Raw genomic sequence first — 72089 nt, forward strand, 5'->3', positions numbered from 1 at the left:
ATGCAACAAAAATGCGACTTGTGTACATACCCTTGGTTGTGCTGCAAGGCCTAAAAAACATTATATGCCATTGCAGTCACAAGGTCTTGTTTTTTAATGGAACAAAGCTCTCAATTGACCCCTTCACCCCTGAGCCCGTTTTCACCTTCCTGATCAGGCCAACTTTTACAATTCTGACCAGTGTCACTTTATGAGATAAGGGCTAATGTTTCTCCTAATGCTGCATTCTGTCAAGGTGGCTCTTTTAGTTGGGGTCCCTGCCAACGCTGAACTATTCATTTTTATAATTTGCCCCTCATTCCTGTAGTTTGTCCGGGGGGCATGTCTTTTCCCCCGGACAGAAACGCCTCCCAGCCATCACTCAGGCCCTCCGCGTGCCGCCTCCACTTCCTTCATTAAGGGCCCCGGACAAACTACAGGTATGAGGGGCAAATTATAAAAACGAATAGTTCAGCGTTGGAAGGACCCCAAATAAAAGAGCCACCTTGACAGAATGCAGCATTAGTGCTGCACAAAGTGGCTTTTTTAGGTAAAAACGCCTGGGGGGGTGACAGGTTCCCTTTAACGCAAAATTGGCTGGAATTGAGATCGGACACCATGTCGCGTTTGGAGAGCCCCTGATGTGCCTAAACAGTGGAAACCCCCCACAAGTGACACCATTTTGGACACTAGACCCCCAAGGAACTTATCTAGATGTGTGGTGAGCACTTTAAACCCCCAAGTGCTTCACAGAAGTTTATAACGTAGAGCTATAAAAATAAAAAATATTTTTTCCACAAAACAACAGAAACCCCCTATATGTGAACTCATTTTACATACTACACTCCCCTATGAATTCATCTAGGGGTGCAGAGATCATATTAACATCACATCACATTCCCATAGAATGTAAGTCCGCAAGGACAGGGTTCTCTCTCCTCTGTACCAGTCTGTCACTGTAAACCTGTTTACTGTAAACGATATCTATAACCCTGTATGTAACCCCTTTCTCATGTACAGCACCATGGAATTAATGGTGCTATATAAATAAATAATTATAATAATAATAATAACAACGTGTCTTACAGAATTCATGTGCCTCACCGAAGTCATTGCAGTTCATCCTGGCTGGGAACTGAGCCAAGTAACCGTAGGTAGCCTCTATGAAGTCACCCTTGGTCATTGATGCTGCTTTCCCAGCAGCTCATTCATCAGTGATTCTCAGCCTGGACAGTCGCATCTTGGCACCGTCCAGGTTGAAAACTGATTATTCCACAGACATGGATTACGGCGTGGGGCAGAATGACAGACAGGTATGCTATATAGTTTTTTTATTTTAGCTTTATTACAGGAGAACAAGGGCATCTGTGAAATAGGCGTTTGGCGAGTATAATTGTGTTTGTTATTATTAAATAAAAAAGTTAAACTGTGTTTTGTTTTATTTCTAAGAAAAGATTTTATTCTGGCTGTGTCTTTATTTACTATGTAACTATAGGATTAGTAATGGATATGTGTCTGCATAGATGCTTCTCCATTACTAAGCCGTGGGCTTGGTGTCACCTGACAATACAAAGGTGACATCAACCCCACAAATATGAACACCACTTGCCACCTCTACAGGGCACGTGGAAAGAGCCAGGCAAAGCGCCAGAACTGGCCCATCAAATAGATGTGTCTTTTCTGGTCAGCTGCGGGCTGCTATTTTTAGGCTGGGGAATGTATTACACACACGGACACTGACATCTCCGGTACAGGAAATATCAGGACGTGCGAAAGAGACCTTATAACAGGTTTTTATGTTTCACACGTTTTGATATTTCCGGTACTGGAAAAAACGGTACCGGAGATATCAGTGTACATGTGTGTACTATGTGGGGCACACGTGTGGCAATCGTGTGCCGCCCGTGTGTCGCATCAGTACCACACGGATGGCCGCTGGGGAAGTATCACTACTGTAAGCGCTGTTTCCCTGCATGTGTTGCTGAAGCCGGCTGTCATCCCTTCTGCCCTGCTCTGCCGGGAGCTGAGCGAGCAGAGGAGAATGAATGAATGATACGCAGCGGGCACAGTCTCAGTAGCGCTGACGTCACTGAGTCTGTGCTCGCTCACTGGCATGAACTCCTGTGACCTCAGGACCCTGGGAGAATGCAAGTGATGAGGTCACTGTGACAGAGCTTGAACTGCCATGACCTCATCACTTGCATTCTCCAACGGTCCTGAGGTCACAGGAGTTCATGCCGGCAAGCGAGCACAGACTCAGTGACGTCACCGCTAGTTACTGAGCCTGTGCCCACTGCATCAGTCATTCCCTAGTAATTTACAGCCAGGCCGGTCGCATTAGCATCGCTCCCGGTTGTAAACTGAATATACCCCAGATATGGATTACAGCGTGGGATTGTCTGAGCACCGGACAGGTATGGGTTGGTTTGTTATTTTTTTTTTACAGGATATCGAGTGCGTCGCTTGGATTACCAGTACAGTAAAGATGTCAAAACTGTGTGGTGTATGATTTCAATAAAATACTTTATTCTGCATGTGTGTGTGTGTTTATTTAACCCTTTACCAACTATAGGATTAGTAATGGAGGGGTCTCTTATTGACACCTCTCCATTACTAAGACGGGCTTAATGTCACCTTCCAATAAGAAGGTGACATTAACCCCCCCATTACCCCACTTGCCACCGCTACAGGGCAAGTGGGAAGAACTGGACAAAGCTCCAGAATTTGTGCATCTAATATATGCGCCTTTCTTTTTTACCAGCCTGAGAATTTGCAGCCCGCACCTGTGCGTTTTGCCGGGCTGGTTTAACAACAAAGGGGGGACCCCACGTTGTGTATTTCATTCATTCATTCATTCTCTCCTGCTCATGCTGCTCGCCGGCAGAGCAGGGGAGAATGGATGAAAGCTGCGTTCAGCACCACACGCAGGGGAACAGCGCTTACAGTAGCACTACTTCCCCGGCAGCCATCCATGCAAATGGAGGACAGAGTGCCCTATTCTCCATGTGCATGTGTGTGGCACGTTTTGCAACCCCTGTGTCTGTAAAAACGGATATGTCTGCGTGTTTTGCACACGGACACACGATCCATGAAAACACGCTGATATGTGCATAGACCCATTAATTTGAATGGGTCTACGTGTGTCAGTGTCTCCGGTACGTGAGAAAACTATCACCACATGTACCAGAGACACTGATGTGTGAAACCGGTCTAAAAGACGCTTTTTATTGCAAAAAATAGTTTTTGCATCACCACAATTTGAGAGCTATAATTTTTCCATATTTTGGCCCACAGAGTCATGTGAGGTCTTGTTTTTTTGTTGGACAAGCTGACGTTTTTACTGGTACCATTTTCGGGCACATGACTTTTTTTTATTGCTTTCTATTCCGATTTTTGGGAGGTATAATGTACAAAAACCAGCAATTCAGAATTTCTTTTTTGGGGTGGGGTTTATGCCATTCCGTGTGTGGCAGAATTGATAAGGCAGTTTTATTCTTTGGGTCAGAACGATTACAGTGATACCTAATTTATATCTTTTTCTATGTTTTGGCGCTTTTATACAATAAAAACTATTTTATAGAAAAAATAATAATTTTTGCATCACTTTATTCAGAGAGCTATAACTTTTTTATTATTCCGCTGATGGAGCTGTATTGGGGCTTGTTTTTTGTGGGAGAATATGACGTTTTCAGCGGTACCATGTCTATTTACATCTGTCTTTTTGATTGCGTGTTATTCCATTTTTTGTTCTGCAGTATAATGATAAAGCATTGTTTATTGCCTTGTTTTTTATGGTGTTCACTAAAGGGGTTAACTAGTGGGGCAGTTTTATAGGTAAGGTCGTTGCAGACGTGGCGGTACCAAATATGTGTACTTTCATTGTTTCTATTTTTTTTTCATTCAAATATTTATTGAGAGATAGAATACGCTGACATACAAACTTGCCCATCATGCACATAATCAGCAAGTTTTCTAGCTCTGGTGACCCGGATGTCGTCGACATCGAGACACCATGACAATGATCGGAGGCCCTCTGACGGCTTCCGGAATGCTGCAATCGTGTTCAATCACCTAGTCCCAGGTGTCTGCTGTTAGAATCAGCTGACACCCGGCGGCGATCGTCCGCACACCCCTGTGATCACGGGCGATCGCGATGACATAATATTCAGTCCATGGTCAAATAGGCCCAGGTCACATGGACGGAATATTACGCCCAATGTCAGAAAGGGGTTAATCAGATAGTTATATCACACAAAATAGTTAATAAATACCATTTACCACATGTCCACTTTACACCAGCATTATTTTTTAAACTTAATTATTATTGTTAGGAAGTTATAAGGGCTAAAAGTTTATCAGCGATTTCTAATTTTTCTAGCAAAATTTGCAACCCAATTTTTTAGGGACCGCATCACATTTGAAGTGTCTTTGAGGGGCCTATGTGATAGAAAATACACAAAAGTGACATTATTTGAAAAACCACCCCTCAAGGTACTCAAAACAACATTCAAAAAATTTAACCCTTCTGGTGCTTCACAGGAGTTAAAGGGAACCTGTCACCCCCAAAATCGAAGGTGAGCTAAGCCCACCGGCATCAGGGGCTTATCTACAGCATTCTGTAATGCTATAGATAAGCCCCCGATGTAACCTGAAAGATGAGAAAAGGGGTTAGATTATACTCACCCAGGGGCGGTCCCGGTTCTGTTCTGGTCCGATGGGCGTCGCGATCCAGTCCGGGGCCTCCAATCTTCTTATGATAACATCCTCTTCTTGTCTTCAGGCTGCGGCTCCAGCGCAGGCATACTTTGTCTGCCCTGCCGGGCCTCTCTGACCTTTCCCAGCGCCTGTGCACTGCAGTACTTTGCTCTGCTCTCAACAGGGCAGACAAAGTACGCCTGCGCCGGAGTCGCAGCGTGAAGACAAGAAGAGGACGTCATGGTAAGAAGATGGGAGGCCCCGGACCGTGACGACATCGGACCAGAACAGAACCAGGACCGCCCCTGGGTGAGTGTAATCTAACCTCTTTTTCTCATCTTTCAGGATACATCGGGGGCTTATCTACAGCATTACAGAATGCTGTAGATAAGCCCCTGAAGCTGGTGGGCTTAGCTCACCTTCGATTTTGGGGGTGACAGGTTCCCTTTAAAGCAATGTGGAAGAAAGAAAATTAAGTTTTTCCAACAAAAATATTGCTTTAACCCCAAATTTGGCATTTTGACAAGGTTAACAGGAGAAAATGGACCATTAAGTTTGCTGTGCAATTTCTGAGTATGTCAATGGCCCATATGTGGTGGAAAACTTCTGTTTGGGTGCACTGTAGGGCTCTGTAGGGAACAAGCAACATTTGACTTTTGGACTGTAAAATTGGCTGGAATCGATAGAGGATGATATGTCATATTTGCAGAGCCTCTGATGTGCCTAAACAATGGAAACCCCCCAAAAGTGACCCCATTTTGAAAACTACACCCCTCCCAAAATTTATTTAGGGCTGTGGTAAGCACCCCGAACCCACAGGTGCTGCATAGAATTTTATAATGTGGAGCTGTGAAAATGACAAAATAAATTTCTCACAAAAAATATTGGTTTTTGTTCCAAAGATTTGCTTTTCACAAGGGTAACAGGAGAAATGGACTTTATAATTCACTGTGTAATTTCTCCTGGGTACACAATATGTGGTGGAAAACTATTGTTTGAGCGCATGGCAGGGGTCGGAATTGAAGGAGTGCCAATAAACTTTTGGAGTGCAAAATTGATTAGAATAGATATAGGATGTCATGTTGTGTTTGCAGAGCCACTGATACACCTTAACAGTTGAAACCCCCAAAAGTGACCCTAATTTGGAAAATATACTACTCAAGGAAATTATCTAGAGGTGTGGTGAGCACCTTAAACCAAAGGGGCTTCACAGAATTTTATAACGTTGAGCTGTGAAAATGAAAAACAAACAATTAAAAAAACGTTCTCCTAAGTATGTCGATATCTCATGTGAGGTGAAAAATTACAGTTTGAGGGGAAACGGCATGGCTCAGAATGGATAGGAGCACCATTTGACTTTTGTAACGCAAAATTGGCTTCAATCTATAGGGAACACTATGTCGTGTTTGGAGATCCCCTGATGTGCCTCAACATTGGACACCCCCACCCATGACCCCGTTTTGGAAACTGGACACCTCAAGGAATTTATTTAGATGTGTGGTGAGCACCTTGAATTTTATAACATTGAGCTGTGAAAATATTTTTTCCACAAAAATGTTGTTTTAGCCCCACATTTTTTATTTTCACAAGGATAACAGGAGAAAATAGACCCCAAAATGTGTTGTGCAATTAATCTTGAGTATGCCAATACCCCATATATGGTGGGAAATTACTGTTTGGACACACTGCCGAGCTCCAAAAGGAGTGTGATGTTTTGGAGCTCAGACTTAAATGAAATTTCTACCGGAGGCATGTGGCATTTGGAGAGTCCCTAGTTTGCCTAAACAATGCAAATGGAAATCTCCCACAAGTGACCCTATTTTGGGAAACTACACCCCTCAAGGAATTTATCTAGATGTGTGGCGAGCGCCATGAACCCACAGGTGCTTTACAGAATTTTACAACATTGAACCATGAAAATGAAAAAAATTCATTATTCCCCACAAAGGTTGCTTTAGCCCAAAATGTTTTCATTTTCACAAGGATAGCAAGAGAAAATGGACCCTAAGATTTTTGTGCAATTTCTCCTGAGTACGTTGATGCCCCATAGTTGGCGAGAAACAACTGTATGGAAACACTGGCCAGCACCAAAAGGAAGGAGTTATGTTTGGGAACACAGACTTTTGATGGAATGGTCTGTGGGTACATGTTGCATTTGGAAAGCCCCTGACGTACCTAAACAGTGGAAATCCCCCAAAAGTGAACCCATTTTGGAAGCTACACATCTCAATGAATTTATTTAGACATGTGGTGAGCACCTTGAACCCACAAGTGCTTCACAGGATTTTACAACGTTTAACTAATAAAATGAAAAAAGTTATTTTTCCCCACAAAAATGTTGCGTTAGCCCCAGATTTTTTCATTTTCAAAAGGTTAGCAAGAGAAAATGGACCCCAAAATTTGTTCTACAATTTTCTTGAGTATGTTGATACCCTATATGTGGTGGGAAACTACTGTTTGGACACACTACCGAGTTACAAGAGGAAGGAGTGACATTTTGGAGCGCACACTTTGATGCAATGGTCTACAGGCGCCATGTTGTGTTTGGTGAGCCCCTAATTTGCCTAAACAGTGGAAAACCCCCACAAGTAACACCATTTTTGGAAACTACAGCCCACCAGGAATTATCAAGAGGCATAGTTATAGTAATAAAAATATGCAAATTGCCTCTTCAAAGAGAAAGAGGACTTGAACTCTATAGTGCCACCTGTTGGAAGTAGCGATCCTACAAGTCACAATCAATGAGTCTTGTGTGGCACCCCAGGAGACTGGTTGCCACAATGGCATTGGCTTCCTCACGGGGGGGGGGGGGGTGATGTCATGCCTGGAAGTAAGGAGGGATCCCCTTAGCAGGTAACACAAACATACAACACCTTCCTGTCTCCAGAACAGAAGAGGGAGCTCTAAACCCAGTTTCAGGGCAGCTTCCCTATAAGTTCTGGTCTGGAGGCAGGGTTAGGGAGTAAATTGTGAGACAGTGGGGGAGGAAGCTTGTGAGGAGATAGACTGGGAGTGGAGCAGTGACTGAGCTCTTCCCAGGATAAAGCGCAAAAGGAACTGGACACCAGAGTTTGTGGTTGCACGGGGCCTAAAGGCCCAGCAACTAGAACCGGAGGGCAGGAGATTGCAGGTATCCTGGCCCATCTGACACCTGGAGGCACCACAGCTGCCTGGGGCAGCCAGTGAGACTACAGTGCCCATGAAAGGCTCATGCTGTTAACCATACAGGTTAGGAGTAATGGACACTGAGAGGAACTGCAGGCAGCAAGGGACAGTGAATACAGCGCAAAAGGGAAGGCCTTCAAACCCACCTGGCTAGGTGGATCCCAAGTTACTCCCAGTCCACCCAGACCCTATCCACACATGTAACCTGTGCTCCAGACTGCACCTGCAATTCACCAGTAAAAAGGTAAAGGAAACTGCAATCTTTGTGTCCTCCAATTATTTCATGTACCCTCACTCCTGTACCCCAACATCTATCATCCCTTACCAACTGCACTGGTAGCCCTGGCGACCCTCACTCCACCTGTGGAGAGCAGAACCATCCTCGCTGCATTACCATCTTCCCCAGCGGTCCCTTCAAGCAGCGTCGGCCATCCTGGCACAGGTGGCGTCATGAATTGTCCCCCCTAGACTTTATTTTTCACTTCCCTTCATTTTTGCTGGATGCCCAGGGCCACGGACCGGGTCACCACCTCCTTGACCACCCCTTTAAGTACCGCCAGACCCGGCCCGAGTACCCCACGGTCCTAGCGGGCGCTCCATCTTTGGCATCATGAAGAAGATATTGATACTTTATTGAGCTGTGTGATGGCTGCCATTGCCTCGCTGTGTGTGAGGAGCAGAGGAGGTGTGCCTTCGTGGGTAGAGCTAAAGAAAGAGCGCAAAGGGAAGCTGCACTCCGTGCTCTGCTGTTCTTGAATGAAAAAGCAGGAGGCCCTGGACTTGAGAACCGGAAGGAGCACTGTCCAGATCGCCGGTGGAGCAGCCACTCACTCCGGTAACGTAACGCAGGGTCTGGCTGAGGTTAACTAGGAGGGGGAAGAAAATGTCCAAAATGGGTGGGGATTCAGCAGCGGCCACAACTACAGCCCCCATGATGCAGCCAGACCCAGCCGCAGCCACAGCTTTCACAATGCCGTTTTCAATGCTGTACATACCAGGAGAAGCCTGTGTAAGGCACGGGTAGCAGTGAAGAGGCAGTGACTCACAAAGTTCAAACATAAAAGTCTCTTTAATGTGTTATCTTCACACAGAAAAGGTTCCAAGCAATGCACATAACTTCAGTGTTCAATTCACACCAGTTCATAACAGCATCCTTTAGATTTAGATTTAGTCACTACACACGCTAATCCTCTCCTGACTAGTTTTGTGGGTGTCCTGCACCGCTGTATCACAGTCTCTATTCACAGCCGTACACAGACCTTGACATCCTCCTGTCTGCAGCTGTGACACACGCCAGTCCTTCCTTCGGACACAGGACAGTCTACCTCCGGTTCACCTTCGGGCACAAGACCTGTCCACATCCTTGACCAGTCATCATGGACAGCAGCACCACTGTGTATGCTGTCTGTCATCAGGCCTCAATCTGGCCTTGACACACCTGAGACTCCTCAGACTCAATTCTAAAACCTCTCTATACTACAGGGCTTTTAACAATTGTAATCACAGCTACGCCTGTGACTACAACGACCCCTAAAGGCCTCAATATGCCTCTGTGTGCATCCTGGGGAGAACAGACAGAGCCCCCTAGCTGTAACAGGGGTCACTGCGTCACATATCCCCATCCCGTGTTCAAACCTGTGGGGTAGAACATTTGTCACCCACATGGGCACGAGACAGGGCATCCTCATTCCCCTATGACATCCCCTCCTGACACTACACTAAGAAACCAAAGTAGGAACCAGAACCATTGATTGGCACATGCATCCCTCCCCTTTGCGTTTCTCCTCCATACTTCCTTACGGGACCACCCACCACCCCGGTGTCCACTGCTGACAACATGCTCACTTTCATGTTTTACCATTGGTTTGGGCCGGTTTAGAGTTGTCTGGACCTTGTTTATTTTGGGTTCACTTACCCCGCAGCTAATCCTGTCACGTAAATACCTGCGTTTGGGCCCCTGGTACCTCCGTACCCTTACCTGTGCCCCAGTGACTATGTCATGCTGAAAGGCCGCGGACCTCGCCGGCAACTCCGAGCATATGTCTGTATTACGTCGCACCCGAATCTGAGCCTCCTGACACTGCTCTCTAGTGAGCGCTACTTTACTCGGACTTCCGGCCACATCCTTGGCTGGTGCCAGAGAGTTCCTCGTGCGCACGTCCCCAGTCGCCTCCGTGACCATACAGTCCCGGCTCTTCTCATACCTGCGTTTTTTAATTCTACGTCTCTGCGTGGGACCCTGGACCTGAGCTGTCCCGAACTTACCAGGGAACACCTCCAGCTCGGGGTTCAATGGGGTCCCCACAACCTCTACTGCCACAACCTCCCCATGTGGCAGGCATCTTAGCATCTTTGGATACTACGCCCGAAACAACATTTTCAGTTTCTCCTGCTATTACTTCTAGGGGGAACCTATCAGGATTACAGTCTGTCCCTAGGTTGGCGACCCCTATGGCAGGTATCTCAACATCTTTGGGTTCTGCACCCGGTACATTTTCCATGAGAGGGTTGACCCTGGTCTCCCACAGGGACCAAAACAGGGGAATGTCTGTCCCCAACACAGTCCCATATGGAAGGGTCTTTGCGACTCCCACCACCTGTTTAAAGTCCCCACACTGTGTGGAAAAATTGACCTCCACGGTTGGGTACTCCCGGATTTCCCTGTGGATACCCATCACCTCCACTTTCTGTCCTTTGGTGTTGTCCCCGGTAGCAAGGGACCTATGGACCAGAGTCACTTTACTCTCCGTGTCCAGGAGAGCCTCTGTTCTGCACCCATTCACGAGTACCTGGCACAATCGTGGTTTGTTGCCAACAGTGCCCGTAGTAATAGTACATACTGGCTGGGCACACATAGACTCATGGCAAGTGTTCCCGCAGACCATGGGCTCAGATGTCACCGAACAGTTACTAGCCCCATGCCCGGGCTCTGGAACAACGTCCTGAGAGAGTTTATACTTCTCAATCAACTCTCTCAGCAGCAGGGTGCCTAGGTTCCTCAGCCTGTCCCAATGCTGCATGGCGTCTGGCAGAGCCCTCACCATCCGGGTCAGCCATGATTCTCTCCATCATCTCAAATGGGAACAAAAACTCTGGCTGGAGCCATTCATCCACCAACTGCAATAAGTCATTTGCTTGAGACCTGGCGGATCGAGACTCTACATAGGACCACTGGTACACCCAATGATCACCCCTCACCTTAGGAGTCTTTTCATGATCCTGCTGACCGTCCCTCCTCTTAGGGGTCTCCTCTTCACACCGCTGAAGCTCTGCTAGCTTCCACTGCAGCGGCTCTTGCTGCCACTGGTGCTGCCACAACTGCATCTCCTGCTGCTGCAGAACCTCTTGCTGCAATCGCTGAAACTGCAGCACCTCTTGCTGAAACCTTTGCTGATTGAGCACAACCTGCTCCAAAAGTTCCTCCATTTCTCCAGCAGACTTGCACAATGATCTGCAGCACTCTATTGATGAGACACAGTTGCTACTACCGTCACACAGTGCAATTTTGATCGCTACGACGGCACGATTCGTGACGTTCCAGCGATGCATTTACGATATCGCTGTGTCTGACACGCTACTGCGATCCGGATCCCCGCTGAGAATCGTACGTCGTAGCAGATCGTTTGAAACTTTCTTTCGTCGTCTAGTGTCCCGCTGTGGCGGCATGATTGCATTGTGTGACACAGGTTGTATACGATGTGCGCACAGTAACCAACGGCTTCTACATCGCAAATACGTCATGAAATTATCGCTCCAGCGCCGTGTATTGCAACGTGTGACCGCAGTATACGATGCTGGAGCGATACTTATACGACGCTGCAACGTCACGAATCGTGCCGTCGTAGCGATGAAAATGGCACTGTGTGACGGTACCCTAAGTCTTGTTGTTTGCACAAGAAAGTAAAAAAATGCGGCACTCACCCAGGTTGCCAAGTGAATATCTTTAATCTGTCTTTTGGACCCGTGGAAGTGTAATAGGATGCAGGTACTGAGTATGTCACCACGGAACAGACAGACCAACAGTTGAGGGGTTTAATAACAGGGATATGATTCTCCTCGCAGGGAGGAAGCAATGCAAAATAACTAACAATAAAACAATGCAAAAAATACGGGAGTTAAACAATATAACAGAATTAAGCAGGATTCCTTGAGAAAAGAACACTTATCAGTCTGAAGATGACTTGCTTGGAGGGTCGTCTTCTCCAACGTAGGCGCAGAGAAACAGTGGCACTTGTCGTCCCTCTGTTGTCCGTGGGCAGAGTAGTCTCTGAGAGCCTGCTGCCTGGGGTTTCGGGAGTTAATGTGGTATGCACAGGCTCTGAGTCTTTAACTTTTACAGCACAACCTGGAAATCGGGGCTCCGCACTGTTGTCTCTATACCAGGAAAACAGGGGCTCTGCAATGTTAAGTCTCTGTACTGATACCGCGGGGACCAGGGTGTCATAGTCTCTAAAACGGGTCTCAAAGTGCACCTCTCCAGTCACAGCAGAGTCCGCTTTATGTACTCACGAGATACAGTCTTTCTGGGCAGTCTCTCTCTATTTGTCCTCAGACCGGGAGCTCTCTCTCTCTCTCTTCTGAAGCGCAGCTGCACCCTGCTCTGCACGCTGCTCTGTCTCCTGCGCGCGTCCCTTTCCCGCCCTGTGGCTGCTTCCTTTCTGTCCCAGTCTATCAGTCTCTCCCTAGGGAACCCGCAGCACAGCTCAATGGTTCCGGGCACAGAGCCAAGAAGGTAACCGCCCCCAGACTCTTCTTGTGCTTTTAACTCCTTACAGAAGCACTAATTGTGCGAAACGGCCGTCATCCAGGTCACTCTCCCCTCACCCTCGTTGTCTTCTATGCAAAGTCTGTACATGGATTAAAGACAGATTAAAGATATTCACTTCGCAACCTGGGTGAGTGCTGCATTTTTCTACTTTCTTGTGCAAAGTTTTACTGTGCTGTCATGGCTATTGATGCTGAGCACCATGCTCCAGTACTGCATGGATACCGCACGCTGTGGGTCTAAAGAGGTGTATTTGATTCAGCGCTCCCAATACTGCATTGTTGAATCCTGGTGCCGTTCGTCTCTTTGAACTTTTTAAGTCTTGTTGTTGTTAAGTCACAAATTCAGGAGGACCACGCTGCTTTGGATAATCCACCACCGACTGTGAAGACAGCGTGTCGGCCAGTCATGTCTGCCTTCTCGCTGACATGCGGAAGTTTGCCATCCGGTGTCCATGTGACGTCACTCCAGGCGCAAGCTTTTTTTCACTGGCGGAAAGAAAAAGATGCTGTAAATCATCCAACTCATTTCAGAGGATACGGCCTTCTTCATCCTGGAGTGACGTCACACAGACACAGGACGGCAAACTTTCGCATGTCAGTGAGAAGGCAGACGTGACCGGCCGGCACCATCGGTGGAGGATTATCCAAAGCAGCTGATCTATTTGGGTGGATCCAGGTCAAGTCCAAACCGCCCCTTCTCCTTGTTCACACAGAGCACCAAGCATTTGAGGAAACCACTTTGGATTTTGGAGATTTAAAAGCTAAGGTGGGATCTTACTAGCTTCAGTTAATTGCAGAGCATTAGGAATTGCTCTGTTCGTGCAACGAGCACTCGAGCATTTTAGCGCTCGCTCATTAGTAATAACAAAATTTATTGGTTGTCGCATGTGCTGTGAATTTAAGATTACAGGGTTTTGTTTATTAGTACCTGTGGTTGTATTGTTCTTTCTATCTTGATGTGGTTTGAATATGTGGCTTGAACATACAGAAGAAGAGCTCACACCCTTTTCCTGCCTATTGAAAAAACAAACAGTGCGCACTTGGAAATAGCATTATTAAAAAGAAAGTATCTCTTTTTACATATATTCTTTGGGCCTAATAAAAGACTGAATTAAGACATTAACCCAAGGGCAGAAAATGTCAGCTTGGGGCCCCTTTGCAAGGAATGTGTCTGGGCCTCCCTCCTTTTATGTTGAAAAAACTACAGATATACAGTGGAAAGAAATCAGACCTTAAAATTTTTTACTCTTTGTTTCATTGCAGCCATTTGGTAAATTCAAAAAAGTTAATTTTTTTCACATTAACCCCTTCACCCCCAAGGGTGGTTTGCACTTTAATGACCGGGCCAAATTTTGTAATTCTGACTACTGTCTCTTTATGAGGTTATAACTCTGGAACGCTTCAACGGATCTTGGCGATTCTGACATTGTTTTCTCGTGACATATTGTACTTCATGATAGTGGTAAAATTTCTTCGATATAACTTGCTTTTATTTGTGAAAAAAACGAATATTTGGCGAAAATTTAGAAAATTTTGCAATTTTCCAACTTTGAATTTTTATGCCCTTAAATCACAGACATATGTCACGCAAAATACTTAATAAGTAACATTTCCCACATGTCTACTTTACATCAGCACAATTTTGGAACCAAAATTTTTTTTTGTGACGGAGTTATAAGGGTTAAAAGTTGACCAGCAATTTCTCATTTTTACAACACCATTTTTTTTTAGGGACCAGATCTCATTTGAAGTCATTTTGAGGGGTCTATATGATAGAAAATACCCAAGTGTGACACCATTCTAAAAACTGCACCCCTCAAGGTACTCAAAACCACTTTCAAGAAGTTTATTAACCCTTCAGGTGTTTCACAGGAATTTTTGGAATGTTTAAATAAAAATGAACATTTAACTTTTTTTCACACAAAATTTATTTCAGCTCAAATTTGTTTTATTTTACCAAGGGTAACAGGAGAAAATAGACCCAAAATTTGTTGTACAATTTGTCCTGAGTACGCTGATACCCCATATGTGGGGGTAAACCACTGTTTGGGCGCATGGCAGAGCTCGGAAGGAGAGGAGCGCCATTTGACTTTTCAATGCAAAATTGACTGGAATTGAGATGGGACGCCATGTTGCATTTGGAGAGCCCCTGATGTGCCTAAACATTGAAACCCCCCACAAGTGACACCATTTTGGAAAGTAGACCCCCTAAGGAACTTATCTAGATGTGTTGTGAGAGCTTTGAACCCCCAAGTGTTTCACTACAGTTTATAACGCAGAGCCGTGAAAATAAAAATTCTTTTTTTTTTCACAAAAATGATTTTTTAGCCCCCAGTTTTGTATTTTCACAAGGGTATCAGGATAAATTGGACCCCAAAACTTGTTGTCCAATTTGTCCTGAGTACGCTGATACTCCATATGTGGGGGGGAACCACTGTTTGGGCGCATGACAGAGCTTGGAAGGGAAGGAGCGCCATTTGGAATGCAGACTTAAATGGATTGGTCTGCAGGCGTCACGTTGCATTTGCAGAGCCTGATGTACCCAAACAGTACAAACCCCCCACAAGTGACCCCATATTGGAAACTAGACCCCCCAAGGAACTTATCTAGATGTGTTGGGAGAACTTTGAACCCCCAAGTGTCTCACTACAGTTTACAACGCAGAGCCGTGAAAATAAAAAAATCTTTTTTTTCCCACAAAACTTATTTTTTGGCCCCCAGTTTTGTATTTTCCCAAGGGTAGCAGGAGAAATTGGACACCAACAGATGATGTCCAATTTGTCCTGAGTACGCTGATACCCCATATGTTGGGGTAAACCCCTGTTTGGGCACACGGGAGAGCTCTGAAGGGAAGGAGCACTGTTTTCCTTTTTCAACGCAGAATTGGCTGGAATTCAGATCGGATGCCATGTCCCGTTTGGAGAGCCCCTGATGTGCCTAAACAATGGAAACCCCCCAATTATAACTGAAACCCTAATCCAAACACACCCCTTACCCTAATCCCAACAGTAACCCTAAGCACTCCTCTAACCCAGACACACCCAACCCTATTCCCAACCGTAAATGTAATCCAAACCCTAACCCTATCTTTAGCCCCAACCCTAACTGTAGCCCCAACCCTAGCCCTAACCCTAGCCCTAACCCTAGCAATAACCCTAGCCCTATCACTAGCCCTAACACTAGCCGTAACACTAGCCCTAACCCCAACCCTAACCCCAACCCTAGCCCCAACCCTAGCCCCAACCCTAGCCCCAACCCTAGCCCCAACCCTAGCCCCAACCCTAGCCCTAACCCTAGCCCTAACCGTAGCCCTAACCCTTGCCCTAACCCTAACCCTAGCCCTAACCCTAGCCCTAACTCTAGTCCTAACTCTAGCCCTAACCCTAACCCTAATGGGAAAATGGAAATAAATACATTTTTTAATTTTTTTATTTTTCCCTAACTAAGGGGGTGATGAAGGGGGGTTTGATTTACTTTTATAGCGGGTTATTTAGCGGATTTTTATGATTGGCAGCCGTCACACACTGAAAGACGCTTTTCATTGCAAAAAATATTTTTTGCGTTACCACATTTTGAGAGCTGTAATTTTTCCATATTTGAGTCCACAGAGTCATGTGAGATCTTGTTTTTTGCGGGACGAGTTGACGTTTTTATTGGTAACATTTTCGGGCACGTGACATTTTTTGATCGCTTTTTATTCCGATTTTTGTGAGGCAGAGTGATCAAAAACCAGCTATTCATGAATTTCTTTTGGGGGAGGCGTTTATACCGTTCCGCGTTTGGTAAAATTGATAAAGGAGTTTCATTCGTCGGGTCAGTACGATTACAGCGATATCTCATTTATATCATTTTTTTATGTTTTGGCGCTTTTATACGATAAAAACTATTTTATAGAAAAAATAATTATTTTGGTATCGCTTTATTCTCAGGACTATAACTTTTTTATTTTTTTGCTGATGATGCTGTATTGCAGCTTGTTTTTTGCGGGACAAGATGACGTTTTCAGTGGTACCATGGTTATTTATATCAGTCTTTTTGATCGCGTGTTATTTCACTTTTTGTTCGGCGGTATGATAATAAAGCATTGTTTTTTTACTCGTTTTTTTTTTTTTTCCTTACGGTGTTTACTGAAGGGGTTAACTAGTGGGACAGTTTTATAGGTTGGGTCGTTACGGACGCGGCGATACTAAATATGTGTACTTTTATTGTTTTTTTTATTTTATTTAGCTAAAGAAATGTATTTATGGGAATAATATATATATTTTTTTTCTTTATTTAGGATATTTTTTTTTTTTTACACACATGTGGGGAATTTTTTTTAAACTTTTTTACTTTGTCCCAGGGGGGGACATTACAGATCATTGATCTGACAGTGTGCACAGCACTTTGTCAGATCGACGATCTGCTGTGCAGGGCTGCAGGCTTACCAGCGCCTGCTCTGAGCAGGCACTCGGTAAGCCACCTCCCTCCCTGCAGGACCCGGATGCCGCGGCCATCTTGGATCCGGGACCTGCGGCGAGGAGGGAGGTAGGAGACCCTCGGAGCAACGCGATCACATCGCGTTGCTCCGGGGGTCTCAGGGAAGCCCGCAGGGAGCCCCCTCCCTGCGCGATGCTTCCCTATACCGCCGGTACACCGCGATCATGTTTGATCGCGGTGTGCCGGGGGTTAATGTGCCGGGGGCGGTCCGTGACCGCTCCTGGCACATAGTGCCGGATGTCAGCTGCGATATGCAGCTGACACCCGGCCGCGATCGGCCGCGCTCCCCCCGTGAGCGCCGCTGATCGGTGATGACGTACTATCCCGTCGGTGGTCATACGGGCCCACCCCACCTCGACGGGATAGTACGTCAGATGTCAGAAAGGGGTTAATGTACACTCTGCACCCCATCTTGACTGAAAAAAAACAGAAATGTAGAAATTTTTGCAAATTTAATAAAAAAGAAAAGCTGAAATATCACATGGTCATAAGTATTCAGACCCTTTGCTCAGACACTCATATTTAAGTTAACTTTATGACAGAGTGGCCTGACGGAAGCCTCTCCTCCGTGCAAGACATATGAAAGCCCGCATAGAGTTTGGTAAAAAACACATGAAGGACTCCCAGACTAGTGGCATGTGTAAAGAAATCCAGGCACTGCTCATCACCTGCCCAATACAATCCCAATAGTGAAACAGGATGACTGGTTGCCAATGAAGGAAACATGAATGCGGCCAAGTACAGAGATATCCTGGAGGAAAACCTCTTCCAGAGTGCTATGGACCTCAGACGTGGCCTACAATATCAAAGGAATGGCTTCAGAACAACTCTGTGACCATTCTTGAGTGGCCCAGCCAGAACCCTGGCCTAAAACAAATTATCCCTGGAGAGACCTGAAAATGGCTTTCCACCAACATTCATCATCCAACCTGACGGACCTGGAGAGGATCTGCAAGGAAAAATGGCAAAGGATCCCCAAATCCAGGTGTGAAAAACTTGTTGCATCAGGGTCATTCCATATCAAGTGATCAAAATATGAATATTTTTTTTACCTGACGTCTTTAGATTTTTTTTATTTTTTGTTTATATGAACTAAAACTTTAGTTAATTACAAATTAAAAGTTTAGAATTTTTTTCTTCATCAGTTAATTTTTTACAGATTTTTAAAGTTTTAAAAAAGCGCAGATTTTGGCCTGGTATGGCTTTACATTTTTTATCATATCTCGGGCTAGAATTACGATAAAGAGGTGGGAGGGGCATCATTTTTCTCAGAACGGTACCGGCTTTCATTTGATATGTCACAAGACTATGTTTCTTTATATTTTGTTTTGGTGAAATCAAATTAAACATTTTGATGCGCAATTCCGAAAAAAACGTATGTTTTAAAATTGTGAAAACATGCATGTGTGTTACTTGTGTCCTTGTTAATATTTGTACAGGGATTCAACTTGGGACCTATCAAATTTGTATTTTTTTTTAAGCCTTGAATCATCTGATTTTATGTTTGTGTGAGTTTCTTCCCTTTTTCTTTTCAAATTACAACTTATTGCATTCAACATTTATATGTAACAATAAAGAAACGCAAAAAAACAAATACCAAAGTGCCAGAATAAATACATCTTAATCATCATAACACAACTTGCTCAGCATTTTCAACCTGAATTCATTGAACAAGCCAAAAGAAAAAACGTGATCATATCCTCAAGTGTGATTTTCTAAATACAGTCTGATCCTAATTATATGTTAAAAACAAGATTAAAAGAACCAATATTTTTACCACCTATTTATACATGGAACAATTTTTTTTCTACTATATCACTATACATGTCATTTCTGAAGTGTTTAAGAAGAATAGTCCAGTAGTTAAATCCTCGTTCTATAAAATATGAACTAATCAAACAATTAATGGTAGGTTGTTACACTGGCCTTCTATCACCAATGTGTCCCTTCTAGAGGATGAAATGTCATCTTGCCCATAAGCGCTAACTAGCAATGGCCGTCTCCTTCTGTGTCAGAGTATGTGCGGCTGTCATGGTGCTCGGCTCCAACTGAGTTATATCTGATTTTTGTTCACTTTTACAATGTCTGATTTTCTTGGATACACAAAGGATGGCGCTGGACCAGAAGGTGCAGAAAAGTCCTTTCTACGTCTTCATTTTCACAATCTTCGGAGAGTCCAGTAGCCACCAGCGCCGATCATATTCACAGGTCACATAGCCAGTTGTGTCATCCATTGCCGATCTTGTGCCGCCTTCTACGTCATGGACGTCACTGTCTTTATTTCCACTACATGGGATGACAGTCCGGTATTGCTGAGTCCCTGTGATGGGTTCTGCTTCCTGTAACTGATGTTATAACAAACTCACCTCCTCCTCTTCGTAGTCCTGGTTTGTACAATACATGTGCAGCGCCCCAGAGTCCTGGTCGTTGCAGTACTGTTGCTTCGCCACTAAGGGGGGCTATGGTACGTCTGATGGCACTGAAGGAGTTCATCTGACCAGGTATCACAGACACCAATACATTTCACAGTCTGGCCTCCAGGGGGAGCTAAGGGTTCTATGTATTAGGCCACTCCTCACAGTCTGGTAAAACTGGGGGTTAGGCAGGAAGTTAAATGAGAAAGCTGACTGGGTTGGAACCAGGCAACACCTTGTGGCAGAGGGTGTTGTAGGGGAAGATTCGGAGGGGTCCCTGTCAGGGGTGGGATCCTGACAGAGGCCTAGCAACCAAAAAGAACGTTACGGGACCGCGCCTGCACTTGATCGCGGCGGTACCCCAAGAAAGGACAAGAAGCGATGTTTATTGTGCTGAGTGAGAAACGAGATCAACGCAACAAGGAGAATACCAGTAGGAGTCGTGCTGTAAGACGAGGCAACATCCTATTGAGGCGCATAACCGGTGGCCGGAACGCCGAGGAAGTATAGAGCTCCAGACCAAACTTCAAACCTACGGCAGGACAGTCAGTTATAGGCGGGCTGTCTCACCCAATTGACCTAGGAAGACACAAGGGGGGTAACAACAGGAGTGGGGCGACGCTAGAGTCCCGGAAGAGCTCCGAGCCTCCCCGTCATACGGGTGCATCCTAACTATAAGATCTGGGGGACGTGGAAGAACATCAGAATTGAGTTGTGAGGGAACACGAGAAACAGACACAACAGTTGTGAGGACTATCCCGTGGTGCTTAGCAGGGAAGGACTACAACACACAAGCGCTAGAAGGTAGGCACAGATTTCCACCTGCAAAGGGAGCTCTGGATGTGCCATCGGACCGGCCAGGCTTGCGCAGCCCGGTTAACCGTATTCCGGACTGAGGACCCTGAAGCCTTCAGTAAAGAGGTAAAGAGACTGCAACCTGGTGTCCTCGTTATTTACCGCGACCGGCACTTCACCACACCATAACGACATCCCATACCACCACCTTTATTGTACGCCCCTCAGCAGGGTCACGGACCGGGTCTAGCCACCGTGACAACCCCAGAACAGAGACTCAGAGGCCCGGTACCGGGTACCCCTCGGCCCTGTGGCAGTGGGGTGCTACACATGAACTGGATGTTAAGAATATTTTTCTCCCTCCATTTGAGGAGTTGCCTGGATGTTCAGATTTGGTGTGAATACGGCCTCTGGAGGCGCGAGCTGCCGGCCTGTCATCTGCTCTGCAGTCACCGTCTACCCCTGGTCATCCTCAGCCCTAACAAAGCTTCCCCTCTGTCCTCTCCTGCTTCTAAGCTCTAACATAATAAAATAATACAGGAATATCTAACAATCATGGATTATTTGGTAAATATGGACCCCACACTTCTACACCACAGGCTGAACAGACCTGAAATCAAGATTTTAGAACTGACACTGTAATAGTTTTATTTTTTAAAATATGATCCCATCACAATCCGAGATTGTATTTTGGTGCAGAAGTGGCTAGGAGCACAACAGGCACATGTGCAGTTTTTGAAATTTTTAAATTAAACGTTTTTTTCGGAAATGCGTTTTAAAGTTTTGCGCTTGCGTTCGCATAGGTAAAATATTTATTAAAGATACTCTTGTGACATATCTGGTGAAAGCCTGTACAGTTCTGAGTAGAATGGTGTTTATTTTGTTTCTCTATCTCTTTTCTAGCCTGAGTTATGGGGAGAAATGTAAATGCAGGCAACACCGAAATTTGCACTTTTTCTGAACTTTGAAAATAAATAAAAAATAAAAAAAATATCTAGAATTTTTTTTTCTTCACGTTTTGCATTCTCTGACACACTATTACCAAATAACAAAATCTCAAAAGAATTAAAAATATAGTGGTAAAAATCATTGGTTCACTTGACATGAAATGACCCATCATTCCCAAGAAGACTCATGGCTGTACTAGCTCAAAAGGGTGCTTCTACTCAATACTGAGCAAAGGGTCTGGATACTTATGACCATGTGATATTTCAGTTTTTCTTTTTTTAATAAATTTGCAAAAATTTGTACATTTCTGGGTTTTTTTCAGTCAAGATGGGGTGCAGAGTTTTTTGAATTTACAAAATGGCTGTAATGAAACAAAGAGTGAAAAATTTAAAGGGGTCTGAATACTTTCCGTACCCACTATACATATAGCCACACACATATATCCTACATAGTCTCTTTTATTGTGTATATTACAACCCTCTTATTACACAGTGCCTGCTCTTGTTATGTACAGTTCCGTCCCTTACATATCGGATTATTTATAGCGCCCCCTGTCTTTATTACATAGCCTCCTCTCTTGTGAAATATATAATGCAATGACGGCTGATGGATCATGGGAAAGCTTTTCTAATGGAGGAGCTGATGAACTGGTCTTCTGGTCACTGGTTGTTCCATCAGTAGTCATTTTATATGTAACAAGAGACGACTATGTAATAAAAGAGGGAACTGTGATTAAGAAAAATAACAAGAATACACTACTGTATAAGGGCAGCACTGTACCTAACAGCAGGGGAAGCTATATACACCATGTTCCAAATTATTATGCAAATTATATTTTTCTCGGATTTTCCTAAATGGTCGGTGCAAATGACAGTCAGTCTAATAAGTCATCACCCGTTAGAGTATACATCGAATTTTATTGAAGAAACATCCCAATGATAACAGTATAATCTCAAAATGATTAAAAACTCAAAATGAACTGTTCCAAATTATTAGGCACAGTAGAATTTCTAAACATTTGATATGTTTTAAAAAACTAAAAATGCTCATTTGTTGACTTTGTTGAATTTGCAGCATTAGGAGGTCACAGTCACTGAACAAAAAAAGCTATTTAACTCCAAAACATCCTAACAGGCCAAGTTACATGTTAACATAGGAACCCTTCTTTGATATCACCTTCACAATTCTTGCGTCCGTTGAACTCCGTTGAGTTTTTGCTTTTATTTCTTTGCATGAAGTCAGAATAGCCTCCCAGAGCTGCTGTTTTGATGTGAACTGCCTCCCACCCTCATAGATTTTTTTCTTGATGATACACCAAAGGTTCTTTATAGGGTTGAGGTCAGGGGAAGATGGTGGCCACACCACGAGTTTATCTCCTTTTATGCCCATAGCAGCCAATGACTCAGAGGCATTCTTTGCAGCATGAGATGGTGCATTGTCATGCATGAAGATGATTTAGCTCCTGAAGGCACATTTCTGCTTTTTATACCATGGAAGAAAGTTGTCAGTCAAGAAACTCTATATACTTTGCAGAGGTCATTTTCACACCTTCAGGAACCTTAACCCCTTCACCCCCAAGGGTGGTTTGCACGTTAATGACCGGGCCAATTTTTACAATTCTGACCACTGTCCCTTTATGAGGTTATAACTCTGGAACGCTTCAACGGATCTTGGCGATTCTGACATTGTTTTCTTGTGACATATTGTACTTCATGATAGTGGTAAAATTTCTTTGATATAACTTGCGTTTATTTGTAAAAAAAACGAATATTTGGCGAAAATTTTGAAAATTTTGCAATTTTCCAACTTTGAATTTTTATGCCCTTAAATCACAGAGATATGTCACACAAAATACTTAATAAGTAACATTTCCCACATGTCTACTTTACATCAGCACAATTTTGGAACCAAAATTTTTTTTTGTTAGGGAGTTATAAGGGTTAAAAGTTGACCAACAATTTCTCATTTTTACAACACCATTTTTTTTTAGGGACCACATCTCATTTGAAGTCATTTTGAGGGGTCTATATGATAGAAAATACCCAAGTGTGACACCATTCTAAAAACTGCACCCCTCAAGGTGCTCAAAACCATATTCAAGAAGTTTATTAACCCTTCTGGTGTTTCACAGGAATTTTTGGAATGTTTAAATAAAAATGAACATTTAACTTTTTTTCACAAAAAATTTACTTCAGCTCCAATTTGTTTTATTTTACCAAGAGTAACAGGAGAAAATGGACCCCAAAAGTTGTTGTACAATTTTTCCTGAGTACGCTGATACCCCATATGTTGGGGTAAACCACTGTTTGGGCGCATGACAGAGCTCGGAAGCGAAGGAGTGCCATTTGACTTTTCAATGCAAAATTGACTGGAATTGAGATGGGACGCCATGTTGCGTTTGGGGAGCCCCTGATGTGCCTAAACATTGAAACCCCCCACAAGTGACACCATTTTGGAAAGTAGACCCCCTAAGGAACTTATCTAGAGGTGTGGTGAGCACTTTGACCCACCAAGTGCTTCACAGAAGTTTATAATGCAGAACCGTAAAAATAAAAAATCATATTTTTTCACAAAAATTATTTTTCGCCCCCAATTTTTTATTTTCCCAAGGGTAAGAGAAGAAATTTGACCCCAAAAGTTGTTGTACAATTTGTCCTGAGTACGCTGATACCCCATATGTGGGGATAAACCACTGTTTGGGCGCATGGGAGACCTCGGAAGGGAAGGAGCGCCGTTTGACTTTTCAATGCAAAATTGACAGGAATGGAGATGGGACGTCATGTTGCGTTTGGAGAGCCACTGATGTGCCTAAACATTGAAACCCCCCACAAGTGACACCATTTTGGAAAGTAGACCCCCTAAGGAACTTATCTTGAGGTGTGGTGAGCACTTTGACCCACCAAGTGCTTCACAGAAGTTTATAATGCAGAGCCGTAAAAATAAAACAAAAATTTTTTCCCACAAAAATTATTTTTTTAGCCCCCAGTTTTGTATTTTCCCGAGGGTAGCAGGAGAAATTGGACCCCAAAATTTGTTGTCCAAGTTGTCCTGAGTGCGATGATATACCATATGTGGGGAGAACCACTGTTTGGGCGCATGGGAGGGCTCGGAAAGGAAGGAGCGCCATTTGGAATGCAGACTTAGATGGAATGGTCTGCAGGCGTCACATTGCGTTTGCAGAGCCCCTAATGTACCTAAACAGTAGAAACCCCCCACAAGTGACACCATGTTGGAAAGTAGACCCCCTAAGGAACTTATCTAGATGTGTGGTGAGCGCTTTGACCCACCAAGGGCTTCACAGAAGTTTATAATGCAGAGCCATAAAAATAAAACAAAAATTTTTTCCCACAAAAATTATTTTTTAGCCCCCAGTTTTGTATTTTCCCGAGGGTAACAGGAGAAATTGGACCCCAAAAGTTGTTGACCAATTTGTCCTGAGTGCGCTGATACCCCATATGTGGGGGGAACCACCGTTTGGACGCATGGAAGGGCTCGGAAGTGAAGGAGCGCCATTTGGAATGCAGACTTAGATGGAATGGTCTGCAGGCGTCACATTGCGTTTGCAGAGCCCCTAATGTACCTAAACAGTAGAAACCCCCCACAAGTGACACCATGTTGGAAAGTAGACCCCCTAAGGAACTTATCTAGATGTGTGGTGAGCGCTTTGACCCACCAAGGGCTTCACACAGAAGTTTATAATGCAGAGCCGTAAAAATAAAACTACATTTTTTGCCCACAAAAATTATTTTTCAGCCCCCAGTTTTGTATTTTCCCGAGGGTAACAGGAGAAATTGGACCCAAAAAGTTGTTGTCCAATTTGTCCTGAGTGTGCTGATACCCCATATGTGGGGGGAACCACCGTTTGGATGCATGGGAGGGCTCGGAAGGGAAGGAGCGCCATTTCGAATGCAGACTTAGATGGAACGGTCTGCAGGCGTCACATTGCGTTTGCAGAGCCCCTAATGTACCTAAACAGTAGAAGCCCCACACAAGTGACCCCATTTTGGAAACTAGACCCCCCAAGGAACTTATCTAGATGTGTTGTAAGAACTTTGAACCCCCAAGTGTTTCACTACAGTTTATAACGCAGAGCCATGAAAATAAAAAATCCTTTTTTTTCCCACAAAAATTATGTTTTAGCCCCCAGTTTTGTATTTTCTCAGGGGTAACAGGCGAAATTGGACTCCAAAGGTTGTTGTCCTATTTGTCCTGAGTACGCTGATACCCCATATGTTGGGGTAAACCCCTGTTTGGGCACACGGGAGAGCTCGGAAGGGAAGGAGCACTGTTTTACTTTTTCAACGCAGAATTGGCTGGAATTGAGATCGGACGCCATGTCGCGTTTGGAGAGGCCCTGATGTGCCGAAACAGTGGAAACCCCCCAATTATAACTGAAACCCTAATCCAAACACACCCCTAACCCTAATCCCAACAGTAACCCTAACCACACCTCTAACCCTGACACACCCCTAACCCTAATCCCAACCCTATTCCCAACCGTAAATGTAATCTAAACCCTAACCGTAACTTTAGCCCCAACCCTAACCCTAACTTTAGCCCCAACCCTAACTGTAGCCTTAACCCTAGCCCCAACCCTAGCCCTAAACCTAATGGGAAAATGGAAGTAAACACATTTTTTTTTATTTTTCCCTAACTAAGGGGGTGATGAAGGGGGGTTTGATTTACTTTTATAGCGGGTTTTTTAGCGGATTTTTATGATTGGCAGCCGTCACACACTGAAAGACGCTTTTTATTGCAAAAAATATTTTTTGCGTTGCCACATTTTGAGAGCTATAAATTTTCCAGATTTTGGTCCACAGAGTCATGTGAGGTCTTGTTTTTTGCGGGACGAGTTGACGTTTTTATTGGTAACATTTTTGGGCACGTCACATTTTTTGATTGCTTTTTATTCCGATTTTTGTGAGGCAGAATGACCAAAAACCAGCTATTCATGAATTTCTTTTGGGGGAGGCGTTTATACCGTTCCGCGTTTGGTAAAATTGATAAAGCAGTTTTATTCTTCGGGTCAGTACGATTACAGCGATACCTCATTTATATCATTTTTTTATGTTTTGGCGCTTTTATACGATAAAAACTATTTTATGGAAAAAATAATTATTTTTGCATCGCTTTATTCTCAGGACTATAACTTTTTTATTTTTTTGCTGATCATGCTGTATGGTGGCTCGTTATTTGTGGGACAAGATGACGTTTTCAGCGGTACCATGGTTGTTTATATCTGTCTTTTTAATCGCGTGTTATTCCACTTTTTGTTCAGCGGTATGATAATAAATCGTTGTTTTTTGCCTTGTTTTTTTTTTTTTTTCTTACGGTGTTTACTGAAGGGGTTAACTAGTGGGCCAGTTTTATAGGTCGGGTCGTTACGGATGCGGTGATACTAAATATGTGTACTTTTATTGTTTTTTTTTTTATTTAGATAAAGAAATGTATTTATGGGAATAATTTTTTTTTTTTTTTCATTATTTTGGAATATTTTTTTTTATTTTTTTTTACACATTTGGTAAAAATTTTTTTTTACTTTTTTACTTTGCCCCAGGGGGGACAATACAGATCGGTGATCTGCCAGTTTGCATAGCACTCTGACAGATCACCGATCTGCGAGAAGTGCAGGCTGCTTCGCAGTGCCTGCTCTGAGCAGGCTTCTGTGAAGCCACCTCCCTCCCTGCAGGACCCGGATCCGCGGCCATCTTGGATCCGGGTCTGGAGCAGGCAGGGAGGGAGGTAAGACCCTCGCAGCAACGCGATCACATCACGTTGCTCCGGGGGTCTCAGGGAAGCCCGCAGGGAGCCCCCTCCCTGCGCGATGCTTCCCTGCACCGCCGGCACATCGCGATCATGTTTGATCGCGGTGTGCCGGGGGGTTAATGTGCCGGGGGCGGTCCGTGACCGCTCCTGGCACATAGTGCCGGATGTCAGCTGCGATATGCAGCCGACACCCGGCCGCGATCGGCCGCGCTCCACCCGTGAGCGCGGCCGATCGCGTATGACGTACTATCCCGTCGGTGGTCATACGGGCCCACCCCACCTCGACGGGATAGTACGTCAAATGTCGGGAAGGGGTTAAAGGGCCCTACCAGCTGTTTCCCCATGCTTCCGACCCAAAACATGACTCCTCCACCTCCTTGCTGATGTCGCGGCCTTGTTGGGACATGGTGGCCATCCACCAACCATCCACTTCTCCATCTATCTGGACCATCCAGGGTTGCTCGAAACTTATCAGTAAACAAGACTGTTTGAAAATTAGTCTTCATGTACAGTACAGACCAAAAGTTTGGACACACCTTCTCATTTATAGATTTTTCTGCATTTTCATGACTATGAAAATTGTACATTCACACTGAAGGCATCAAAACTATGAATTAACACATGTGGAATTATCTACTTAACAAAAAAGTGTAAAACAACTGAAATTATGTCTTAGATTCTAGGTTCTTCAAAGTAGCCACCTTTTGCTTTGATGACTGCTTTGCACACACTTGCAATTTGTTACCATCTTTTCAGTTAGCCATTAAAAGGTATCAACCACTGAGGACTCTCAATTCTAAATATTTTGCACACTCTTGGCATTCTCTCGATGAGCTTCAAGAGGTAGTCACCGGGAATGGTTTCCACTTCACAGGTGTGCCCTGTCAGGATTAATAAGTGAGATTTCTTGCCTTATAAATGGGGTTGGGACCATCAGTTGTGTTGTGCAGAAGTCTGGTGGATATACAGGTGATAGTCCTACTGAATAGACAGTTAGCTGCTTATTTCTTGCCATAATACAAATTCTAAGTAAAGAAAAAAAGTGGCCATCATTACTTTAAGAAATGAAGGTCAGTCAGTCTGAAATATTGGGAAAACTTTGAAAGTGTCCCCAAGTGCAGTGGCAAAAACCATAAAGCACTACAAAGAAACTGGCTCACATGAGGACTGCCCCAGGAAAGGAAGACCAAGAGTCACCTCTGCTTCTGAGAATAAGTTTATCTGAGTCACCAACCTCAGAAATCACAGATTAACAGCAGCTCAGATTAGAGACCAGGTCAATGCCACACAGAGTTCTAGCAGCAGACACATCTCTACAACAACTGTTAAGAGGAGACTTTGTGCAGCAGGCTTTCATGATAGCTGCTAGGAAACCACTGCTAAGGACAGGCAACAAGCAAAAGAGACTTGTTTGGGCTAAAGAACACAAGGAATGGACATTAGACCAGTAGGAATCTGTGCTTTGATCTGATGAGTCCAAATTTGAGATCTTTGATTCCAACCACCATGTCTTTGTGCAACGCAAAAAAGGTGAACGGATGGACTCTACATGCGTGGTTCCCACCGTGAAGCATGAAGGAGAAGGTGTGATGGTGTGGGGGTGCTGTTATGGTTCTCAATGGCAAGAGAACTGTCATGATCTCTGCAGGCAGAGATCATAGCAAGCCTATAGAGGGACAAGCTCTCGGAAGATGGAACTATACTGACCATGAACTAAGCCTGCCGCGCAACTAGAAATAGCCAGGTAGCATTTCCTATTTAACGCTAGATGCCCAGCTCTGGCCTAAGACCTAAATAGCTAGCAGAGGGAAATATAAGACCTGGCTCACCTCTAGAGAAATATTCCAAAGAAGACAGTAGCCCCCCACATATAATGACGGTGAGTTCAGATGAAACAACAAACGCAGCAGGAAAATAGTCTTAGCAAATTTGAGGTCCGCTTACTAGATAGCAGAAGACAGATAGTATACTTTCATGGTCAGCAGAAAAACACTAACAAAACACCATCCAGAGATTACCTTAAACTCTGGTATTAACTCATAACGCCAGAGTAGCAATCCCTGATCAACGAGAGCTTTCCAGACACAGTAACAAAACTTCAGCTGTGAACTGGAACAAATAGGCAAAACAAAACATGGACAAAAGTCCAACTTATCTAGTAGTAGTCTAGAAGCAGGAACAAGCACTGAGAGGCATCAGATAACATTGTTGACCGGCAAGAAACCACCAGAGAAATGAGCTTAAATAGCGACACCCACTACTGATGGAATCAGGTGAAACAGGAAAGAGGATGACAAGTCCAATTCCACAAGCGGCCACCGGGGGAGCCCAGAATCCAAATTCACAACAGTACCCCCCCCTCAAGGAGGGGGCACCGAACCCTCACCAGATCCACCAGGGCGACCAGGATGAGCCCTATGGAAGGCACGAACAAGATCAGAAGCATGAACATCAGATGCATTGACCCAAGAATTATCCTCCTGGCCGTAACCCTTCCAGTTGACCAGATACTGGAGTTTCCGTCTGGAAACACGAGAGTCCAAAATTTTCTCCACAACGTACTCCAACTCACCCTCAACCAACACCGGAGCAGGAGGCTCAACTGAAGGTACAACAGGTACCTCATACCTGCGCAATAACGACCGATGAAAAACGTTATGAATGGAAAAGGACGCAGGGAGGTCCAAACGGAAAGAAACAGGATTAAGAATCTCCAATATTCTATAAGGGCCGATGAACCGAGGTTTAAACTTAGGAGAAGAGACCCTCATAGGGACAAAACGAGAAGACAACCACACTAAATCTCCAACACAAAGCCGAGAACCAACACGACGATGACGGTTGGCAAAACGCTGAGTCTTCTCCTGGGACAACTTCAAATTGTCCATAACCTGCCCCCAAATGTGATGCAATCTCTCTACCACCGCATCCACTCCAGGACAATCCGAGGATTCCACCTGACCGGAGGAAAATCGAGGGTGAAACCCCGAATTACAGAAAAACGGGGACACCAAGGTGGAAGAACTGGCCCGATTATTGAGGGCGAACTCTGCCAATGGCAAAAAAGCAACCCAATCATCCTGGTCAGCAGAGACAAAACACCTCAGATATGTCTCAAGGGTCTGATTAGTCCGCTCGGTCTGGCCATTAGTCTGAGGGTGAAAAGCAGACGAAAAAGACAAATCTATGCCCATCCTAGCACAGAATGCCCGCCAAAATCTAGACACAAATTGGGTACCTCTGTCAGAAACAATATTCTCAGGAATACCGTGCAATCGGACAACATTCTGAAAAAACAGAGGAACCAACTCAGAAGAAGAAGGCAACTTGGGCAGAGGAACCAAATGGACCATTTTAGAGAAACGGTCACAGACCACCCAGATGACAGACATCTTCTGGGAAACAGGCAGATCTGAAATAAAATCCATCGAGATGTGTGTCCAAGGCCTCTTAGGAATAGGCAAGGGCAACAGCAGTCCGCTAGCCCGAGAACTACAAGACTTGGCCCGAGCACAAACGTCACATGACTGCACAAAGACTCGCACATCTCGTGACAGAGAAGGCCACCAGAAGGATCTTGCCACCAAATCCCTGGTACCAAAAATTCCGGGATGACCTGCCAATGCAGAAGAATGTACCTCAGAGATGACTCTGCTGGTCCAATCATCCGGAACAAACAGTCTATCAGGCGGACAACGATCCGGTCTATCCGCCTGAAACTCTTGCAAGGACCGCCGCAGATCAGGAGAAACGGCCGACAAAATTACTCCCTCCCTAAGGATACCTGTGGGTTCAGAATTACCAGGAGAGTCCGGGTCAAAACTCCTAGAAAGGGCATCTGCCTTAACATTCTTAGAACCCGGTAGGTATGACACCACAAAATTAAAGCGAGAAAAAAATAAAGACCAGCGCGCCTGTCTAGGATTCAGGCGTCTGGCAGTCTCAAGATAAATCAAATTTTTGTGGTCAGTCAATACCACCACCTGATGTCTAGCCCCCTCGAGCCAATGGCGCCACTCCTCAAACGCCCACTTCATGGCCAAAAGCTCCCGATTCCCAACATCATAATTCCGCTCTGCGGGCGAAAATTTGCGAGAAAAGAAGGCACAAGGCCTAATGACGGAGCAGTCGGAACCTTTCTGCGACAACACTGCCCCAGCTCCGATCTCCGAAGCGTCAACCTCAACCTGAAAAGGCAGATTCACATCAGGCTGACGCAACACAGGGGCAGAGGCAAAACGGCGCTTAAGCTCCTGAAAGGCCTCTACAGCATGAGGGGACCAATTAGCAACATCAGCGCCTTGTCTGGTCAAATCAGTCAGTGGTTTAACGACATCCGAAAAACCAGCAATAAATCGGCGGTAAAAGTTGGCAAAGCCCAAAAATCTCTGAAGACCCTTAAGAGAGGAGGGCTGAGTCCAGTCACAAATAGCCTGCACCTTGACGGGATCCATCTCAATGGAAGAGGGAGAAAAAATATACCCCAAAAAGGAAATTTTCTGGACCCCAAAAACGCACTTAGACCCCTTCACACATAAAGAATTAGACCGCAGAACCTGAAAAACTCTCCTGACCTGCTGGACATGAGAGTCCCAGTCATCAGAAAAAATCAGAATATCATCCAGATATATTATCATAAATTTATCCAGAAAATCGCGGAAAATATCATGCATAAAAGACTGGAAGAAAAAAAAAAAAAAAAAAAAAATTTCAGCAGACTTCTTATAACTCTCCTTTCTCAACCTGGGTCTTTAACACTTTATGGGCCGGTCAAACTGTCATGATCTCTGCAGGCAGAGATCATAGCAAGCCTATAGAGGGACAAGCTCTCGGAAGATGGAACTATACTGACCATGAACTAAGCCTGCCGCGCAACTAGAAATAGCCAGGTAGCATTTCCTATTTAACGCTAGATGCCCAGCTCTGGCCTAAGACCTAAATAGCTAGCAGAGGGAAATATAAGACCTGGCTCACCTCTAGAGAAATATTCCAAAGAAGACAGTAGCCCCCCACATATAATGACGGTGAGTTCAGATGAAACAACAAACGCAGCAGGAAAATAGTCTTAGCAAATTTGAGGTCCGCTTACTAGATAGCAGAAGACAGATAGTATACTTTCATGGTCAGCAGAAAAACACTAACAAAACACCATCCAGAGATTACCTTAAACTCTGGTATTAACTCATAACGCCAGAGTAGCAATCCCTGATCAACGAGAGCTTTCCAGACACAGTAACAAAACTTCAGCTGTGAACTGGAACAAATAGGCAAAACAAAACATGGACAAAAGTCCAACTTATCTAGTAGTAGTCTAGAAGCAGGAACAAGCACTGAGAGGCATCAGATAACATTGTTGACCGGCAAGAAACCACCAGAGAAATGAGCTTAAATAGCGACACCCACTACTGATGGAATCAGGTGAAACAGGAAAGAGGATGACAAGTCCAATTCCACAAGCGGCCACCGGGGGAGCCCAGAATCCAAATTCACAACAGAGAACATAGCCCAGCAAACATAAGAACTAGCTCTTGGAAGGATGGAAACTAAACTGACCATGAACTAAACCTGCCGCACAACTAACAGTAGCCGGGTAGCGTAGCCTGCGTTTTATCCCTAGACGCCCAGCGCCGGCCGGAGGACTAACTAATCCTGGCAGAGGAAAATATAGTCCTGGCTCACCTCTAGAGAAATTTCCCCGAAAGGCAGACAGAGGCCCCCACAAATATTGGCGGTGATTTTAGATGAAATGACAAACGTAGTATGAAAATAGGTTTAGCAAAATTGAGGTCCGCTTACTAGATAGCAGGAAGACAGAAAGGGCACTTTCATGGTCAGCTGAAAACCCTATCAAAACACCATCCTGAAATTACTTTAAGACTCTAGTATTAACTCATAACATCAGAGTGGCAATTTCAGATCACAAGAGCTTTCCAGACACAGAAACGAAACTACAGCTGTGAACTGGAACAAAATGCAAAAACAAACAAGGACTAAAGTTCAACTTAGCTGGGAGTTGTCTAGCAGCAGGAACATGCACAGAAAGGCTTCTGATTACAATGTTGACCGGCATGGAAGTGACAGAGGAGCAAGGCTAAATAGCGACTCCCACATCCTGATGGAAACAGGTGAACAGAGAGGATGATGCACACCAGTTCAATTCCACCAGTGGCCACCGGGGGAGCCCAAAATCCAATTTCACAACAGTACCCCCCCCTCAAGGAGGGGGCACCGAACCCTCACCAGAACCACCAGGGCGATCAGGATGAGCCCTATGAAAGGCACGGACCAAATCGGAGGCATGAACATCAGAGGCAGTCACCCAAGAATTATCCTCCTGACCGTATCCCTTCCATTTGACCAGATACTGGAGTTTCCGTCTGGAAACACGGGAGTCCAAGATTTTTTCCACAACGTACTCCAACTCGCCCTCAACCAACACCGGAGCAGGAGGCTCAACAGAAGGCACAACCGGTACCTCATACCTGCGCAATAATGACCGATGAAAAACATTATGAATAGAAAAAGATGCAGGGAGGTCCAAACGGAAGGACACAGGGTTAAGAATCTCCAATATCTTGTACGGGCCGATGAACCGAGGCTTAAACTTAGGAGAAGAAACCCTCATAGGGACAAAACGAGAAGACAACCACACCAAGTCCCCAACACAAAGCCGAGGACCCACCCGACGCCGGCGGTTGGCAAAAAGCTGAGTCTTCTCCTGGGACAACTTCAAATTGTCCACTACCTGCCCCCAAATCTGATGCAACCTCTCCACCACAGCATCCACTCCAGGACAATCCGAAGATTCCACCTGACCAGAAGAAAATCGAGGATGAAACCCCGAATTACAGAAAAAGGGAGACACCAAGGTGGCAGAGCTGGCCCGATTATTGAGGGCAAACTCCGCTAAAGGCAAAAAAGCAACCCAATCATCCTGATCTGCAGACACAAAACACCTCAAATATGTCTCCAAGGTCTGATTCGTCCGCTCGGTCTGGCCATTAGTCTGAGGATGGAAAGCAGACGAGAAAGACAAATCTATGCCCATCCTAGCACAGAATGCTCGCCAAAATCTAGACACGAATTGGGTTCCTCTGTCAGAAACGATATTCTCCGGAATACCATGCAAACGGACCACATTTTGAAAAAACAGAGGAACCAACTCGGAAGAAGAAGGCAACTTAGGCAGGGGAACCAAATGGACCATCTTAGAGAAACGGTCACACACCACCCAGATGACAGACATCTTCTGAGAAACAGGAAGATCCGAAATAAAATCCATCGAGATGTGCGTCCAGGGCCTCTTCGGTATAGGCAAGGGCAACAACAATCCACTAGCCCGAGAACAACAAGGCTTGGCCCGAGCACAAACGTCACAAGACTGCACGAAGCCTCGCACATCTCGAGACAGGGAAGGCCACCAGAAGGACCTTGCCACCAAATCCCTGGTACCAAAGATTCCAGGATGACCTGCCAACGCAGAAGAATGAACCTCAGAAATGACTTTACTGGTCCAATCATCAGGAACAAACAGTCTACCAGGTGGGCAACGATCAGGTCTATCCGCCTGAAACTCCTGCAAGGCCCGCCGCAGGTCTGGAGAAACGGCAGACAATATCACTCCATCCTTAAGGATACCTGTAGGTTCAGAATTACCAGGGGAGTCAGGCTCAAAACTCCTAGAAAGGGCATCCGCCTTAACATTCTTAGAACCCGGCAGGTAGGACACCACAAAATTAAACCGAGAGAAAAACAACGACCAGCGCGCCTGTCTAGGATTCAGGCGTCTGGCGGACTCAAGATAAATTAGATTTTTGTGGTCAGTCAATACCACCACCTGATGTCTAGCCCCCTCAAGCCAATGACGCCACTCCTCAAAAGCCCACTTCATGGCCAAAAGCTCCCGATTCCCAACATCATAATTCCGCTCGGCGGGCGAAAATTTACGCGAGAAAAAAGCACAAGGTCTCATCACGGAGCAATCGGAACTTCTCTGCGACAAAACCGCCCCAGCTCCGATTTCAGAAGCGTCGACCTCAACCTGAAAAGGAAGAGCAACATCAGGCTGACGCAACACAGGGGCGGAAGAAAAGCGGCGCTTAAGCTCCCGAAAGGCCTCCACAGCAGCAGGGGACCAATCAGCAACATCAGCACCCTTCTTAGTCAAATCAGTCAATGGTTTAACAACATCAGAAAAACCAGCAATAAATCGACGATAAAAGTTAGCAAAGCCCAAAAATTTCTGAAGACTCTTAAGAGAAGAGGGTTGCGTCCAATCACAAATAGCCTGAACCTTGACAGGATCCATCTCGATGGAAGAGGGGGAAAAAATATATCCCAAAAAGGAAATCTTTTGAACCCCAAAAACGCACTTAGAACCCTTCACACACAAGGAATTAGACCGCAAAACCTGAAAAACCCTCCTGACCTGCTGGACATGAGAGTCCCAGTCATCCGAAAAAATCAAAATATCATCCAGATACACAATCATAAATTTATCCAAATAATCACGGAAAATGTCATGCATAAAGGACTGAAAGACTGAAGGGGCATTTGAAAGACCAAAAGGCATCACCAAATACTCAAAGTGGCCCTCGGGCGTATTAAATGCGGTTTTCCACTCATCCCCCTGCTTAATTCGCACCAAATTATACGCCCCACGGAGATCTATCTTAGAGAACCACTTGGCCCCCTTTATGCGAGCAAACAAATCAGTCAGCAGTGGCAACGGATATTGGTATTTAACCGTGATTTTATTCAAAAGCCGATAATCAATGCACGGCCTCAAAGAGCCATCTTTCTTAGCCACAAAGAAAAAACCGGCTCCTAAGGGAGATGACGAAGGACGAATATGTCCCTTTTCCAAGGACTCCTTTATATATTCTCGCATAGCAGCATGTTCAGGCACAGACAGATTAAATAAACGACCCTTAGGGTATTTACTACCCGGAATCAAATCTATGGCACAATCGCACTCCCGGTGCGGAGGTAATGAACCAAGCTTAGGTTCTTCAAAAACGTCACGATATTCAGTCAAGAATTCAGGAATCTCAGAGGGAATAGATGATGAAATGGAAACCACAGGTACGTCCCCATGCGTCCCCTTACATCCCCAGCTTAACACAGACATAGCTTTCCAGTCAAGGACTGGGTTATGAGATTGCAGCCATGGCAATCCAAGCACCAACACATCATGTAGGTTATACAGCACAAGAAAGCGAATAATCTCCTGGTGATCCGGATTAATCCGCATAGTTACTTGTGTCCAGTATTGTGGTTTATTGCTAGCCAATGGGGTGGAGTCAATCCCCTTCAGGGGTATAGGAGTTTCAAGAGGCTCCAAATCATACCCACAGCGTTTGGCAAAGGACCAATCCATAAGACTCAAAGCGGCGCCAGAGTCGACATAGGCATCCGCGGTAATAGATGATAAAGAACAAATCAGGGTCACAGATAGAATAAACTTAGACTGTAAAGTGCCAATTGAAACAGACTTATCAAGCTTCTTAGTACGCTTAGAGCATGCTGAAATAACATGAGTTGAATCACCGCAATAGAAGCACAACCCATTTTTTCGTCTAAAATTCTGCCGTTCACTTCTGGACAGAATTCTATCACATTGAATATTCTCTGGCGTTTTCTCAGTAGACACCGCCAAATGGTGCACAGGTTTGCGCTCCCGCAGACGCCTATCGATCTGGATAGCCATTGTCATGGACTCATTCAGACCCGCAGGCACAGGGAACCCCACCATAACATCCTTAATGGCATCAGAGAGACCCTCTCTGAAATTCGCCGCCAGGGCGCACTCATTCCACTGAGTAAGCACAGCCCATTTACGGAATTTCTGGCAGTATATTTCAGCTTCGTCTTGCCCCTGAGATAGGGACATCAAGGCCTTTTCCGCCTGAAGTTCTAACTGAGGTTCCTCATAAAGCAACCCCAAGGCCAGAAAAAACGCATCCACATTGAGCAACGCAGGATCCCCTGGAGCCAATGCAAAAGCCCAATCCTGAGGGTCGCCCCGGAGCAAGGAAATCACAATCCTGACCTGCTGAGCAGGATCTCCAGCAGAGCGAGATTTCAGGGACAAAAACAACTTGCAATTATTTTTGAAATTTTGAAAGCAAGATCTATTCCCCGAGAAAAATTCAGGCAAAGGAATTCTAGGTTCAGATATAGGAACCTGAACAACAAAATCTTGTAAATTTTGAACTTTCGTGGTGAGATTATTCAAACCTGCAGCTAAACTCTGAATATCCATTTTAAACAGGTGAACACAGAGCCATTCCAGGATTAGAAGGAGAGAGAGAGAGAAAGGCTGCAATATAGGCAGACTTGCAAGAGATTCAATTACAAGCACACTCAGAACTGAAGGAAAAAAAAAAAAAAAAAAAAAAAATCTTCAGCAGACTTCTCTTTTCTCTCCTTTCTCTGTCAATTAATTTAACCCTTTGTGGCCGGTCAAACTGTTATGGTTCTCAATGGCAAGAGAACATAGCCCAGCAAACATAAGAACTAGCTCTTGGAAGGATGGAAACTAAACTGACCATGAACTAAACCTGCCGCACAACTAACAGTAGCCGGGTAGCGTAGCCTGCGTTTTATCCCTAGACGCCCAGCGCCGGCCGGAGGACTAACTAATCCTGGCAGAGGAAAATATAGTCCTGGCTCACCTCTAGAGAAATTTCCCCGAAAGGCAGACAGAGGCCCCCACAAATATTGGCGGTGATTTTAGATGAAATGACAAACGTAGTATGAAAATAGGTTTAGCAAAATTGAGGTCCGCTTACTAGATAGCAGGAAGACAGAAAGGGCACTTTCATGGTCAGCTGAAAACCCTATCAAAACACCATCCTGAAATTACTTTAAGACTCTAGTATTAACTCATAACATCAGAGTGGCAATTTCAGATCACAAGAGCTTTCCAGACACAGAAACGAAACTACAGCTGTGAACTGGAACAAAATGCAAAAACAAACAAGGACTAAAGTCCAACTTAGCTGGGAGTTGTCTAGCAGCAGGAACATGCACAGAAAGGCTTCTGATTACAATGTTGACCGGCATGGAAGTGACAGAGGAGCAAGGCTAAATAGCGACTCCCACATCCTGATGGAAACAGGTGAACAGAGAGGATGATGCACACCAGTTCAATTCCACCAGTGGCCACCGGGGGAGCCCAAAATCCAATTTCACAACAGGGTGCTTTGCTGGTGACACTGTTGGGGATTTATTCAAAATTGAAGGCATACTGAATAAGCATGGTACCACAGCATCTTGCAGCGGCATGCTATTCCATCCGGTTTGCGTTTAGTTGGACCATCATTTATTTTTCAACAGGACAATGACCCCAAACACACCTCCAGGCTGTGTAAGGGCTATTTGACCAAGAAGGAGAGTGATGGGGTGCTACGCCAGATGACCTGGCCTCAACAGTCACCAGACCTGAACCCAATCGAGATGGTTTGGGGTGAGCTAAACCGCAGAGTGAAGGCAAAAGGGCCAACAAGTGCTAAGCATCTCTGGGATCTCCTTCAAGATTGTTGGAAGACCATTCCTGGTGACTACCTCTTGAAGCTCATCAAGAGAATGCCAAGAGTGTGCAAAGCAGTCATCAAAGCAAAAGGTGGCTACTTTGAGGAACCTAGAGCATTAGACATATTTTCAGTTGTTTCACACTTTTTTGTTAAGTATATAATTCCACATGTGTTAATTCATAGTTTTGATGCCTTCAGTGTGAATGTACAATTTTCATAGTCATGAAAATAGAGAAAAATCTTTAAATGAGAAGGTGTGTCCAAACTTTTGGTCTGTACTGTATTTCTAGGCCCACTGCAACCGTTTCTGATTGTGAACACTGTTTAGGGGTAGCAAAATAGTAGGTTTATGAACCAAAGCAAGCCTTTGAAGGATCCTACACCTTGAGGTTCGAGGGACTCCAGAGGCACCAGCAGCTTCAAATATCTGTTTGCTGGTTTGTAATGGCTTTTTAGCAGCTGCTCTCTTAATCCAATGAACTTGCCTGGCAGAAACCTTCATCATTATGCCTTTATCAGCACGAACACATCTGTGCTCAGATTCAGCCACAAATCTCTTAACAGTACAATGATCACGCTTAAGTTTTTGGGAAATATCTAATGTTTTCATCCCTTGACCAAGGCATTGCACTATTTGATGCTTTTCGGCAGCAGAGAGATCATTTTTCTTTCCCATGTTACTTGAAAACTGTGACCTGCTTAATAATGTGGAACATCATTTTTAAGTAGGTTTCCTTTAATTAGAATCACCTGGAAAACTAATTATCACATGTGTTTAAGATTGATTTCAGTGATCCATTGAGCCCTGAGGCACACTACCATCCATGAGTTTATTTGGAAAAAAAACCAAACAATTAAATCTTAATGACACTTAAATCCAATTTGCATAACAGTTTGGGACACGGTGTAATAGGCACCATATATAACTAGAGAGGATGGTACACAATAAGTGATGACATTATACATAATAAAAGAGGTAACTATTAGTGATGAGTGAGTGTACAAAAAACAAAAAAAAATCTGTTACTAATAAAATACAGTAGGGGACATCTCACTTTAAAATTTCATTTTTTGGAGCAGATCTTCTTTTTCATACAGGCCTCATCGACACTGAAACTATTCTTTCTGCTGTGATTATCATGATTAATTACATCATATTTACCTTCTAATTTTGTGTTGCTGAAATTCAGCTGTGTGCAGAGGTTGTGCAGAGTAAAAAATCTATTTTTAGTTGACAATAGTGTGCTCCTAGCACACTGTCTGAGCAACTGGGAAAAAGCGAGGTCGCGGATGAAGGGGGATTAGGCTTGGTGTTCGAGGTGCATGTGGGGTAGGTGTTAATGTTTCTGAGAGCACTAGTGAACCACTAATGTGACGTCCTATCCAAAGACAACTGACAACTTCTGGTACTGAATGTTGTAGTTTTTAGTTTGCTGCATTGTTCTTGCGTAATCGCAGTCTCTGATATCTTTAGTGGGGCTTATGTGCCTGCTGTTGCTGCTGCTGCTGGAGATGTTAACATTAATTTGTGGAAATGTGAACAGTCCTGCTTGGATGTCTATCTGCTGGGTTGGGTGTAGTGGAAGACCTGTTGGTCCCTATTATACTATTTCTACTGTGGTATAATTGATGCCACTTTGTTAGGGTCTGACACAAATTTTTGGAAATGTGAACACTCTTAGATGGGTGTCCATCTGCTGCGTTGGATGTAGTGGAAGACCCATACCTCCCAACCATCCCGGATCCAGCGGGACTGTCCCGATTTTGACAGTCAGCCTCGCGATCCCGGGCGGGACATTAGTTGTCCCGCAGTGGTTGGGAGGTGTGCGTGCAATATCAGCCGGTCAGCCTCATCGCTGCACCCGCAGAGCTGCCTGAGCACAGCACACAACATATTGGCTGCTCCCTGCTCACAGGAGAGGAGGACCTGTGATGAGGTCACAGGGGGGAGGAGTCAGGGGTCACATGATCGGGACCTCCGTGCCAACTTGCGATGGTGCTGCTGGATGAGGTAAGCTGCCTTGTGTGGGGTCAGGAGGTGTACAGTGTGGATGTAGCTGAGCCGTGTGTACAAGGTGTATGGAGCAAAGCCGTGTGTGTACGAGGTGTATGGAGCGAAGCCGTGTGTGTACGAGGTGTATGGAGCAAAGCCGTGTATGTACGAGGTGTATGGAGTGGAGCCGTGTGTGTACGAGGTGTACGAAGCAGAGCCGTGTGTGTACGAGGTGTACGGAGCGGAGCCGTGTGTGTACGAGGTGTATGGAGCGGAGCCGTGTGTGTATGAAGCGGAGCCGTGTGTGTACAAGGTGTATGGAGCGGAGCCGTGTGTGTACGAGGTGTACAAAGCGGAGCCGTGTGTACGAGGTGTACAGAGCAGAGCCGCGTGTGTACGAGGTGTATGGAGCAGAGCCGCGTGTGTACGAGGTGTATGGAGCGGAGCACGTGTGTACGGAGCGGAGCCGTGTGTGCAAAGTGTACGGAGCGCAGCCGCGTGTGTAGGAGTAGCTATGTGTGGCCATTATGCGGTACGAAGTATCATGTGCGGCCAATATACAGTATGGAGCATCATGTGAGGTCATTATACAGTATGGAGCATCATGTGCGGTCATTATACAGTATGGAGCATCATGTGCGGTCATTATATAGTATGGAGCATCATGTGCGGTCATTATACAGTATGGAGCATCACGTGCGGTCATTATACAGTATGGAGCATCACGTGCGGTCATTATACAGTATGGAGCATCACGTGTGGCCATTATACAGTATGGAGCATCATGTGCGGCCATTATACAGTATGGAGCATCACGTGTGGCCATTATACAGTATGGAGCATCATGTGGGGCAATTATACAGTATGGAGCATCATGTGCGGTCATTATACAGTATGGAGCATCATGTGTGGCCATTATACAGTATGGAGCATCATGTGCGGTCATTATACAGTATGGAGCACTGTGTGGCCATATTTTTTTGTTTATAATTATTGTATATGAAACAGTGTGATCAGCAGCGCTAAATGGGTGTGGTTGGGACGTGGATATGGGTGTGACTAATTATGAATGGGTGTGGTCAGAGGCGTGGCCTAAAATTTGCCGCGGCGCGCGTTGTGCGCCGCTAACTTTGTCCCTCTTTCCCATCTTCAAAACTTGGGAGGTATGGAAGACCTGTTAGTCCCTATTAGACTATTTCTACTGTGGTGAAATTGATGTCACTTTGCTGGTGTGTGCAAATAAATTTTTGTAAATGTGTGATTCCGCGTTGGGTCTCCTTCATGTGTATTGCCTGTAGCAGTAGGCCTCTGATACCAGCAGTCCTCCACTGTCTTTGAATCAACTACCTGTGTTACTATCCTTACATTTTTCTGACAATAGTAATCTAGGAAATTGATCTGTGTGGCACCTGAGTGTGGCTGAGCATCACTTTCAATTGTTTGGAGAGTTTTATCACGTATATAGCGCCAATAATTCAACATTGGCTTTACTGACATTCCTGGCACTGTCATCATTGGGACTCTGTCATGTCGGACGCTGTTCAGACCAGGTCATCCGACAGACAGCGGTAGTTCCGCTTTTGACCACTATTTGCTCATTGGCGTCAGCTAGATTTTGTCTAGCTGTTCCGGGGTTAATTTACCTGATCCTCGGATTGGAGGCTGGGCCATGCCCATTGCCTTTTTATAGTTCTCCTGATCATTGGGTGTCGCCGATTATAGCTTCTGTCTTGCGCATTTGTTATCTCGGTCTCGAGTGGAGAGCTGGTCGTTGGAGTATCGTTGCTGGTGGTGTATTTTCCCTTGTCTTATTTACTCCTTCCTATATTTGTGTTTATTTTGCCCTGCACATTTATAGTGTATCTCTGAGTGACTGCAGCGTGATGTATATTTTCCTTTATCCTTGTCTGTGCTAACTGTGGGTACTGGTGTATTGCATTCACTGGGTGGAGGGCAGAGGTTTCCAGCTCAGGGTTGTATCAGGAGGCAGGGTGAGGTTCGAGGCCTGAACATGCACACCATCAGTGTAAACTTCAGGTAGAGGGCCAGTCAGTATTTCCCTAGTCTTAGGGAAATTGCAGGGGCCCGGGTTATAAGCTCTCGCCCACCTAGTCTCTCCGTGACATTATAATTGGCCAACATTATTTCCATGGATCCCATGATTTCCATAAACCGCCAGTTGAGGGCGCTGTTCCTACAGGTCACTGAGTTGAGGGGGGCAGTGCAGCAACAGGGATTAGCAGTATCTAATGTGCAAGCCATTGTTACAGATAAAGTTGCTGAACCTAAGTATCCGTTGCCTGAAAAATTTGCTGGGGAATGCAGTAAATTTGTTACTTTTCGTGAGGCTTGCAAACTATATTTTCGGATGCGTCCGACTACCTCCGGTAATGAGGCTCAGCATGTGGGCCTGGTGTTGTCATTATTAAGCGGGGATCCCCAAGCATGGGCGTTTTCTTTGCCATCTGATTCTACTGCATTTGACTCTGTGGAGAGTTTTTTTTCTGCACTTGAAAACATCTACGACGAGCCTGACAGAATGGCTCTAGCAGAATCTAAGATACGTACTATTTGCCAGGGGGAGCGAGTAGCAGAGGATTACTGTTCTGAATTCCGCCGATGGGCGGTCGACACTCAGTGGAATGATTCCCCGCTGCGGAGTCATTTTATTCATGGAGTTTCTGACAGGGTTAAAAAAGCCCTCCTGATGTACGAGACTCCTACTTCACTAGATTCCGCTATGAGTCTTGTTATCCGTATTGATCGCCGTTTGCGTCTGGGAGAGCATGTGACGTCATCTGTGGGAGGAGGTTTGGGTTTACGTGAGGTTGCTGCAGGTGAGCCCACGGAACCTATGCAAATCGCAGGGGTATCACATGTTAAGCATCAGGCTTCTGTACATGGGAGGCAGGGAGCCTGCTTTTTCTGCGGTAAAACTGGTCATTTTATTAATATCTGTCCTCTGCTGTCAAAGAAAAATGCAACGGCGTAAAGACTTCTAAACTCAGAGGGTGTGGAGGAGTCCAATCTGAGCTTGTGTATGTCCTCCATGATGGTATCTCAGTGCATGCTCCCTGCCAAGGTTGTTGTTGCTGGCAGAGAGCTGCCAATCACTGTTTTTGTGGATAGTGGTTCTGCCACAAATCTCATTGATGAGGAGTTTGCGCGCACTGCTGGTTTTAGGATCGAAAAACTGCCTCATCCTATCCGCATGGTCGCTATCAATTCTGCTCCTCTCCCACAGGGGGAGATTACTGAGTTTGTGTCTGAGATTAAACTCCACATTGGGGTTCTTCATTCTGAGCAGGTTACATTTAAGGTGCTCAAGAGTCTTCCGGCACCATTGGTTCTGGGTTTTCCATAGTTGTCTACACACAACCCAGTGATAGACTGGAAAACTCAGGACATAATTCAGTGGAGTGATTTCTGCCAGGAGAATTGCTTGGCCACATGTGTTGCTGCTGTGACTTCAAGTGTCCCTGAGTCACTTCTGGATTTTGTGAATGTGTTCTCTGAGAAGGGTTGTTCAGAGTTGCCACCACATCGTCCCTATGACTGTACTATCAGGTTTAAACCAGGGGCTAAATTGCCGAAAGCAAGGATGTTTAACATCTCCGGTCCGGAGAGACAAGCGCTAAAGGATTACATTGCTGAAAGTTTGAGCAAAGGGCACATCAGGCCTTCATCCTCTCCGGTGGCAGCAGGGTTCTTCTTCGTTAAGAAGAAAGATGGTGGACTACGGCCGTGTCTGGGTTTCCGGGAGTTAAACCAGATTACGGTTCGTGATCCATACCCTATACCATTGATACCGGATTTGTTCAACCAGGTGGCAGGTGCTAAGTCGTTTACCAAGCTTGACCTCAGGGAGGCGTACAACCTCATAAGAGTCCGTCAAGGTGATGAGTGCAAGACGGCTTTTAATACCCCTGAGGGTCATTTTGAAAATTTGGTGATGCCATTTGGGTTGACAAACGCACCTGCAGTGTTTCAGCATTTCATAAATGATGTGTTCTCGCATGTTTTGGGGAAATTCGTTATTGTGTACCTTGATGACATCCTCATATATTCTTGCGACCGTGACACTCATTTAGATCATGTCAGGCAGGTGTTACAGCTTCTCAGAGAGAATAAGCTGTATGCAAAACTGGAGAAATGTGTGTTTTCGGTACCGGAGTTGCCTTTCTTGGGCTATATCGTGTCTGCCTCTGGTTTTAAAATGGACGCCGCTAAGGTGCAAGCGGTGTTGCATTGGGAACGGCCTGATAACCTGAAAGCACTTCAGCGGTTCCTTGGGTTTTCTAACTACTATAGGAAATTTATCAAGGATTTTTCCACCATTGCTAAACCGCTAACTGACATGACTAAAAAGGGTACCAATTTCTCCGTTTGGCCTGAGGCTGCTGTGTGTGCATTCGAATCTCTTAAAAACAGGTTTGTTTCGGCCCCCATTCTGGTGCAGCCAGATGTATCGAAACCTTTTGTGGTGGAAGTCGATGCATCTGAGGTTGGTGTGGGGGCGGTGCTGTCACAAGGCTCATCCTTGAGCGGTTTGTGTCCGTGCGCCTATTTTTCCAAGAAATTGTCGCCCGCCGAACGTAACTACGATATCGGCAACAGAGAGTTGTTGGCAATCAAATTAGCCTTTGAGGAATGGCGACACTTCTTGGAGGGGTCGATTCATCAGGTCACTGTTGTTACCGACCATAAGAATTTGCTTTATTTGGAGTCTGCCAAGTGTCTGTCTCCCAGGCAGGCTCGCTGGGCATTGTTTTTCACGCGGTTCAATTTTGTTGTCACCTACAGACCGGGGTCTAAAAACACTAAGGCAGATGCTCTGTCCAGGTGTTTTCCGGGGGGAGAACCTCGGGAGGATCCAGTACCCATCCTCCAAAAGGGTGTTGTGGTTTCGGCTCTTACTACCGAGGTGGAGGCTGAGATTGCCGAGGCTCAGGAGGAGGTACCATCTGAGCTACCTATCAACAAATCTTTTGTACCGCTTCATCTCCGCTTAAAGGTTTTGGCGGAGCATCGTGATGCTGTCCTGGCTGGCCACACAGGGGTTAGAGGTACCTTGGAGTTGGTGTCACGTCGGTTTTGGTGGCCCAAGATCCGACAGGACGTGGTCTCATACGTGTCAGCTTGTACCACGTGCGCTAGGGCTAAGACGCCTCGCTCCCGTCCTGTTTTGCACACTACTTCCTCTTGAGGTACCTAGTAAGCCATGGACGGAAATCTCCATGGATTTCATCACTGATTTGCCCTCATCAGCTGGGAACACGGTCATCTTGGTGATTGTTGATCGGTTCTCAAAAATGTCGCACTTTGTGTCTTTGCCTTCATTGCCTAACGCTAAGACTCTGGCGCAGGTATTTGTGCAGGAGGTGGTCAGACTTCATGGGGTTCCATCTGACATCGTGTCTGATAGGGGGTCTCAGTTTGTGGCAAAATTTTGGAAAGCATTTTGCTCACGGCTGGGGATCAAGTTGTCTCATTCTTCGGCGTTTCATCCTCAGTCAAATGGTCAGACTGAGCGTATGAACCAAAATTTGGAACAGTACTTACGCTGCTTTGTCTCTGATAATCAGGAGGAGTGGTCTACCTTTCTTCCTTTGGCTGAGTTTGCCATCAATAATCATCGCCAGGAGTCATCTGGGGAGTCTCCGTTTTTTTTGTGTTTACGGGCTACATCCTCAATTTTGTACTTTGAGTCAAAGGGGTTCTTCCGGCGTTCCGGAGGAGGACCGCTTAGGAGCACAATTGTCGTCAGTCTGGAGGAGAGTTAAACAGCGCCTGTTGAGTGTGGGTGCTAGGTACAAACGTGTGGCTGACAGTAGGCGTGTGCCAGGTCCGGACCTGAGTGTGGATGACTGGGTGTGGTTATCCACAAAAACATAAGACTCAAAATTCCGTCCCTTAAATTGGGTCCACTGTCATGATTCTCAATGGCGAGAGAACATAGCCCAGCATATATGAGAACTAGCTCTTGGAAGATGGAAACTATACTGACCATGAACTAAACCTGCCGCACAACTAGAAGTGGCCGGGTAGCATGCCTACGTTTTTTAACCCTAGATGCCCAGCGCCAGCCGGAGAACTACCTAATCCTAGCAGAGGAAAAGACAGTCCTGGCTCACCTCTAGAGAAATTTTCCCAAAAGGCAGACAGAGGCCCCCACATATATTGGCGGTGATTTTAGATGAAATGACAAACGTAGTATGAAAATAGGTTTAGCAAAATCGAGGTCCGCTTTCTAGATAGCAGGAAGACAGAAAGGACACTTTCATGGTCAGCAGAAAACCCTATCAAAACACCATCCAGAAATTCCTTTAAGACTCTAGCATTAACTCATAACACCAGAGTGGCAATTTCCGATCACAAGAGCTTTCCAGACACAGTAACGAAACAGCAGCTGTGAACAGGAACAAAATGCAAAAACACACAAGGACAAAAGTCCAACTTAGCTGGGAGTTGTCTAGTAGCAGGAACAAGCACAGAAGGCTTCTGATTACTTTGTTGACCGGCCAGAAACTGACAGAGGAGCAAGGTTATATAGCGACTCCCACATCCTGATAGGAGCAGGTGAACAGAGGGGATGATGCACACAAGTTCAATTCCACAAGTGGCCACCGGGGGAGCCCAGAATCCAATTTCACAACAGTACCCCCCCCTCAAGGAGGGGGCACCGAACCCTCACCAGAACCACCAGGGCGATCAGGATGAGCCCTATGAAAGGCACGGACAAGATCGGAGGCATGAACATCAGAGGCAGTGACCCAAGAATTATCCTCCTGACCGTATCCCTTCCATTTGACCAGATACTGGAGTCTCCGTCTGGAAACACGAGAGTCTAAGATCTTTTCCACAACGTACTCCAACTCACCCTCAACCAACACCGGAGCAGGAGGCTCAACGGAAGGCACAACCGGTACCTCATACCTGCGCAACAATGACCGATGAAAAACATTATGAATCGAAAAGGATGCAGGGAGGTCCAAACGGAAGGACACAGGGTTAAGAATCTCCAATATCTTGTACGGGCCGATGAACCGAGGCTTAAACTTAGGAGAAGAAACCCTCATAGGGACAAAACGAGAAGACAACCACACCAAGTCCCCAACACAAAGCCGAGGACCAACACGACGACGGCGGTTGGCAAAAAGCTGAGTCTTCTCCTGGGACAACTTCAAATTGTCCACCACCTGCCCCCAAATCTGATGCAACCTCTCCACCACAGCATCCACTCCAGGACAATCCGAAGATTCCACTTGACCGGAGGAAAATCGAGGATGAAACCCCAAATTACAGAAAAACGGGGACACCAAGGTGGCAGAGCTGGCCCGATTATTGAGGGCGAACTCCGCCAAAGGCAAAAAAGCAACCCAATCATCCTGATCCGCAGACACAAAACACCTCAAATATGTCTCCAAGGTCTGATTCGTCCGCTCGGTCTGGCCATTAGTCTGAGGATGGAAAGCAGACGAAAAAGACAAATCTATGCCCATCCTAGCACAGAATGCCCGCCAAAATCTAGACACGAATTGGGTCCCTCTGTCAGAAACGATATTCTCAGGAATACCATGCAAACGAACAACATTTTGAAAAAACAGAGGAACCAACTCGGAAGAAGAAGGCAACTTAGGCAAGGGAACCAGATGGACCATCTTAGAGAAACGGTCACACACCACCCAGATGACAGACATCTTCTGAGAAACAGGCAGATCCGAAATAAAATCCATCGAGATGTGCGTCCAAGGCCTCTTCGGGATAGGCAAGCGCAACAACAATCCACTAGCCCGAGAACAACAAGGCTTGGCCCGAGCACAAACGTCACAAGACTGCACAAAGCCTCGCACATCTCGTGACAGGGAAGGCCACCAGAAGGACCTTGCCACCAAATCCCTGGTACCAAAGATTCCAGGATGACCTGCCAATGCAGAAGAATGAACCTCAGAGATGACTCTACTGGTCCAATCATCAGGAACAAACAGTCTACCAGGTGGGCAACGATCAGGTCTATCCGCCTGAAACTCCTGCAAGGCCCGCCGCAGGTCTGGAGAAACGGCAGACAATATCACTCCATCTTTAAGGATACCTGTGGGCTCAGAATTACCAGGGGAGTCAGGCTCAAAACTCCTAGAAAGGGCATCCGCCTTAACATTCTTAGAACCCGGTAGGTACGACACCACAAAATTAAACCGAGAGAAAAACAACGACCAGCGCGCCTGTCTAGGATTCAGGCGCCTGGCAGACTCAAGGTGAATTAAATTTTTGTGGTCAGTCAATACCACCACCTGATGTCTGGCCCCCTCAAGCCAGTGACGCCACTCCTCAAAAGCCCACTTCATGGCCAAAAGCTCCCGATTCCCAATATCATAATTCCGCTCGGCGGGCAAAAATTTACGGGAAAAAAAAGCACAAGGTCTCATCACGGAGCAGTCGGAACTTCTCTGCGACAACACCGCCCCAGCTCCGATTTCAGAAGCGTCGACCTCAACCTGAAAAGGAAGAGCAACATCAGGCTGACGCAACACTGGGGCGGAAGAAAAGCGGCGCTTGAGCTCCCGAAAGGCCTCCACAGCATCAGGGGACCAATCAGCAACATCAGCACCCTTCTTAGTCAAATCAGTCAATGGTTTTACAACATCAGAAAAACCAGCAATAAATCGACGATAAAAGTTAGCAAAGCCCAAAAATTTCTGAAGACTCTTAAGAGAAGAGGGTTGCGTCCAATCACCAATAGCCTGAACCTTGACAGGATCCATCTCGATGGAAGAGGGGGAAAAAATGTATCCCAAGAAAGAAATCTTTTGAACCCCAAAAACACACTTAGAACCCTTCACACACAAGGAATTAGACCGCAAAACCTGAAAAACCCTCCTGACCTGCTGGACATGAGAGTCCCAGTCATCCGAAAAAATCAGAATATCATCCAGATAAACAATCATAAATTTATCCAAATAATCGCGGAAAATGTCATGCATAAAGGACTGGAAGACTGAAGGGGCATTTGAAAGACCAAAAGGCATCACCAAATACTCAAAATGGCCCTCGGGCGTATTAAATGCGGTTTTCCACTCATCCCCCTGCTTGATTCGCACCAAATTATACGCCCCACGGAGATCAATCTTAGAGAACCACTTGGCCCCCTTTATACGAGCAAACAAATCAGTAAGCAGTGGTAACGGATATTGATATTTAACCGTGATTTTATTCAAAAGTCGATAATCAATACACGGCCTCAAAGAGCCGTCTTTCTTAGACACAAAGAAAAAACCGGCTCCTAAGGGAGATGACGAAGGACGAATATGTCCCTTTTCCAAGGACTCCTTTATATATTCTCGCATAGCAGCGTGTTCAGGCACAGACAGATTAAATAAACGACCCTTAGGGTATTTACTACCCGGAATCAAGTCTATGGCACAATCGCACTCCCGGTGCGGAGGTAGTGAACCAACCTTGGGTTCTTCAAAAACGTCACGAAAGTCAGACAAGAATTCAGGAATCTCAGAGGGAATAGATGATGAAATGGAAACCAAAGGTACGTCCCCATGAGTTCCTTTACATCCCCAGCTTAACACAGACATAGCTCTCCAGTCGAGGACTGGGTTATGAGATTGCAGCCATGGCAATCCCAGCACCAAAACATCATGTAGATTATACAGCACCAGAAAGCGAATAACCTCCTGGTGATCCGGATTAACACGCATAGTCACTTGTGTCCAGTATTGTGGTTTATTACTAGCCAATGGGGTGGAGTCAATCCCTTTCAGAGGTATCGGAGCCTCCAGTGGCTCCAAATCATACCCACAGCGTTTGGCAAAGGACCAATCCATAAGACTCAAAGCAGCGCCAGAGTCGACATAGGCGTCCGCGGTAATAGATGACAAAGAACAAATCAGGGTCACAGATAGAATAAACTTAGACTGTAAAGTGCTAATTGAAACAGACTTGTCAGGCTTCTTAGTACGCTTAAAGCATGCTGATATAACATGAGTTGAATCACCACAATAGAAGCACAACCCATTTTTTCGTCTAAAATTCTGCCGCTCGCTTCTGGACAGAATTCTATCACATTGCATATTTTCTGGCGTTTTCTCAGTAGACACCGCCAAATGGTGCACAGGTTTGCGCTCCCGCAGACGCCTATCGATCTGAATAGCCATCGTCATGGACTCATTCAGACTCGCAGGCACAGGGAACCCCACCATAACATCCTTAATGGCATCAGAGAGACCTTCTCTGAAAATCGCCGCCAGGGCGCACTCATTCCACTGAGTAAGCACAGACCATTTGCGGAATTTTTGGCAGTATATTTCAGCTTCATCTTGCCCCTGAGACAAGGACATCAAGGCCTTTTCCGCCTGAAGCTCTAAATGAGGTTCCTCATAAAGCAAGGCTCAGACATAGGTGCATGAACAACAAAATCTTGCAAATTTTGTACCTTTGTGGCGAGATTATTCAAACCTGTAGCTACACTCTGAAGATCCATTTGAAACAGGTGAACACAGAGCCATTCAAGGATTAGAAGGAGAGAAAGAGAGGAAGGCTGCAGTATAGGCAGACTAGCAAGTGATTCAATTAAGAGCACACTCAGAACTAGAGGAAAAAAAAAAAAAAAAATTGTAGCAGACTTCTTTTTTCTCTCCTTTCTCAGCCAGTAATTTAACCCTTTTTTGGGCCGGTCAAACTGTCATGATTCTCAATGGCGAGAGAACATAGCCCAGCATATATGAGAACTAGCTCTTGGAAGATGGAAACTATACTGACCATGAACTAAACCTGCCGCACAACTAGAAGTGGCCGGGTAGCATGCCTACGTTTTTTAACCCTAGATGCCCAGCGCCAGCCGGAGAACTACCTAATCCTAGCAGAGGAAAAGACAGTCCTGGCTCACCTCTAGAGAAATTTTCCCAAAAGGCAGACAGAGGCCCCCACATATATTGGCGATGATTTTAGATGAAATGACAAACGTAGTATGAAAATAGGTTTAGCAAAATCGAGGTCCGCTTTCTAGATAGCAGGAAGACAGAAAGGACACTTTCATGGTCAGCAGAAAACCCTATCAAAACACCATCCAGAAATTCCTTTAAGACTCTAGCATTAACTCATAACACCAGAGTGGCAATTTCCGATCACAAGAGCTTTCCAGACACAGTAACGAAACAGCAGCTGTGAACAGGAACAAAATGCAAAAACACACAAGGACAAAAGTCCAACTTAGCTGGGAGTTGTCTAGTAGCAGGAACAAGCACAGAAGGCTTCTGATTACTTTGTTGACCGGCCAGAAACTGACAGAGGAGCAAGGTTATATAGCGACTCCCACATCCTGATAGGAGCAGGTGAACAGAGGGGATGATGCACACAAGTTCAATTCCACAAGTGGCCACCGGGGGAGCCCAGAATCCAATTTCACAACAGTCCACGGTTTATTGGTCCATTTAGGGTTACGCCGTCATTAACCCAGTAGCTTACCAACTGCAGCTCCCTACGGTGTATAAGATACACAACGTGTTCCACAGGTCTCTTCTGAAGAGGGTGGTGGGTTCTGTGGACGTGGCGCCTATGCCATCTCCAGTCTTGGTGGATGGTAACCTGGAATTTGAAGTCTCCAAGGTGGTTGACTCTCGTGTAGTGCTCCGCACTTTACAGTACTTGGTACACTGGCGTGGTTATGGGCCTGAGGAGAGGTCCTGGGTACCAGCCTCAGACATTCATGAGGATCGGCTGATCAGGTTTTTTCATCGTCGTCATCCGGACAAGCCGGGTCCTATAAGCCGTGAGGGCCCTGGGGTCCCTCGTAGAAGGCGGGGTACTGTCATGTCGGACGCTGTTCAGACCAGGTCATCCGACAGACAGCGGTAGTTCCGCTTTTGACCACTATTTGCTCATTGGTGTCAGCTAGATTTTGTCTAGCTGTTCCAGGGTTAATTTACCTGATCCTTGGATTGGAGGCTGGGCCATGCCCATTGCCTTTTTATAGTTCTCCTGATCATTGGGTGTCGCCGATTATAGCTTCTGTCTTGCGCATTTGTTATCTCGGTCAGGAGTGGAGAGCTGGTCGTTGGAGTATCGTTGCTGGTGGTGTATTTTCCCTTGTCTTATTTACTCCTTCCTATATTTGTGTTTATTTTGCCCTGCACATTTATAATAATAATTATAATAATAATTTTTATTTATATAGCGCCAACATATTCCGCAGCGCTTTATAGTGTATTCCTGAGTGACTGCAGTGTGATGTATATTTTCCTTTATCCTTGTCTGTGCTAACTGTGGGTACTGGTGTATTGCATTCACTGGGTGGAGGGTGGAGGTTTCCAGCTCAGGGTTGTATCAGGAGGCAGGGTGAGGTTCGAGGCCTGAACATGCACACCATCAGTGTAAACTTCAGGTAGAGGGCCAGTCAGTATTTCCCTAGTCTTAGGGAAATTGCAGGGGCCCGGGTTATAAGCTCTCGCCCACCTAGTCTCTCCGTGACAGACTCACAATCTAAATTTACTATCTGTATGTCTTTGTAGTGTGGGTAGAAAAATAATTACTGGGAGTAAACCCTCACAAACACGGGAAGAACATACAAACTCTGCAGATGCTGTCCATGGTGGGGTTGTAACACAGGACTACAGTGCTGCAAGACTGGTAATGTTTTTGCATTGACAACTGAACGTTTCTGTAGTTGGAAGGCTATCACTACTAGGGTTGAGCGACTTTTACTTTTTTGGGGTCGAGTCGGGTTTTGCGAAACCCGACTTTGTCAAAAGTCGAGGCTAGTGAAGTCGGCCGATTATCGCGAAAAGTCGGGGATCGACCAAAACATGAAACCTAATGCAAGTCAATGGGGAAGCATAGTCGGCAGTGAGTGGAGGCCAGGAAAACACCTACAGTGCCCATTTTAATGGCAAAAACATCCATTCTTGTTACTGAAGCTTGTCAATCTTAATTTACTTTATAATAATAGATAGGCATTGGAAATTGGGGGTCATTTGGCTAAAGTTGTGGGGGGTAGGGCTGGTTCAAGTTTTTAGTGGGCCCAGGAAATGTGGACTACATCACGGCGGTGGAGCAGTGAGAGGTAAGTATGTCAAGTTTGCAAGTGCTGTGATTAGTGTTGAGCGATACCGTCCGATACTTGAAAGTATCGGTATCGGAAAGTATCGGCCGATACCGGCAAAGTATCGGATCTAATCCGATACCGATACCCGATACCAATACAAGTCAATGGGACTCATGTATCGGACGGTATTCCTGATGGTTCCCAGGGTCTGAAGGAGAGGAAACTCTCCTTCAGGCCCTGGGAACCATATTAATGTGTAAAATAAAGAATTAAAATAAAAAATATTGCTATACTCACCTCTCCGACGCAGCCTGCACCTTACCGAGGGAACCAGCAGCGTTGTTTGCTTAAAATTCGCGCTTTAACTTCCTTACGTGAAGTCCCGGCTTGTGATTGGTCGCGCGCCGCCCATGTGGCCGCGACGCGACCAATCACAGCAAGCCGTGACGTAATTTTAGGTCCTTCAGTATTTTAAAATTACGTTCCGGCGTTGTGATTGGTCGCGTCGCGGTCACATGGGCGACGCGACCAATCACAAGCCGTGACGTCACGGGAGGCAGGAGACGCGCGCATTTTAAAATGCGCGCGTGTCCAGCCTCCCGTGACGTCACGGCTTGTGATTGGTCGCGTCGCCCATGTGGCCGCGACGCAACCAATCACAGCAAGCCGTGACGTAATTTCAGGTCCTTCAGGATTTTAAAATTACGTTCCGGCGTTGTGATTGGTCGCGTCGCGGTCACATGGGCGACGCGACCAATCACAAGCCGTGACGTCACGGGAGGCAGGAGACGCGCGCATTTTAAAATGCGCGCGTCTCCTGCCTCCCGTGACGTCACGGCTTGTGATTGGTCGCGTCGCCCATGTGACCGCGACGCGACCAATCACAACGCCGGAACGTAATTTTAAAATACTGAAGGACCTAAAATTACGTCACGGCTTGCTATGATTGGTTGCGTCGCGGCCACATGGGCGGCACGCGGCCAATCAGAAGCCGTGACACCACGGAAGGAATGAAAAGCGCGCATTTTAAGCAAAGAACGCTGCCGGTTCCCTCGGTAAGGTGCAGGCTGCGTCGGAGAGGTGAGTATAGCAATATTTTTTATTTTAATTCTTTCTTTTACACATTAATGTTGTTTCGATACCGATACCCGATACCACAAAAGTATTGGATCTCGGTATCGGAATTCCGATACCCGCAAGTATCGGCCGATACCCGATACTTGCGGTATCGGAATGCTCAACACTAGCTGTGATCCTGAGCAAGCAGGGGGGGCCCACTCGTTGGCATTGGCACTGGCACAGGGCCCCTCAAAGTACAGCGGTATGTTTGCACGGCGGGGGCGCCTCCCACCGGCATTGACACTTTTGCGTACTCTGAGGGGCCCTGTGCCAGTGACGTCGCCAACGAGTATGCCCCCCCACCTGATGAAGGAACCTGCACTTTCATCTGCACCTTCCTCTTTGTCCCTGTGTAAGGTGGTATAGCATGCGGGAAGGGGAACCTTACTTTCAGCAGGGTCAGATTCTGGCTGTGTAGAGTGCAAGGGGAATGTAGTGGTCTGGGTCAATGTACCAGCAGACTCATCTAGCAGTGGCTGGGCAATGGGCAGGATGAGGAGGAAACACAGATATAGGGCCAAAGAATAAAGTAGGCTAAATGCAGTTCAAAATTGGTAACAGGACTAAACAGGCGGCATTGCTTTGTTCAGTGGAGGAGCAAACCCAGGAGCAGCAGACACCGTTTTAAGGGCCCAACCACACTAGTAGGCCAAATGCAGTTTAATATCTTCTACTATAGGCCGAAAGCCCAAAGACTGAAGCTCAGCTTTATACAGTGGAGGACAACACCAGGGAGCGGCACACACCGTTAGTAGGGCCCAACCAAAGTTGAAGGCCAAATGCAGTTTAATATCTGCTACTATAGGCCGAAAGCCTAAAGACTGAAGCTCAGCTTTATACAGTGGAGGACAACACCAGGGAGCGGCACACACCGTTAGTAGGGCCCAATCAAAGTTGAAGGCCAAATGCAGTTTAATATCTGATACTATAGGCCGAAAGCCTAAAGACTAAAGCTCAGCTTTATACAGTGGAGGACAACACCAGGGAGCGGCACACACCGTTAGTAGGGCCCAACCAAAGTTGAAGGCCAAATGCAGTTTAATATCTGATACTATAGGCCGAAAGCCTAAAGACTGAAGCTCAGCATTATACAGTGGAGGACAACACCAGGGAGCGGCAGACACCGTTACTAGGCCCCAACCAAAGTAGTAGGCCAACTGCAGTGTGACATTAAAAAATACTTAATGAGAGCCTGAAGGTTGAAGCTCAGACAAGGAAACCTGGAGGAGGACACCAAGGAGGAGGAGAACACCAAGGAGCGGCAGACACCGTTACTAGGCCCCAACCAAAGTAGTAGGCCAACTGCAGTGTGACATTAAAAAATACTTAATGAGAGCCTGAAGGTTGAAGCTCAGACAAAGAAACCTGGAGGAGAACACCAAGGAGGAGGAGAACACCAAGGAGCGGCAGACACCGTTACTAGGCGCCGACCAAAGTAGTAGGGCAACTGCTGTCTTATATAAACAACTACTTAATGAGAGCCTGAAGGTTGAAGTTCAGCTTTTTCAGTGGAGGACAGCATGATTGAGTGGCGCCACAGACAGACAGACAAAGGTAGTATGTGTTAACTTAAAAAGTTGGCTCTATGCATTTTTAAATTAGTTACAGGGGTACACAGGCAGCATTGGTGTGGTCAGCGGAGGACAATTGGAAGGAGGGACCGCAGACAGACTTCCTAGGCCTAAAATAATAAAATAGGCTCTATGCAGCTTCCATTAGGTGGCAGGGGTACACTGGCAGCATTGGTGTGGTCAGCGGAGGACAATTGGAAGGAGGGACCGCAGAAAGACTTCCTAGGCCCAAAATATTAAAATAGGCTCTATGCACCTTAAATTTGGCTACAGGGGTACACAGGCAGCATTGGTGTGGTCAGTGGAGGACAATTGGAAGGAGGGACAACAGACAGACCTCCTAGGCCTAAAATAATAAAATAGGCTCTATGCAGCTTCCATTAGGTGGCAGGGGTACACAGGCAGCATTGGTGTGGTCAGTGGAGGACAATTGGAAGGAGGGACCGCAGACAGACTTCCTAGGCCTAAAATAATAAAATAGGCTCTATGCAGCTTCCATTAGGAGGCAGGGGTACACAGGCAGCATTGGTGTGGTCAACGTAGGACAATTGGAAGGAGGGACCGCAGACAGAATTCCTAGGCCTAAAATAATAAAATAGGCTCTATGCAGCTTCCATTAGGTGGCAGGGGTACACAGGCAGCATTGGTGTGGTCAACGTAGGACAATTGGAAGGAGGGACCGCAGACAGAATTCCTAGGCCCAAAATAGTAAAATAGGCTCTATGCAGCTTTCATTAGGTGGCAGGGGTACACAGGCAGCATTGGTGTGGTCAGCGGAGGACAATTGGAAGGAGGGACCGCAGACAAAGTTCCTAGGCCTAAAATAATAAAATAGGCTCTATGCAGCTTCCATTAGGTGGCAGGGGTACACAGGCAGCATTGGTGTGGTCAGCGGAGGACAATTGGAAGGAGTGTCTGACACAGTAAGTACTCCGAGTTCCAAAACCTAAATTGATGTTAATGTATCCCAAACAAAAACAAAACCAAAAAAAAAAAAAGGGTGGCATACTTAGGTACAGGGGTGTGCTCCTATGCTGACTTTCAGACATTGTAATTTGGCGCAAAGTATTTACTGGTGTAAATGTAGGACAGGGCCCCTGACTATTTTAACTAGCATCATACATGTCAACAAATTGTTATTGTCTGTGCCAGGCATGGAAGGATTTCAGCGCATAGACTAAACAGTGGTGGAGCAGCGACAGATAATTTTGCAAGTGGTAGAGCACTGTTTGACCTTGGGGGGGACACTCTCTCCTGGCCGGCGGTACAAGCCCAGGGCCCCTCATGTTACAACGGTGTGTCTGACGTTGGGTGCGCCCCACCACCACCAGAGACACTTCATTGTACTATGAGGGACCCAGTGCCAGTGTCGTCGACCAAAAGTGGGCACACCCACCTCTTCAAACGGCACTCTGACGGGTGCTTGCGACAAGTGGCGAGACCACGGCCCCGTGGGGGGAGTTAGGCCATTTAGGGAGGTGTAAACATGTCGTATGCTGGACAAACAGCAGCTGCAAATTAAGAGATTAGAACAGTCAGTAACACCAGTCCCAAAGCAAGACCTTTTTACAGGAAAGCTAAATGTCAGCCGGGAAAGGTGGGGCAAAATAATTTGAAATCCATGAGTGGTTCATTTTAATGAAGGTTAGATCATCAACATTTTGGGTAGCCAGACGAGTCCTTTTTTCGGTCAGTATTGAACCAGCAGCACTGAATACTCTTTCTGATAGCACACTAGCTGCTGGGCAAGCAAGCTCCTGCAATGCATATTCAGCCAATTCAGGCCAGGTGTCTATTTTGGATGCCCAGTAATCAAAGGGGAATGATGGTTGAGGGAGACCATTGGTAATGGAGGAAAAATAGTTAGTAACCATACTGGACAAATGTTGTCTCCTGTCACTTTGAATGGATGCTGCTATACCTGTCGTGTCTGCGGTCATTGCGAAATCACTCCACAACCTGGTCAGAAAACCCCTCTGTCCTACGCCACTTCTGATCTGTGCACCTCTAACACCTCTGCCCTGTTGCCCCCTGCAGCTCGTGTGAGAACCATCACCGGCGCTGTGTGCTGGGAATGCCTGAATCAAACGGTCTACAAGAGTAGCTTGTTTGGTTGCCAATATCTGTTCGAGGTTCTCATGTGGCATGATATTTTGCAATTTGCCTTTATAGCGAGGATCAAGGAGGCAGGCCAACCAGTAATCGTCATCTGTCATCATTTTTATAATGCGTGGGTCCCTTTTGAGGATACGCAAGGCATAATCCGCCATGTGGGCCAATGTTCCAGTTGTCAAGTCAGTGCATATGCTGGGTTGAGGAGCACTTTCTGGCAAATCAACGTCACTTGTCTCCCTCAAAAACCCTGAACCCGGCCTTGCAACGCCAGCAGTTTCTATTGCCCCCTGAGAAGCTTCCTCATCCAAAAAATAGTCATCCCCATCATCCTCCTCGTCCTCCTCCTCTTCACCCGCCACCTCGTCCTGTAGACTTCCCTGAGCAGACAATGGCTGACTGTCATCAAGGCTTCCCTCGTCCTCGGCTGCAGATGCCTGTTCCTTTATGTGCGTCAAACTTTGCATCAGCAGACGCATTAGGGGGATGCTCATGCTTATTACGGCGTTGTCTGCACTAACCAGCCGTGTGCATTCCTCAAAACACTGAAGGACTTGACACAGGTCTTGGAGCTTCGACCACTGCTGTTGTGAACTCTATTTTTAGGCTCCCTCTAGTGGTCACAAGCGGTACTGTGTAGTGTTGTCTTCTGCAGGTTTGCTGCATCTGCTGGTTCGTTATCCTTGGTTCATTTCCTATTTAACTCACCTGGATACTCAGTTCCTTGCCTGCTATCAATGTATTCAGTGCTCTTCAGATTCCTTGTGATTACCTTGCTCCCAGCCTCTCCAAGACAAGCTAAGTTTTTGTCCGTTCATTTTTTGATTATCAGCATTCATCGTGTTTCTTGTCCAGCTTGCTAAGATGTGATCTCCTCGCTTGCTGGTTGCTCTAGGGGACTGAGTTTCTCCCCCCACACCGTTAGTTGGTGCGGGGGTTCTTGAAATCTCAGTGTGGATATTTTGTTAGGGTTTTTTACTGACCGCACAGACCCCTTAATATTTTCTGCTATCTAGTATTAGTGGGCCTCATTTGCTGAATCTGTTTTCACCCCTGTGTATGTGCCTTCCTCTTACCTCACCGTTATTATTTGTTGGGGGCTTCTATATCTTTGGGGATTATTTCTCTGGAGGCAAGAGAGGTCTTTCTTTCTCTCTAGGGGTAGTTAGTTCCTCAGGCTGGCTCGAGACGTCTAGGATTTTTTAGGGACGTTCACCGGCTACTTCTAGTGTGTTTGGATAGGTTCAGATTTGCGGTCAGTCCAGTTTGCCACCTCCCTAGAGCTTGTCCTATGTTTGTTACTTAGCTGGAGTAATTCGTGATCCTCAACCACTAAGGATCATAACACACTGCACAGCTGACAACTCCATATCTGCCATCCAACTGCCTGCCCGTGTATGTGTATCCTCCCACAAATACATAACAGCACGCCTCTGTTCGCACAGTCTATGAAGCATGTGCAGTGTGGAGTTCTGTTATGATCCTAGTGGCAAGGATCGCAAGTAGGACTAGCTAAGTAACTAAACCGACTACAAACTCTGGGGAAGTGGTAACTGAATTGACCGCAACCTGATCCTATCCGCAAACAACTATAGGCAGCCGTGGAACGTTACCTGAAAATCCTAGACGTCTCTTCACGGCCTGAGAAACTGACTATTCCTAGAGGGAACGAAAGTCCTCACTTGCCTCAGTGAAATGACCCCAAAGATATAGAATAGCCCCCCACAAATATTAATGGTGAGTTAAGGGGAAAGCACAAATGCAGAGATGAAATTAGATTTAGCAAATGAGGCCCGCTAACACTAGAAAGCAGAAAATAGAAAGGGAACTGTGCGGTCAATTAAAAACCCTATTCAAAATATCCACGCAGAGATCGCTCGAGCCCCCACACCAACTAACGGTGCGGGGGAAGCAACTCTGTACCCCAGAGCAAACCAGCAGAAGAAATCACATATTAGCAAGCTGGACTAAACTCATCATACACAGAAATCATATTGCATACTGATGAGCAAAAAATTATTAAACAGAACTTAGCTTCTCCTGAAGAGACTGAAACCGAAGATAATCAGGAGTAATCAGAATAGCACTGAGTACATTGACAGCCGGCAACAAGTGGAGGTGAAGCAGAGCTAAATAGGAAACTCCCTAGTGCATAACGAGGCAGCTGATCCAACCACAGATCCGCAGGATAACAAATAAAGCCACCAGGGGGAGCCCAAAAACAAAACTCACACAACACCACCTGTGACCACAAGAGGGAGCCCGAAAACAGAGTTCACAACAGTACCCCCCCTTGAGGAGGGGTCACCGAACCCTCATCAAAAACCTCCAGGGCGATCAGGGTGAGCCACATGGAAGGCACGAACCAAATCAGCCGCATGAACATCAGAGGCGACAACCCAGGAATTATCCTCCTGACCATAGCCCTTCCACTTAACCAAATACTGAAGCCTCCGTCTAGAAATACGAGAATCCAAGATCTTTTCCACCATGTATTCCAATTCTCCCTCAACCAGCACAGGGGCAGGAGGCTCAACCGAAGGAACCACAGGCACCACATACCTCCGCAACAATGACCGATGGAACACATTATGAATAGCAAACGATGCTGGGAGGTCCAAACGAAATGACACAGGGTTAAGGACTTCCAAAATCTTATAAGGACCGATAAACCGAGGCTTGAACTTGGGAGAGGAGACCTTCATAGGAACAAAGCGAGAAGACAACCACACCAAGTCCCCAACGCGAAGTCGGGGACCCACACAGCGACGGCGGTTGGCAAAGCGCTGAGCCTTCTCTTGTGACAGCTTCAAATTGTCCACCACATGATCCCAAATCTGATGCAACCTATCCACCACAAGATCCACTCCAGGACAATCAGAAGGCTCCACCTGACCCGAGGAAAAACGAGGATGAAACCCCGAATTACAAAAAAAAGGCGAAACCAAAGTAGCAGAACTAGCCCGATTATTAAGGGCAAATTCGGCCAATGGCAAAAAAGCCACCCAGTCGTCCTGATCAGCAGAAACAAAACATCTGAAATAGGTTTCCAAGGTCTGATTAGTTTGCTCGGTCTGGCCACTCGTCTGAGGATGGAAGGCCGACGAAAAAGACAAATCAATGCCCTTCTTAGCACAAAAGGTCCGCCAAAATATAGACACAAACTGGGATCCTCTGTCGGAAACAATATTCTCAGGGATCCCGTGCAAACGAACCACATTTTGAAAAAACAGTGGAACCAACTCGGAGGAGGAAGGCAACTTAGGCAAGGGCACCAAATGGACCATCTTAGAAAAACGATCACACACCACCCAGATGACAGACATTCTCTGAGAGACAGGGAGATCTGAAATAAAATCCATGGAAACGTGCGTCCAAGGCCTCTTCGGGACAGGCAAAGGTAACAGCAAACCACTGGCACGAGAACAGCAAGGCTTAGCCCGAGCACAAATTCCACAAGACTGCACAAAGGAACGCACATCCCGCGACAAGGAAGGCCACCAAAAGGACCTGGCCACCAAATCTCTGGTACCAAATATTCCAGGATGGCCTGCCAACACCGAAGAATGAACCTCGGAAATAACTCTGTTGGTCCATCTATCTGGGACAAACAGTCTCTCCGGTGGACAACGGTCAGGTCTATCCGCCTGAAACTCCTGCAGCACTCGTCGCAAATCTGGGGAGATGGCAGACAAAATCACCCCTTCTCTGAGGATACCAGCCGGCTCAGAATCTCCAGGAGAGTCAGGCACAAAACTCCTAGAAAGAGCATCAGCCTTCACATTCTTCGAACCAGGCAGGTACGAGACCACGAAATCAAAACGAGAGAAAAACAACGACCAACGAGCCTGTCTAGGATTCAGCCGCTTGGCCGACTCGAGATAAATCAGATTTTTGTGATCAGTCAAGACCACCACACGATGCTTAGCTCCCTCGAGCCAATGTCGCCACTCCTCAATTGCCCACTTCATAGCCAACAACTCCCAATTACCGACATCATAATTTCGCTCGGCAGGCGAAAACTTTCTTGAAAAGAAAGCACATGGCTTCATCACAGAGCCATCAGAGCTTCTCTGCAACAAAACAGCCCCCGCTCCAATCTCAGAAGCATCAACCTCGACCTGGAAAGGAAGAGAGACATCTGGCTGACATAAGACCGGAGCCGAGGAAAACTGGCGCTTCAGCTCCCGAAAGGCCTCCACAGCCGCAGGAGACCAATTAGTAACATCAGAACCCTTCTTGGTCAAATCCGTCAAAGGCTTAACAACACCAGAAAAATTAGCGATGAAACGACGGTAAAAATTAGCAAAACCCAAGAACTTCTGAAGACTCTTAACAGATGTAGGCTGAGTCCAGTCATGAATAGCCTGAACCTTGACTGGGTCCATCTCAATAGTAGAAGGGGAAAAAATGAAACCCAAAAAAGAAACCTTCTGGACTCCAAAAAGACATTTTGAGCCCTTCACAAATAAAGCATTGGCACGCAGGACCTGAAACACCATCCTGACCTGCTTAACATGGGACTCCCAATCATCAGAAAAAAACAGAATATCATCCAGATACACAATCATAAATTTATCCAGATACTCGCGGAAGATGTCGTGCATGAAGGACTGAAAGACAGAAGGAGCGTTAGAAAGTCCAAAAGGCATCACCAAGTACTCGAAATGGCCTTCGGGCGTATTAAATGCAGTTTTCCATTCATCACCCTGCTTAATACGCACAAGGTTATACGCACCACGAAGATCTATCTTGGTGAACCAACTAGACCCCCTAATGCGAGCAAACAGATCAGATAACAATGGCAAAGGATACTGAAATTTGACCGTGATTTTATTTAGAAGGCGATAATCAATACAAGGTCTCAGGGAACCATCCTTATTAGCCACAAAAAAGAATCCCGCACCCAGAGGGGAGGAGGAGGGGCGAATAAGTCCTTTCTCCAAAGACTCCTTAATATAACTCCGCATAGCAGCATGCTCCGGCACTGAGAAATTGAAAAGTCGTCCCTTAGGAAACTTACTACCAGGAATCAAATTTATAGCACAATCACAATCCCTATGAGGAGGTAGAGAACTGAGTTTGGGCTCATCAAATACATCCTGGTAGTCCGACAAAAACGCAGGGACTTCAGAAGGAGTGGATGAAGCAATTGACACCACAGGAGCGTCGCCATGAATTCCCTGGCAACCCCAACTTGACACAGACATTGCTTTCCAATCCAGGACTGGATTATGAGTCTGCAACCATGGCAGACCCAACACGACAACATCATGCAAATTATGCAGAACAAGAAAGCGAATCACCTCCTGATGAACATGAGTCATGAGTCATGCACATGGTCACTTGCGTCCAGTACTGAGGTTTATTCATAGCCAATGGTGTAGCATCAATACCCCTTAGTGGAATAGGAAATTTTAAAGGCTCCAAAACAAAACCACAGCGCCGGGCAAATGACAAATCCATCAGGCTCAGGGCAGCACCTGAATCTACAAAAGCCATAACCGGGTAAGATGACAGGGAACAAATCAGGGTAACAGACAAAATGAACTTAGGCTGTAAAATACCGATGGTGACAGATTTATCAATCTTTTTTGTGCGCTTAGAGCATGCTGAGATAACATGAGCTGAGTCACCACAGTAAAAGCACAACCCGTTTTGCCGTCTATAATTTTGCCGTTCACTTCTGGTCAGAATTCTATCACATTGCATAGACTCAGGTGTCTGTTCAGAAGACACCGCCAAATGGTGCGCAGGTTTGCGCTCCCGCAAACGCCGATCAATCTGAATGGCCAGAGTCATTGACTCATTCAGACCTGCAGGCGTAGGGAACCCCACCATGACATTCTTAATGGCTTCAGAAAGACCCTTTCTGAAATTTGCAGCCATGGCACACTCATTCCATTGAGTAAGCACCGACCATTTCCGAAATTTCTGGCAATACACCTCTGCTTCATCTTGCCCCTGAGAGAGGGCCAACAAAGCTTTTTCAGCCTGGTCCTCAAGATTAGGTTCCTCATAGAGCAATCCAAGGGCCAGAAAAAACGCATCCACACTGAGCAATGCAGGATCCCCTGGCGCCAATGCGAAGGCCCAATCTTGAGGGTCGCCGCGCAAGAAAGAAATAATAATCTTAACTTGCTGAACGGAATCACCAGAGGAACGAGGTTTCAAAGAAAGAAACAATTTGCAATTGTTCTTAAAATTCAGGAACCTAGATCTATCTCCAGAAAACAACTCCGGAATAGGTATTCTAGGCTCTGACATAGGACTGTGAACAACAAAATCCTGAATACTTTGTACCCTTGCAGCAAAATGATCTACACTGGAGGCCAAACTCTGGATATCCATGTCAGCAGCTGAACTCAGAGCCACACCAAGATTAAGAGGAGGAGAGAAGCTAGACACACAGCAGCTAGACACACGGCAAAAAAAAAAAAATTCTCAAGGCTTCTTTTCTCCTGCTTCTGCCATGCAATTATCACTTTACCGGCCGGCTGTACTGTTATGATCCTAGTGGCAAGGATCGCAAGTAGGACTAGCTAAGTAACTAAACCGACTACAAACTCTGGGGAAGTGGTAACTGAATTGACCGCAACCTGATCCTATCCGCAAACAACTATAGGCAGCCGTGGAACGTTACCTGAAAATCCTAGACGTCTCTTTACGGCCTGAGAAACTGACTATTCCTAGAGGGAACGAAAGTCCTCACTTGCCTCAGTGAAATGACCCCAAAGATATAGAATAGCCCCCCACAAATATTAACGGTGAGTTAAGGGGAAAGCACAAACGCAGAGATGAAATTAGATTTAGCAAATGAGGCCCGCTAACACTAGAAAGCAGAAAATAGAAAGGGAACTGTGCGGTCAATTAAAAACCCTATTCAAAATATCCACGCAGAGATCGCTCGAGCCCCCGCACCAACTAACGGTGCGGGGGAAGCAACTCTGTACCCCAGAGCAAACCAGCAGAAGAAATCACATATTAGCAAGCTGGACTAAACTCATCATACACAGAAATCATATTGCAGACTGATGAGTAAAAAATAATTAAACAGAACTTAGCTTCTCCTGAAGAGACTGAAACCGAAGATAATCAGGAATAATCAGAATAGCACTGAGTACATTGACAGCCGGCAACAAGTGGAGGTGAAGCAGAGCTAAATAGGAAACTCCCTAGTGCATAACGAGGCAGCTGATCCAACCACAGATCCGCAGGATAACAAACAAAGCCACCAGGGGGAGCCCAAAAACAAAACTCACACAATACCACCTGTGACCACAAGAGGGAGCCTGAAAACAGAGTTAACAACAGTGTTTCACCTTGTTGCAACGTCGATGATTAGGCGATGCTGGGGAAGGTTCAAAGACCGCTGATGGTTCTGCATACAGCTGGAGTGTACGGGCGAATGGCAGATGTGAGAGCAAAGTCTGCGCACTTTCAGCAGCAGGTCGGGTAACCCCGGATAACTTTTCAGGAAGAACTGCACCACCAGGTTTAAGGTGTGAGCCAGGCAAGGAATGTGTTTCAGTTGTGAAAGGGCTATGGCAGCCATAAAATTCCTTCCGTTATCACTCACTACCTTGCCTGCCTCAAGATGTACAGTGCCTAGCCATGACCGAGTTTCTTGCTGCAAGAACTCGGACAGAACTTCCGCGGTGTGTCTGTTGTCGCCCAAACACTTCATTGCCAATACAGCCTGCTGACGCTTGCCACTAGCTGTTCCATAATTGGACACCTCGTGTGCAACAGTGGCAGCTGCGGATGGAGTGGTCGTGCGACTGCGGTCTGTGGACGAGCTCTCGCTTCTGCTGGAGGACGAGGAGGAGGAGGGGGGACGAACGCCTACAGCCAACTGTTTCCTAGACCGTGGGCTAGGCAGAACTGTTCCAATATTACTGTCACCTGTGGACCCTGCATCCACCACATTAACCCAGTGTGCCGTGATGGAGACGTAACGCCCCTGGCCATGCCTACTGGTCCATGCATCTGTTGTCAGGTGCACCTTTCTACTCACAGATTGCCTGAGCGCATGGACAATGCGGTCTTTTACATGCTGGTGGAGGGCTGGGATGGCTTTTCTCGAAAAGAAGTGTCGACTGGGTAGCTCGTAGCGTGGTACAGCGTAGTCCATCAGGGCTTTGAAAGCTTCGGTTTCAACTGACCGGTAGGGCATCATCTCTAACGAGATTAGTATAGCAATGTGGGCGTTTAAACCCTGTGTACGCGGATGCGAGGATGAGTACTTCCTTTTCCTAACGAGAGTCTCATGTAGGGTGAGCTGGACTGGAGAGCTGCATACGGTGGAACTAGCGGGGGTGCCGGTGGACATGGGTGACTGAGAGAGGGTTGGTGATGGTATTCTTGATGGTGCCCTACATACAATTTTTCCGACCACGAACCTGGTGATTCCCTGACTGGTTTGACCTTGTGACGAAACCGCAACATTACCTGCAGGTGGTGTGGTAAACGGTGGGCTTACAGTGAGGGAAGGGATGTCGCATTGCAGACTAGCTTCATTGTGAGAGGGTGCTACAACGTTAAGGGACGTTTGGTAGTTTGTCCAGGCTTGCAAGTGCATGGTGGTTAAATGTCTATGCATGCAACTTGTATTTAAATTTTTAAAATTCTGACCTCTGCTGAAGGTCCTTGAGCATTTCTTACAGATGACTTTGCGCTGATCATTGGGATCTTGGTTAAAAAAATTCCAGACTGCACTCTTCCTATCGGATACCTTTTCAGGCATTGCACACTGAGCTACTTTAACCTGATGGCCACGCTGTCCTACAACTGGTTTTGGTTTTGCCACATGTTTTTGGGCAGATACGGGCCTGCCAGATGGAACCTGTTGCGATGTTGATGCCTGCTGCGGCTCCTCCTCCTCCGCTTCAGAGCTACTGCTGCCTGCACCCTGTTCCCCCAATGGCTGCCAATCGGGGTCAACAACTGGGTCATCTATGACCTCCTCTTCTATGTTCTGTGCACCTTCCTCTGGGTCACCGTGTAAGCCGGTGCTATAGCGTTCGTGACGGGGCTCCATAGTCTCATCGGGGTCAGATTCTGGATCAGTACACTGCGAGGGCAATGTTCTGATCTGAGTCAAAGGAACAGCATAATAATCTGGCTGTGGCTGTGCATCTGTGCACTCCATGTCTGATTCATCTTGTAATGGGCATGGCCTGTTAACAATTTCCCTTTCTAACCCAGGCATGGTATGTGTAAAGAGCTCCATGGAGTAACCAGTTGTGCCGCCTGACGCATCCTTCACTGTTGTTCTGGGTGAAGGACACAAGGAAGCGACTTGTTCCTGACCGGGAGCATCCACTGACGACGCACTGCTCTGACATTTGGCACTTTCCGAGGAGGAGGCGAAAGAGCTAGAGGCAGAGCCAGCAATGAAAGCCAATACTTGTTCCTGCTGCTCCGGCTTCAAAAGCGGTTTTCCTACTCCCAGAAAAGGGAGCCTTCGAGGCCTTGTGTAGCCAGACGATGACGCTGGCTCAACAACTCGAGACTTAGGGGCTATATTGCTTTTCCCACGACCACCTGATGCTCCACGACCACCACCACTACCATCATTACCAGCTGGCAATGAACGCCCACGGCCACGACCTCTTCCACCAGACTTCTGTTGTGAATTCCGTTCTCGGACTCCCTCCTGTGGTCATGAATGGTACTTTGGTTAGTTCTGCTCTTGGACTCCCTCTGGTGGCTTCAAGTGGAACTACTGGTCACTGAGGTTGGCTTTATCAGCTGCTCTCGTTAATTTCTATGCTGGCTTCCCTATTTAACTCCACTCAGATCGTTACTTCATGCCAGCTGTCAATGTGTCAGTATTGGTTCAGATCTCTCTTGGACTTCTCTGAGGACCTGTCTACTCCAGCAGAAGCTAAGTCTTTGCTAGTTCATTTGTTGTTACTGCTTCCTGAATATATTTCTTAGTACTGCTAATTTCCAGTCCAGCTTGCTATCATGATATTCCCTTGCTAGCTGGAAGCTCTGGGGGTGCAGAGTGGCATCTCCACACCGTGAGTCGGTGTGGGGAGTCTTTTTGCTTACTCTGCGTGGTTTTTTGTAGTCTTTTGTGCTGACCACATAGTTCCCTTTTCTTTCCTCTGACTATTTAGTGAAATCTGGCCTCCTTTGCTAAAACCTGTTTCATTCCTGTGTTTGTGACTTTCCTCTTAACTCACAGTCAATATATGTGGGGGTCTGCCTTTACCTTTGGGGAATTTCTCTGAGGCAAGGTAAGGCTTCTATTTCTATATTTAGGTGTAGTTAGCTCTTAGGCTGTGAAGAGGCATCTAGGGAGAGTTAGGTACGCTCCACGGCTATTTCTAGTGTGTGTGATAGGAGTAGGGTTTGCGGTCAGCAGAGTTCCCACTTCCCCAGAGCTAGTCCCGATTTTGAGTTTACTCATCAGGTCATTCCAGGTGCTCCTAACCACCAGGTCCATAACAGTACAGCTGGCCCATAAAGTGTTAATGCATCTCAAAAGAGGGATAAGAGAAGTTCTGAACCCATTTTTTTTTCTTTGCAGTGTGTTTTGTCTCTCTTTTCCCCTTAACCTCTGGGTGGTTCAGGACTCAGGTGTAGATATGGATATTCAAGGTCTGTCCTCTTGTGTGGATCATCTCACTGCAAGGGTACAAAGCATTCAAGATTATGTAGTTCAGAATCCGATGTTAGAGCCTAGAATTCCAATTCCTGATTTGTTTTCTGGGGATAGATCTAAGTTTCTGAATTTCAAAAATAATTGTAAACTGTTTCTTGCTTTGAAACCCCGCTCCTCTGGTGACCCCAATCAGCAAGTAAAAATTATTATTTCTTTGTTGCGTGGCGACCCTCAAGACTGGGCATTCTCCCTTGCGCCAGGAGATCCTGCATTGCTTAATGCAGATGCGTTTTTTCTGGCGCTTGGATTGCTTTATGACGAACCGAATTCAGTGGATCAGGCAGAGAAAATCTTGCTAGCTTTGTGTCAGGGTCAGGATGAAGCGGAGATATATTGTCAGAAATTTAGAAAATGGTCTGTGCAGCAATTTTTAGAAAGGGTCTTTCTGAAGCCCTTAAGGATGTTATGGTGGGATTCCCCACGCCTGCTGGTCTGAATGAATCAATGTCCTTGGCCATCCAAATTGATCGGCGTTTGCGCGAGCGTAAAATTGTGCACCATTTGGCGGTGTCCTCTGAGCAGAGGCCTGAGCTTATGCAATGTGATAGAACTTTGACCAGAACTGAACAGCAAGAACACAGACGTCAGAATAGGCTGTGTTTTTACTGTGGTGACCCCACTCATGCTATCTCTGATTGTCCTAAGCGCACTAAGCGGTTCGCTAGGTCTGTCACCATTGGTACTGTACAGCCTAAATTTCTTTTGTCTGTTACTCTGATTTGCTCTTTGTAATCCTACTCGGTTATGGCATTTGTGGATTCAGGCGCTGCCCTGAATTTAATGGACTTGGAGTTTGCCAGGCGCTGTGGTTTTTTTCTTGGAGCCTTTGCAGTATCCTATTCCATTAAGGGGAATTGATGCCACGCCGTTGGCCAAGAATAAACCTCAGTACTGGACTCAGTTGACCATGTGCATGGCGCCTGCACATCAGGAAGATATTCGCTTTTTGGTGTTGCATAATTTGCATGATGTGGTCGTGTTGGGTTTGCCATGGCTACAGGTTCATAATCCAGTATTGGATTGGAAATCAATGTCTGTGTCTAGTTGGGGTTGTCAAGGGGTACATGGCGATGTTCCGTTGGTGTCAATTTCTGCTTCCACTCCTTCTGAAGTCCCTGAGTTTCTGTCGGATTACCAGGATGTATTTGATGAGCCCAAATCCAGTGTCCTACCCCCTCATAGGGATTGTGATTGTGCTATAAATTTGATTCCTGGTAGTAAGTTTCCTAAGGGCCGACTTTTCAATTTATCTGTGCCAGAGCACGCCGCTATGCGGAGTTATATAAAGGAGTCCTTGGAGAAAGGGCATATTCGCCCGTCTTCATCACCGTTGGAAGCAGGGGGTTTTTTTGTGGCCAAGAAGGATGGTTCTCTGAGACCCTGTATAGATTACCGCCTTCTCAATAAAATCACGGTCAAATTTCAGTACCCTTTGCCTCTGCTGTCTGATTTCTTTGCTCGGATTAAGGGGGCTAGTTGGTTCACCAAGATAGATCTTCGAGGGGCGTATAACCTTGTGCGTATTAAACAGGGCGATGAATAGAAAACAGCATTTAATACTCCCGAGGGCCATTTTGAGTACCTGGTAATGCCATTCGGGCTTTCAAATGCTCCATCTGTGTTTCAGTCCTTTATGCATGACATCTTCCGAAAGTATCTGGATAGATTCATGATTGTATATTTGGATGATATTTTGGTATTTTCGGATGATTGGGAGTCTCATGTGAAACAGGTCAGAATGGTATTCCAGGTCCTTCGTGCTAATTCCTTGTTTGTGAAGGGGTCTAAATGTCTCTTCGGAGTTCAAAAGGTTTCCTTTTTGGGCTTCATTTTTTCCCCTTCTACTATCGAGATGGATCCTGTTAAAGTTCAGGCCATTTATGATTGGACTCAACCTACATCTGTGAAGAGCCTCCAGAAATTCCTGGGCTTTGCTAATTTTTACCGTCGCTTCATCGCTAATTTTTCTAGTGTGGTTAAACCTTTGACTGATTTGACAAAGAAAGGTGCTGATGTGGTGAATTGGTCCTCTGCGGCCGTTGAGGCTTTTCAGGAGCTGAAACGTCGTTTTCCTTCGGCCCCTGTGTTGCGTCAGCCAGATGTTTCGCTCCCTTTTCAGGTCGAGGTTGATGCTTCTGAGATTGGAGCAGGGGCTGTTTTGTCTCAAAGAAGTTCTGATGGCTCTGTGATGAAGCCATGTGCCTTCTTTTCTAGAAAGTTTTCGCCTGCTGAGCGTAATTATGATGTTGGCAATCGGGAGCTGCTAGCTATGAAGTGGGCATTCGAGGAGTGGCGACATTGGCTTGAGGGAGCCAAGCACCGCGTGGTGGTCTTGACGGATCACAAAAATCTGACTTATCTCGAGTCTGCCAAGCGGTTGAATCCTAGACAGGCTTGATGGGCGCTGTTTTTCTCCCTTTTTGATTTTGTGGTCTCATACCTTCCAGGTTCTAAGAATGTGAAGGCGGATGCCCTTTCTAGGAGTTTTGTGCCTGATTCTCCGGGAGTCCCTGAGCCGGCTGGTATTCTCAAAGAGGGGGTAATTCTGTCTGCCATCTCTCCTGATTTGCGGCGGGTGCTGCAGGAGTTTCAGGCTGGTAGACCTGACCGTTGTCCAGCGGAGAAACTGTTTGTCCCTGATAGATGGACTAGCAGAGTTATTTCTGAGGTTCATTGCTCGGTGTTGGCTGGTCATCCTGGGATTTTTGGTACCAGAGATTTGGTGGCTAGGTCCTTTTGGTGGCCTTCCTTGTCACGGGATGTGCGTTCTTTTGTGCAGTCTTGTGGGACTTGTGCTCGGGCTAAGCCCTGCTGTTCTCGTGCCAGTGGGTTGCTTTTGCCCTTGCCAGTCCCAAAAAGGCCTTGGACGCATGTTTCCATGGATTTTATTTCAGATCTTCCTGTCTCTCAAAGGATGTCTGTCATCTGGGTGGTTTGTGATCGCTTTTCTAAGATGGTCCATTTGGTACCCTTGCCTAAATTACCTTCCTCCTCTGATTTGGTGCCATTGTTTTTTCAACATGTGG

This window comes from Ranitomeya variabilis, chromosome 5 (genome assembly GCF_051348905.1).
Source record: "Ranitomeya variabilis isolate aRanVar5 chromosome 5, aRanVar5.hap1, whole genome shotgun sequence".
NCBI classification, from domain to species: domain Eukaryota; kingdom Metazoa; phylum Chordata; class Amphibia; order Anura; family Dendrobatidae; genus Ranitomeya; species Ranitomeya variabilis.